At 33.6% G+C, this 72,089-nt stretch overlaps 2 protein-coding genes and 1 long non-coding RNA gene across 4 annotated transcripts; 2 read left to right on the top strand and 1 right to left on the bottom strand.

Moving 5' to 3' along the window:
- Positions 1–27,861: 27,861 nt before the first annotated feature.
- Positions 27,862–45,974, top strand: LOC114317829 (putative protein phosphatase 2C 57). 2 transcript variants are annotated; one of them, XM_028264621.2, is made up of 4 exons: positions 27,862–28,294; positions 32,105–32,311; positions 34,848–35,059; positions 45,155–45,974. In XM_028264621.2, exons 1-4 carry the CDS (start codon positions 28,175–28,177, stop codon positions 45,720–45,722), a joined length of 1,107 nt encoding a protein of 368 aa, XP_028120422.1. In that variant the 5' UTR covers positions 27,862–28,174; the 3' UTR covers positions 45,723–45,974. The 2 variants fall into 2 exon arrangements, with proteins under 2 accessions (XP_028120422.1, XP_028120423.1); XM_028264622.2 differs by lacking the exon at positions 32,105–32,311.
- Positions 45,975–47,038: 1,064 nt separating this feature from the next.
- Positions 47,039–56,402, bottom strand: LOC114317828 (pleiotropic drug resistance protein 1). Its single transcript, XM_028264620.2, has 23 exons — positions 55,982–56,402; positions 54,881–55,001; positions 54,633–54,721; positions 53,813–53,897; positions 53,564–53,723; positions 53,408–53,484; positions 53,247–53,300; positions 53,056–53,146; positions 52,604–52,905; positions 51,987–52,268; positions 51,574–51,890; positions 51,333–51,493; positions 51,059–51,162; positions 50,770–50,926; positions 50,439–50,546; positions 50,186–50,349; positions 49,693–50,025; positions 49,168–49,458; positions 48,857–49,074; positions 48,493–48,720; positions 48,240–48,411; positions 47,670–47,924; positions 47,039–47,566 (listed from the first exon to the last, which is right to left on the bottom strand). The coding sequence occupies exons 1-23, from the start codon at positions 56,302–56,304 to the stop codon at positions 47,309–47,311; spliced, it is 4,350 nt and encodes a 1,449-aa protein (XP_028120421.2). The 5' UTR covers positions 56,305–56,402; the 3' UTR covers positions 47,039–47,308.
- Positions 51,612–53,020, top strand: LOC114317831 (uncharacterized). Its single transcript, XR_003648785.2, has 2 exons — positions 51,612–51,747; positions 52,054–53,020. It is a non-coding gene; the product is annotated as an uncharacterized LOC114317831 (long non-coding RNA).
- Positions 56,403–72,089: the final 15,687 nt, after the last annotated feature.

Raw genomic sequence — 72,089 nt, 5'->3', positions numbered from 1 at the left:
TTTATTTTCATACAGATTCCCACCTAATTTTTCCTAATTTGTTATGAAAATTTGACCCTCAGGGGGCAATTTGTAATTTCTCAAATCTCAAGGGAGAATCTGTATTTTTACCAAACCTCGAGGGGGTGTTTGTAATTTGCCCATCTTTTTATGATATATTGTTTATGCACCTAGTGTTGACATGACATTTATAAATATATAATTAAATTATTTTTTAAAATAATATTTTTACACAATCATATTTTTAAAAATAACATTGGACTGGAATAAGACGAGATGCAGCAAAGATTGAGGAAGTAAATAGAGATGGAGACTTCTAGAGCATCTCCAACCCACTAGGCATATAATGTCTGTTAATCAAAATGCCTAATGTGACTCATTTTTTTCAACTCCAATGCATTAGGTATATGATTAGGCATTTTGGCTAAGTTCACATTCACTAGCTACATGTAGCTAGCCTTCAAGGTTAGGCAAAATGTATTTAATCATTAGGATTATTTCCCTCCATCTTTGTTGCTGACGTGACATTCTATAAAGTTAATAGTGTTTGGATGAATAGCTAAAATAAAGAGCATGATTGGAGTAAAAACATGAAATAGTTGACAGGTAAAATAAAATGTATACTTTATAGTAATATTTAGATAGATAAAATGCCTACTACCGTTGGAGATACTCTAAATAGCAAGAAAATACTTTTGCCTAGCAATAGAGGCTAGCTAGATGTAGAGAGCGAAAATAAAAATGGGCAAAATGCCTCTTGTGATGTAGAGCCTGTTGGAGAAAAAGAAAACGAACTTCACTGACAAAAATATCTGATGTGGCCCTTTTGCCTCCTTCCTTTGAGATACTCTCATATAAATAAAAACTTTAAGGAAGTCTAGCATAATTTTGTTAAATTTGTAAGATTTATTATATTTTTCTTTTCTAAATTTTTGGAGAAATCAGCATAATTTACTTAATAAAACAAAAAGGCTTTCACATATTGATATCCTTTCCATTTCATAATCAATGAAGCATTTTTGGGAAACAAATTCCCTTATGACCAACCTTACCTTCGTCCATGGTTGTAAAATATCACATCAACAAAATTTATTTTAATTTTGAAAATAATTACACTAGATTATAAAACTCGTAATGGTGTGCCAATGTATATAATATTAAATTGGGTAAATTACACCCAGCTCTAATGAAGTTTAGAAAAAATACAACTAGTTTCATACTTTTGATATAATAATATTGGCCCATTTCGAGTTTTCAATTCACATAACACTTAAATCTTTTTAATCAGTAATTCGTAGGTCGTATACATGAAAATATAATATTATTATATCTTTTTTTTATTAAAATGAATGTTTATATTTATTTATTTTAGTGTGTTAGGTTTTTATTCTTGGCAACTCCGTTTGACAAAACTCCTTTAAGTTGTATTTGTTTTCGTACTTTTTATTTCAGTGAGGCTATGAGTGTTTAGATGCGAATCCAACCCGAATTGTGCCTTACAGAGAAGTTTTGTGATGTTAATTCTTTCAAGATTGCCACTTCGCTGATTATGACGGGGATCGAGCTGCCCGGTCTGCTCGCGGGGGTCGAGGGGGCAGCGCCCCTTGGCGGGTCCGAGGCAGCACCTAGGCGGGGTCGAGGTGCAGCGCCTCCGAAGCAAAATGCAAAATTGCATTCGAAGTTTCCTGTCCGTCCTTGCTCGCTCGAGCGAAGGCTGCGTCCGTATAAAAAACCTGAAAGAGATGATTTCATGCTCAAGCGCAGGTTGTTTGGCTCGAGCAAAGCCACTTATGGAAAACATGCATTTTTGGTTCCCTGCTCGAGCGAGCGAGTCTTCGCTCGAGCGAGCATCGCGATTCAGATTTCTATAAGTACGTGTTTCTGCCAGATTTCAGGATTACTTCTCCAGATCTTCTTTTTGGATATTAAGGTTTATCTCTAGAGATATTTTGCTAATTTTCTTTGATGTTTTGATTGAGTATTCAACTCATGGTTTTAGAAGTTTACATCAAAGGATTGTTTGTTTAATTCTATACAAAAGAGAGAGTTGTTCTTCGGTGGATTCTGCAGAATACGAGCCTGAAGCTTCGGTGGATTCTAGAGTGGCTCATCGTCAAGACAATTCCGAGGTGAAGACGGGGTTGGAAGAGACATATAGAGGTTGGTTCAATTCGGGCGTGGATTCGCCAGGTAATTGAGAGTATACCTGTGTAATTCCTTTATATCTTCTTAGTGGATTATTTTGTGGCAGTTGCCCGTGATTTTTTTATCACAAGTAGAGGTGTCCAATTGTGATTTTTCATGTAAAATCGTTGTGTCGATTTGTCTTGATTATTTGATTGGGATTGTTGTTTACTGCTTAAAATTGATACATAATCACAAATCAACATCTAGGGGATTTCTAGATTTTTCAATTGGTATCAGAGCAGGTCGTTCTATTTTGTTTAAAAAAAAAATTGTTTTAGAACGAGATCTTATTTGATTTGTGATAATGGATTCAATACGTGAGGGAAATTCTATGGTTCGACCACCCCTACTTGACGGATCCAATTATTCTTTTTAGAAAGCTCGGATGAGATCGTTTTTGAAATCTATAGATGAAAAAGTTTGGCAATCTGTCATGAATTGGTGGACCGAACCAACAATTACCGTTGATGGAGTAACTTTCCCCAAACCAATTGATAAGTGGGACACAATTGATTACCAAAATAGTAGCTAGAATAGTAAAGCTATCAATTCTCTCTTTTGCGCTGTCACACCTGAAGAGTTTAGTCGTATTTGCAATTGTGAAGTCGCAAAAGAGGCTTGGGATATCTTACAAACTATTCATGAGGGCACTCCTTCTGTTAAACGCTCAAAACTTCAAAGGCTCACGTCTAGTTTCGAAAACCTTTCAATGAAAGATAGTGAGACTTTTGATGAATTTTATGTGAAGTTGAGTGACATTGTAAATTCCAGCTTCAATTTAGGTGAAAAAATACCAGAATCCAAAGTTGTAGGAAAAATTTTGAGATCCTTGCTCGATCAGTTCCAACCAAAAGTTATGGCTATTGAGGAGGCTCAAGATGTTGACAACCTCAAGCTGGATCACTTGGTTGAAAATCTCCAAACTTATGAAGCACATAGGAATTTCAAAAGGAAACAAAAAGATGTTATTGCTTTTAGTAGTGCTCATAGTGTTGGAAAGGATTCAGATGAGGATTGTGAGATAGATTCCAAGATTACGGCAGCTTTTGTTAAACAATTTAAAAAATCTTTTTTGAAAAAGAATTCTAATCTTTTGGAATCTACTCATACTCATAAATCTAAAGGCAAAGATAAACTCAAAATTAATTCTATAGGCAAGAAGGAGAAAGGAAAGATACAAGGGAACTCTGAAAGAGTCCAATGCTATGAATGCAGGATTTGGCTACTTTACTTCAGAATGCCCCACTCGTTTGAAGAAGTAGAAAGCCTTCGCCATCACTTGGGATGATGAATCAGAATCTGATGAAGATGAAAGTGACAACGAAGATCAAGGCGAAGAGGGACATTAACAATTCCTTGTTTTCATGGCGGCTTTCGAAACTAAAGGACGAACAGAGTATCCGAAGAGCCTGGTTGAGAATGCCACTGATGATGAATCCTCGGGAAGTGATGATGAAGAGCTTGAGCAAGCTTATGAAAAGTTGTATAAGGAATCTCTTAAGTTATTCAAATTGAATGACAAACTCACTATGAAACTCAAAGCATGTGAAAGTGAGAATGTCAAACTAATGGAGGAGATTTCCGAGGCTAGGATTGATGCCATCAAGATAGCCAATGATCGACAAGCTCTTTGTGCAAAACTCTTGACTTGTGAGACAGAGAGGAATGAGTTACAGCAAATCTATGCAACATATGAAGAAAAAATTGAAACTCTCGAGATGTCTCAAGTTGCTTTGGAAGAACTAATGATCAAGAAAGATGAAGAACTCAAGTGTGTTGTGGCTACCATTGGTCTTTGGAACAGAGGATCAAAAACTTTGGACAATATCATTGGGTCTCAACAAATTTGTTCTAACAAGAGTGGCATTGGCTTTGGTGATAACAAAGAGCAAAAACAGAGTGCATCTACATCTCATGATACAAGAACTCAAGGGCAGGGGGAGCACAAGGTTCAACGAGAGGAAAGACTTCTCAATCTTCCTAAAGTTGGTAAGGTCAAAAAAAAGAAGGTACACCCTGTTTATTTGTCATCATTGTGGTATGCATGGTCATATTTGCCCTTACTGTTATAAGTTGCATGGGAAAACGTCTCATAGAGATGGAAGAAATTTCAATATCTCGTGGGGTAAGAGACACTTCATTGATAGTAAAGAGGTTAAAGGTCATATTAGACCTCGTTATTTTGTTCAGCTTGAGACCAAACTTGGAGCGAGTTTGTATTTGCCTAGACCTAGACATAGAAAGTTGGAAACCAAGTCAAGACGGGTTCCCATTGAAGGGGAAGGGAACCACAACGTCAAGACACCATCCAAGAACCGCAATTCTCACAACTTTATTCATACTAAAGCGGTTTGGGTGCGAAAACTTGACTTGTGTTAATTCTTTTTAGTTTTTAGGTTTCTGTGTGTTTTTTTTTTCTTTTTGAGTCACTTAATGTGTGCATGTTCATTTTCTGTCTTGCTTTGTTTAGAAAAAGAAAAAAATAATTTAAAAAAAAAAAACACAAAAAGATTTTCTTAGTATGGTTTTGCAAGCTTAAAATTTTTGAGTGGTCCTTGGTGCATATTGGAATTGATAAGAATATCTATTACATGTTAATATGTGTGTGCTTTCTGTGGTCATTACTCATTTTGGAGTATGTGTTTTTTGATTAGTATATCTCATTCTGTACACACTCTTGGATTAGAAAATATCGGAGTCTTCCGCCTAAGTGATTATTTTTTTTCTATGGACTTATAGCATTGTATCTTTTGCTTTTCTAGAGGAATTGACCTATACCAGCATATCTTGGGTGATGTTGAGTCTCTTAAACCACCTTCCATCTTTTTGCATCTCCATGGCTGTCACGACCCCATTTCGTCCCTAGTAGAATGGTGCCGTGATGGCCAGTAATTCGAGATTACCAAAGGTCAACTTACAAAGATTCACACACAATCAGAGTATACATATGGGGCTTACATGTGCGGAAGCAATAAATTTAAATCTAAGTAGTCCATAAGAGCTGTGCATAGATCAAATGAAATAACATACATCTTAACATTGTTTTACAACTTGGATACAAATAAAATAAAGTACATATTACATCTTGATCAAAAGGTTTCTCAAGCCGACATATACAAAAGAAGTGAATTAAAACTAAGAAACATAATCTTCAAGATGATACAAAACATGAATCAAAACATCTTGCACATAACATCTTAGGCGTCACCGCCTTCTTGCTCGCCACCTACATACATATAAAGGGGAGGGTGAGCTTGGATACTCAGTGAATGATATAATTAATAAAGGTTTAAATGAATGATATCCGAGATCTTTATCAAAACAATACATATCATAGCTTGTAACAAAACATGAGATGAATCGAGTTCATCAATCAAATCTTTCAAATCTTCTTGGGATGTTTAATAACATCTACATAATACATGGGGGATGACATTCTGGACAAAACAAGGGAATAATCGATCCAGAATCGATTAGACAAATCCACCCGTACAAGGCCGTCGGTGGGGCCATCCGTACAAGACCGTCGATGACAGAGATCTCTCAAACATGGTGCTACATGGGCTTATAGTCCCCTAGCATGAAAGGACTTTCCAAGAATGTCATCAAAACAAGATAATACTTGATACAAAACTAGGGATAATCATTCATACTTAAACAAATACTTTTCCAAAATGAAGCAAAGCTTTATCAAAACTTTATAACATAGCTTTATTAAAAATACCACTCACATAGCTCTTCGGGTGTAGGGATTAAGGCAAGGATCCACGACCTACAAATACATAATAAAGTCTACTGAATGCACTTCAAGAAGACAAGAAGGAATGCTCAAAGATGGTTGTGCAATGCATCCTTAAAACAAGCTTTACATGAATGAAAATGATCTCGGCATTTCTTTCCAAAACCAAGTCAAGACAAAGTAAAACATGCTGGGAGTTAAATCACTGTATTTCATCTAGGGAAAACATGCTGAGTACCAACCAGGTCTTGGAATGGATGTATAGAAATGATCTAGGCAAAAATGAACTAACTGGGTGAACTCAGGAGGTCTTGGCCGAGGTCCCACACCTCTTGGCCAAGGTGTAGTTACCTAGGCTTCGGCGTGCAGCTGTCTGCCGAGGTGTTACAAGGTGTCTGTAGGCCAAGGTGAGATACGATGCTTGGCCTAGGTGTGAGATCTAGGCAAGAGTGGTCTCCGTGACCACACCTAGGGAAATGTGATGTTTGAAAATCTGGGTTTCCTCCTTGATGGACATGAAGAACATGAAGGACAACAACATGAAGAATATGAATGCTAAAATCATAACTTCTTTATTCAAAACCTTAGATTTCATGAGATGAATTCGAAAATATGGACCTGGGTACCCATACTTGAAGATCTTATGAAAACAAATACAAAAATATGGATCTTGATACAAGCTTTCGGATCAAAACATGGTTTTTCTTCAAGAACACATGAACATCACTTTCTCTTTCTAAAACAAACTTTAAATCAATGCATGACTCATGAATCATGCTAGATCATGCAATGTGATCGGATCAACATAAAGAATAACAAGAGTAGATCAAAAATATAACCTCAAAACACGGATCCAGCGGTTCAAGTTGTGAAGATCAAGCTTGGAATCTAGCTCTCTCCCTCTAAGAACTTCTTCCTCTTTCCTAGATCTTTTCTTTCTTCAAAGGCAATGATATGACAAATGATATGTTTTCTCTCTCTATTGGCTAACTTAACCCTTTGCTGGGACACGTGGCACTACCGGATTGGGTTTCCTCAAAAAGGTGACCGAATGACAAGACGAGAACATGACAAAGGGTGTACAACAAGCAAGGTGACATGGACACTCCGACAGGTAATGATCTCGGATTAGGACATAGGCTTCGACAAGTAAGGTCTCAATGATCTCGGCTAGGAAGGGTAACACTTGACCTAGCTGTGCCACACCTCGGCCTAGACGTGCCACACCTCGGTCTAGGTCATACTAGTCCTGGAACAAGATCACTAGTTGCAAGGATCAACGATCTAGGACGCCTAGATGATAACATCTCGGCCTAGATGATACACATCTTGGCTTAGGTGATGCACACCTCGGCCTAGAAGATGACATCTCGGCCAATATGTCAGGGTGAAGGTGGAGGTCAACTAAAGCGGTTCCAAGATGGCCCTAGGTGTTGGCATGACCTAGGCTTAACATGACCTAGGCTTGGCATGACCTAGGCTTAACATGACCTAGGCTTAACATAACCTAGGCTTGGCATGACTTAGGCTTAACATGACCTAGGCTTGGCATGACCTAGGCTTGACATGACCTAGGCTTGGTATGACCTAGTAAGGAACAAAGCATGCATATAATACTTAGACAAAACATGATAGCATCAACACAAGACAAGAACCTTTACCTAGGCAAAACAAGTCTAAGTCTGCATGTACAAACTTAACAAGGCAAAATCATATAAATGCTCATGAACATGACTAAGACAAGAATGTGGGTTATTGCAATGGCTTTCCCCTCTGTTCTTTGTAGTCCAGGCATGAGGAAAAGGCTATCTCAGAGTCACCAACTAGGCCATCCTTATTATATCCATGCTTCACTGGTTCGGTTTCCATACTCTTGAGCGTGTCAGCCGCCAATGAGTGTGCAAAAGAAAGAAAAAATGTGCAAAAGAAAGAAAAAAAAAAGGATGTGCAAAAGAAAGAAAACAAAAAGAAAAAGGAAAAAATGTGCAAAAGAAAGAAAAGAAAAAAAAAAAGGATTCATTAATTGAGGGGGAGCCTCCGCTTTTACTCACCAAATACCCCTTGATTCCTAGTAGTTTGACTTTCCGTAGTTGTTCTTAGATTCTCTTGCCAGAGGTTCAACTTTCAGATCACTACTAGGATTGAATCTAGTGTTTGTCGAACTCCAAGAGTCACACACACACTTTTCTCATGGGATCTATGCTTTTCACATAATGCATCACTTTCTTTTATGAGGAATCTTCTAGAGGTTGTGCACATTGTGTTTTCAAGTAATTGTGCTTCTTGGATAGTCTTGTGTGTTTTAAGGTACTAGTCTGAAATTCCTTGCTTGCTCTACCATATTATTTTTGTTGTTTTCTTGATGTTCACTGTTTTCAATGTTTGTGGTTGTTTTTTGTAAGAGGGAGTTATTTTTTCGGGTGCATGTGTCTTAGGTTTTCATGTTTTTCATCTTATGCTTCAAGATAATCTAGCCATATGTTTATTGCTTTTTCCTATACTCTTGTGGGAATAATAGTTGTTTTGGAGAGTGTGGCACTAATAATTATTTTACAGATCATGACCTTGAGAAAGAAGTTAGCTTTTGTTGGCTGTAATGGGTTGGGGTGATTAGGATTTTATTTGTTAGGTGTGTTTTGTCACGGCATTGCCAAAGGGGGAGATTGTTAGATTTTTCTTCTTGGCAACCCCGTTTGACAAAACTTCTTTAAGTTGTATTTGTTTTCGCACTTTTTATTTCAGTGAGGCTATGAGTGTTTAGATGCGAATCCAACCCAAATTGTGCCCTGCAGAGAAGTTTTGTAATGTTAATTCTTTCAAGATTGCCACTTCGCTGATTATGACGGGGATCGAGTTGCCCGGTCAGCTCGCGGGGGTCAAGGGGGCAGCGCCCTTTGGCGGGTTCGGGGCAGCGCCCAAGCGGGGTCGAGGGGCAGCGCCTCCGAAGCAAAATGTAAAATTACATTCGAAGTTTCCTGTCCGTCCTTGCTCACTCGAGCGAAGGCTGCGTCCGTATAAAAAACCTGAAAGAGATGATTTCACGCTCGAGCGCAGGTTGTTTGGCTCGGGCACAGCCACTTATGGAAAACACGCGTTTTTGGTTCCTCGCTCGAGCGAAGGCTGCGTCCGTATAAAAAACCTGAAAAAGATGATTTCACGCTCGAGCGCAGGTTTTTTGGCTCGAGCAAAGCCACTTATGGAAAACACGCGTTTTTGGTTCCTCGCTCGAGCGAGCGAGTCTTCGCTCGAGCGAGCATCGCAATTCATATTTCTATAAGTACGTGTTTCTACCAGATTTCAGGATTACTTCTCCAGATCTTCTTTTTGGATATTAAGGTTTATCTCTGGAGATATTTTGCTAGTTTTCTTTGATGTTTTGATTGAGTATTCAACTCATAGTTTTAGAAGTTTACATCAAAGGATTGTTTGTTTAATTCTATACAAAAGAGAGAGTTGTTCTTCGGTGAATTCTGAAGAATACTTGAAGCTTTGGTGGATTCTGGAGTGGCTTATCGTCAAGACAATTCCGAGGTGAAGACGGGGTTGGAAGAGACACATAGAGGTTGGTTCAATTCGGGCGTGGATTCGCTAGGTAATTGAGAGTATACCTGTGTAATTCCTTTATATCTTCTTATTGGATTGTTTTGTGGCTGTTGCCCATGGTTTTTTTTATCACAATTGGATGTGTCCAATTGTGATTTTTTCACGTAAAATCATTGTGTCGATTTGTCTTGATTGTTTGATTGGGATTGTTGTTTACTGCTTAAAATTGATACATAATTACAAATCAACATCTAGGGGATTTTATATTTTTCATAGTGTTTAGTAATTTTCTATATTATTTTTGATTGTTTTAACCTTTCCAAAAGAGAAATTAATATAATTATGTCAAACTTGTGAAATTAATTATATATATATATATATATATTTTTCAAGTCTCATTAGAGCTGAGTGTAACACCCCAACCCTTCACATATCATCGATATTGTTTGGTTTGGGCCACAGCTGTACGAATTTGTTCTTCCCAGTAGGTCACCCATCCCAGAACTACTCCAGCCTAAGCACGCTTAACTGGGAAGTTCTACTAGACATTTCACTACCCGAGAAAAGGCCTCGATGCTATATAAGGGTCTAGGTTTTTACTTTTATAACCCAGAAACTCCCTCTTCATTCCTGATGTAGGACACCGGGACCTTACAATCCACCCCCCTTAAGGCTGTACGTCCCCGTGCAGTAGCCTGCCAACTCACATGCCCGCCCACATGCACCGAGAGATGCTAGGGGCCCACACTCGATACTTTGGAGAGTCGGCTCTAATACCATTTGTAACACCCCAACCCTTCACATATCATTGATATTGTTTGCTTTGGGCTACGCCCACATGGATTTGTTCTTTCTAGTGGGTCACCCATCCCAGAACTGCTCCAGCCTAAGCAGGCTTAATTGGGGAGTTTTGTTAGGGATTTCACTAGCCGAGAAAAGGCCTCGATACTATATAAGGGTCTAGGTTTTTACTTTTATAGCCCTGAAACTCCTCATCCATTCCTGATGTGGGACACTAGAACTTTACAATCCACCCCCCTTAAGGCTGCATGTCCCCGTACAGTAGCCTGCCAGCTCACAAGCCTACTCACATGCCCACATTGTAAAGTCCTGGTGTCCCACATCGGGAATGAAAGGGCAGCTCTTGGGCTATAAAAGTAAAAATCTGGACCCTTATATAGCATCAAGGCCTTTTCCCGAGTGGTGAAATCCCTAACAAAACTCCCCAGTTAAGCGTGCTTAGACTGGACTAGTTCTGGGATTGATGACCCACAGGGAATAACAAATCCGTGCAGGAGTGGCTCAAAACTGACAATATCAATGACATGTGAAGGGTTGGGACGTTACAAATGGTATTAGAACTGACTCTCCGGAGTACCGAGTGTGGGCCCTTGGCGTCTCTCGGTGCATATGAGTGGGCCTGTGAGCTGGCAGGCTACTGTATGAGGACGTGCAACCCTAAGGGAAGTGGATTGCAAGGTCCCGGTGTCCCACATCGAGAATGGAGGGGGAGTTCTTAGGCTATAAAAGTAAAAATCTGGACCCTTATATAGCATCGAGGGCTTTTCCCGGGTGGTGAAATCCCTAGTAGAACTCCCCAGTTAAGCGTGCTTAGGCTGGAGTAGTTCTAAGATGGGTGACCCACTGGGAAGAACAAATCTGTGCGAGAGTGGCCCAAAGGGAACAATATCGATAACGTGTAAAGGGTTGGGGCATTACACTGAGCGTAATTTATCCTAAAATTTTTGAGTATGTTGCAACTAAATGCATTAAGATGGATATTTAGATCTCCATTTCCCATCCTGCATTTTACTATATATATAAATATATTAAAAAAAAAAAAAAACTCCATCTGTCACGAAGAATGATGAGATCAAAATCTTAAACTTCTTGTAGTGTGACACCCAATAAGAAATTTGATCTATACATTTTATTTGGATAATTTTCTACATACATTTCCCTCGGTATCTAGCATTATTGTAAAAATTTATTTATGTAAATGTTTTATACTCATTTATCATAAAATAAAACAGGTAAATTTTACTTTATCTCTTTGTGATTTAACCCATGTGTATGTAATAAATTGTTATTTGAAAATAACCATATAACCTTTGTGATTTGTAAACTAAAATGCACCGTGAAACTACTTAATGTCTTAAAAGGAAGATATCAAAATACCCTTTACATAATTAATCTTATTGTGCAAGTCATGGGCATTATCATCATTTTTATTTTTTTGGTGAGGCAAAACCTACGGCTTCGTTTGGAAAGCCTCTCAAAATATGGTTCCACCCATTGATTTGAGTGTGTTGTTTGTTTAGAGTTTTCAAATCATAATTCTACACCCATTTCCTAAAACTCAATTTAAAACATAATTATTACTTTTCAAAACTCATAACCAAACACATAATTCAAAACTGTTTTCAAAACTCAATTCAAATCAATATTTTAATTTTGTTACGATTTTAAATATTTTAATATTTAAATATGTTATGCTTTTTTAATTTTTTAATTTTTTTGAATATTTTTAAATATTTTAATTTCAAAATATTACGATTCTGATTTTTTAAATTTTAAAATATTTTATAAAAATAAATTCAAACTCTATTTTATAAAAATATTTTTAAATATTTTAATTTTTTTTGTTATGTATTTGGTTACGATTTGAGTGTAGAGTTGTGAAAGTAGTAAGGAGTTTCGAGTTATGTGTTTGGCTATGAGTTTTAAAAATAATTTATTAATTGACTTTTGTTTTATGTGTTTGGTTACGATTTGAGTGTAGAGTTATTTTTAAATTTAAAATATTAACATTTTAAATTATTTAAATTTTTTGAATATTTAAATTATTTAAATTTTTACGATTTAAATTTTTTGAATATTTATTTAATTTTTTACATATTAAATTTTTTAGATTATTTAAATTATTGAAATATTTATGATTTAAATTTTTTGAATATTTATTTTGAAAAAAATTTATTTCCTTTATAGTATTTTCAATTAAAAAATTGATTAATGTTATTTTCTGTTAATAATAATTTTTTTAATTAAATTTTAAAAAGAATTTGGATATTAGTGTTGATCAGAATTTTCAATAGTGTGAAAGTAGTATGTTTCATTATGAGTAATAATAATTTAAATTAAGTTTTGAAAACTCTTTCCAAAACTTATAACTAAACAAATTTTCTTACTTTACATGTCAAATCAAACTTTCAAAACTCAGTTCCACACTCAATTCAACACTTTATTCAAAAATCATAACCAAATAAATTTTTCACACTCAAATTATTATTTTAAAATTTACAAACTCAAAATCTAACTTATACTATCAAATTATATTCATAAAATTCTACCAAACGAAACGTACTTTTAACTTCATGCATCTTCATGTGCAACTTACCCACCCGCATTTAAAAATAAGTACATAACTCATGATGTTTATATATATATTTTGAGTGCAAAAGAAAGAAAATATATTAGTGGTAGGACAGATAACAATTACAATGCCCTAGGAGAAAGATTGCATCATTGTCCAAATAGCACATTCCAACTATCTTAGCACCTAGTGATGTGCACTCACTCATAATATCTTGACATGTGTTTCACTCTTTCAGGTACCGTTTGAAAAGAAGAATATGAGATTTTTTTGATTATTTTAGTCACAAAAAATAAAATAAATTATTTTAGTAACAAAAGAGAAAATATCATATTCAACTCATAGTCATTATATTATTTTCTTACAAAAAAAATTTAAAAAACTAAAAAGTTAAAAAGTCCTTTCCAAATCAAGTTTTTTTAGCCTAAGCTAAAATAACCAAAAAAATCAAAAAATTAAAAAATCAACCCACTTCTCAAATCAACCCTCAATTAATTTGGATATAAATGTTAAACGGTGTATAATTTAATCCATAGTTATTTACAAATGATAAGAGGTAATCTGTGCGTAGAACAAATCACGGTGGGATATAGAAATGGGTTTGGCTTTGGTCCAGTTCGTCATCGGATTATGCCATGGTGTTGAGCCTGTGAGGGTCTAACATGGGTTTCATTTTAAAAATTTGAACTGTTTAATGTGTAGAACTCGTCGAGTATTATATATTTGTAAAAAATCACGATGATCGGATATCGATAGTTATGTGATCAAATCAGTTTTGTATAAAAAAATGAACGGTGAATAAATTAACGGTTGATAAAAAATTATTTTGATCACATAGCTATCGATATCCGATCAACATGATTTTTCACAGACATATAATACTCGACGAGTTCTACACATTGAACAGTTCAAATTTTCAAAACGAAATCCGTAATGAGCCTTTATAAGCCTAATAGCACGATCCAATTCGATGATGGACTGGACCAAAGCTAAGCATATAGAAATCTACATTCAATGAAGAGGATCTGGATCTAAATCTTCATCGAAACAATAAACTAATGATTCAAAGAAGTCTGCATATTCACAGAGGAGCCTAAGCATTGGCTGCATATATATATATATATATATATATAAAATGATATATAAATTTATTTTTTAAATTTATTGATACCTAAGTGATAATTAAAAAGATATGAGAGTGTATGTCACCTTAATATTTTAATTGATTGTCACATTATTAAATTTAAAAATTAGATTTAATTTTTAAACTTGAAAATTTTATTTTTTTATTTTTTGTATTTTTTTATTTTTACTGAATTTTTTTAATATTTTAAGAATTTTTTTTACTTTTTAGACATGCCTAACATAATTATACCTAAAAAGTAAAAAGTTTGTGAAAAAAATCTTTTAAAAATTCACTAAATACTAACAATACAAAAAAAATACGAAAATTATGTACATTTTTTTGTATTTTTATGTATTTATTAATTTTTTAAAATATTTTTTCACAAATTTTTTACTTTTTAGATACATCTAAGTAAGGTGCATCTAAATTAGTAAAAAAAATGTTTAAAATGTTAAAAATATTCACAAAAACAAAAAAATACGAAAATCAAAAAACTTAATTTTTAAAAAACTTAATCCAAAACACTCAAACCAAACACAATATACTCTCTATATAAATATTCTTATAGAAATGAGCTTCAGATCAGCTATGAGTTTTTTTTCTGGAGATTTGGTGATAGACTCTTCACTGTCTAATTTGTCTTTTAAAAGGACAAGAATTATATAGGTACTTTCAAAACTCCTTACTATTTTAAAACTTGTTTCTTTTACTATATTACCCTCATATCTATCGACTCTCCTATTAAGTCATTCTCACAGTGTATTTCAGAGTAAAATTTTACTTTGAATCATAGTAAGCTTTACTCTGATTCAGAATCAGAGTAAAGTTTACTATGATTCAAAGTAAAATTTTATATCGTTAAGCAAATCAACATATTTTTAACCAGAGTAAAACTTTACTTTGAATCATAGTAAATTTTACTCTGATTCAGAGTAAAATTTATTATGATTCAAAGTAAAATTTTATATCGTTAAGCAAATCAACATATTTTTAATCAAAGTAAAATTTTACTTTAAGTTAGAGTAAAATTTTACTCTGAAAGTACAATTTTATTCTGAATCAGAGTAAAGTTTATTATGATTCAAAGTAAAATTTTATATCGTTAAGCAAATCAACATGTTTTTAACCAGAGTAAAATTTTATTCTAAGATCTATTAACAAATAATAATAAAAAAAAGGCCAATTGGAAACAACAAGGCGACATCTACAACTCAGATTCATGTTCTTCATATCTATTACAATCTGTCTTATTTTCATCAACATCAACATAAGGGAGGAAAAAAAAAAGTATCTGTTGCAATATGTTTCTTCATCATCATCATCAACAACAACAAAATGATCTAAACTTACATAATAATAATAATTAAAAAATAGAACTTGAGAAGATAAAAAATAAACCGAGGATCTTTAAGCTACAATAATTATAGAAAACTTGCTCAAATCCACTATTAATGGAAAACAATTTCAAATCTAAAAATAAAAAACAAAAAACAAATTTAACACAGATCTGTTTAACAACAACAATAAAAAAACTGAAATGCCTTCTACAGACACAACTGGACTCAACAACTCCTTTGAACGATTGCCAAATCGCTAATATGAAAGCAAAATAATGAAGAATCAAAAATCAAAAGTAATAATAGATCAATAAAAAAATCATCGTCTCGCCATTGTTAAACAAAAGCAAGCCAATCAAAACAATTACTCAAGTCTTCAAAAAATATATATATATATATATATAAATATATGTAATCTATTTCTTTCTATAGTACTGCAATGAACTATTATGAAGAGAATGTAAGAGAATCTGGTAGCTTTAGTGAGCACATGCATGTATAAAACACAATCATCATAAGTATTCCCACCACAACTTGCTCGAAGAGCAGATCTGTCATTCCGACATTGTTGATGGCGCAGAGGGTGATGGTTCTCTATTCAATAGTTGTATCAGACGAAATTTGAGAGATTGAGATGGTGATTAGGGAAGATTTAGTTGAGCTTATAATAATTTGATAAAATATTTAAATAATAAATTTTGTTCTTTATTCAAGACTTTATAATTAGAAAAATGCTTGGGAGCACTAATTAGTGCTCCCACTAATTAGGTGGCAGTGGGTCCCGCCATTAATGATGTGATGTTTTGGTCTTGGAATTGTATTTTTTTTTTTGTTTTTTTACTTTTTTAATGCATTAGTGCTATTAGTGATGATATTTTTAGTGGGATGAATCATTGTTGTTATAATTATAAGGGAGTTTTCAAAGTATAATTTTTTCCTTGATTCTTTTAACAATAAAAGGAAGGTAAAAATAGTTTATAGCCAAATTACCCTCTCTTTTTTTTCTCTTTTTGAGGCAAGTATTTGCTATATGAACAATTTGGTACTTTGCTGCAACTTTGGATGCACCAATGATCATCGATCTTGCAATCCAATATTATTATTATTATATATATATATATATATATAGTTCTTGCTACAAATCATGTTGGGAATAACAAGGACAAAACATGACACAAAAAAAAAAAAGACACACACATATATTCTATGTAATGATCATGGTGGCGTGACAGTGATCTGTGATCCCCAAACAACAAGACCCCACTCTGGGTTGGATTCATGAAAGATTGTGGAAATGCATTGACTAGAAGTATATTAGAATATGCTTTTTTGGATTGTACTCTTCTTCATTATGATATAATGTTATCAAAGTTATCATAACAAGTAGGTTGAAACGTAACTTCTAACAAGTAGGTTGAAACGTAACTCCGGACAAAAAGTGGTCAAATCAAAATTTTAAAAACAAAACAAAAAGAATTTATAATTTGAGGGCATCATGTAAGTGAGGGGTGCGCATTCTATAAAAAGTATGACAGAGTGTATGATTGTAAAATAGGAATACGCTCTATTAGGGTCAGTTTGGGGTGTGTATGGTCAAATTATGCACATAATATGTTAATAAACATAATGAGCTTAAGTCGTAACTTCAAACATATATTACGAAGTAACTTCAAGCACATTGCATCATAACTGGTGGATAAGCATCATAGCCCCTAGGGACAGAGTGCACTACAAATTTTACAGTATTTTATGGTGCAATTTGACATAATGTATGATTGTAAAATGAGAATATGTTATTTCAACGTTAGTCTATGGTGCATGTTTCTCTTCGTTATGATATGATCTCATTGAAATTATTAAAATAACTACATTTAGATAGACACAATGTGCTTAAGCCATTACTTCAAATATAGTATGTCATAACTTTAAACACATTATATTGTAATTAAGAGATGAGCATCATATGCACCCGTGTACACTACAAATTTTGCTAATGGTGCACATTGACATGGTGTGTGATTGTAAAATGAGAATATGTTGTTTTAGGGTCATTCTATGATGCACATAGATGAAAATACTAAAATAACTACATTTGAATTAACACAGTGTATTAAAGCCATATCTTCAAACTTAATAACTTTGAGCACAGTACATTGTAACCAAGGGATCAGCATCATATATATGCACCCAGGGGAGGTGCGCACTACAGATTTTGCCTTGATTTAATGGTGAGTTGTTGTTGGTCACTGAAAGCTTGTAGCTAGTTAGGTTACAGTGTTTATGCCATTATAAACATACAAGTGGGAGCTTTCAAAGTGGGATGTATACTTGATATTATTCCATTATAACTGTTAGACAGTGATTCTACATTGCTGACAGCCAAAATCTCATTGCTCTGCAAGTCCATTCATTTTCATGGCCAATTGCTCTCTAGCAATCATTGTAGATGACTTTTCAAAGTAGGGTTTTTCCTCAATTAGACTGATAACATTCCTTTGTGGTCATAACGGAGTCGTTGGATGTATACATTTCTGTTTGGTTTCCAAGAAAATATTCAGGAGTTGTTAAAAATGAGCCATTTTTCTTCTTATCAGTGTATGTTATTATTGCACGTTAATGAAATGTGTGAAGCTACCTTCTAATGGATAATGTGATAGGGTTGTTATGAATTAATAACTTTGGACCATGGAATGGTGAAGTCTGGTTTTGATATGAAGAATTATTATTAGATCATATAAAGTTATTGCATCTATATTATGATGGAACATTCTTAGTCACTTTACATGGTTATCATTAATCTAACAAACTAGACTTTGGATTTGGCTCAGTAATCTTGTAACCACAATTTAAGATGTAAAGCTACCTTCTAATGGTAATGTGATAGGGTTGTTATGAACTTTGGACCTTGGCATGGTGAAGTCTGGTTTTGATATGAAGAATTATTATTAGATCATATAAAGTTATTGCATCTATATTATGATAGAACATTCTAAGTCACTTTATATGGTTGTCATTAATCTAACAAGTTAGACTTTGGATTTGACTCAGTAGCCTTGTAACCACAACTTAGGGTGTGATGAGGGAAATGTCAAGGGTTCGAATTGTTGGAGCAGCATCAACCCTTTTAATTATAACCTAACTTTACTAACAAACTAATATCTTACAAAATAAATAAATAAATAAATAAATAAATAAATAAATAATTAATTAATTAATCTAACAAACTAGTCTATTCAATGTTTTGGTTGGCTACTCCGAGGTTGTCATTGATTAAAGTGGCCTATTAATATTATAGAGCTCAAATCATACTATTCCTGGTCAGATCCTCTATTGCATATTAAGAATTAAGATCATATACTCTTTAAATTTTTTAATTTATTGATGGTTAATAATTTAATATAATATCAAAGTTACTAATAAATTTTATATTTGAACCTCACTGTCTTTGGTGGTTAACAATTTAATAACATCTTATTAGTTTATGCAATTGTTCATGCCAGCAAAAGTAATCTTATGATATAAACCGATCAGATTTAAGAAGAAAGAAAACTGTACATAAAAAGTGACAAATTCAAAAGTTAATAATAGGAGAGAAGTTGATAGAGAGACTGAAACAGATAATTATACTAAAAATTAAAATTCTTGCTTCCTTATATTCAATGCACTCTTAATTATACAATCTGTCGCGAGATTCTCACAATCATTCTAGGTTAGAAGTTCAAAAGAACAAAACAAAACAAAACAAAAAATTGTGAATATACTAAAACTTAAAATTCTTGTTTCCTTATATTCAATGTACTCTTAATTATATAATCTGTCGTGAGATTTTCACAATCATTCTATGTTAGAAGTTCGAAAGAACAAAACAAAACAAAAAATTGTGAATATAGGGGCCAAAGTGAAGCCATAAAATAGCACCATGCAGCCTTTGGAAGAAGTAACATTGGCACGCCTACTCGTTTTAAAAAAATTCAACTCTAATGTTGATGACCTACCAAGACACACTTGTGTAGCTTCTACTTTTTCACTGTTTGGACTCTTTTCTCACCAGAAATATCTTTCTCAGATTCCTTCCATCATGATTTCCCATCACAAAAAAAGCCTAACGGTATCCTCTGGGGCTAGATCCTTGCCATATACTCTGAAATTGACTTTTGGAAAAGGAAAATTACTTCAAGTGGATTCCTGCATAAATAATTTTATTTTTATGGTGATGCAAGTTTTACGTGTGTATGGTCCAAGTCTATTCTTATTTTTGGTGTAAATCTTGCTTGTGTGTAGTTATACCAAAAAAAAGAGATTTTATTTGTGACTGTCTTACTGATTTTCAATTTTTTCTTAATTTTTTAAATAACTTTTTCTGTTAATTTTTTTTTCCATTGAACATTCTACTCGACTAAACGAACCAAAAAAATAAAACAATTTCAAATTTGAACAAAAAAAGGTCCACTAAAGATTCTTTTAACTTTTTTTTTCCCTTTACTTTTAGATTTTTGTACCAATGGTCACCACTTTTGTACACTATATCAAAGGGAAGGTGTGTACTCGATTTTTTCTCTTTCCAAACTCATATTAATGTGTACTAATTAGGCGTTATTTTTTACTTTTAGATTCTTGTACATTAGATGAGTTTGAAAATTAAATTTTTTTGACATATTTAAAAAAAAAAAAAAAAGTCAAGATTTTTTTGTGTGATATTTTTAGATGGATCCAAACTCACCTATATGTATATATATATAACTTGAAAAAACACCTGAAGTAGAAAAAAGTAGTTTGAACAGTGGTAAAAGCATATGATATAGACACTTTTAATGTGTTGTAAGTCACATTGAGTGTAAATTTGATTCATACAATTTTATTTATACCATTTTTGGGGTGACTTTATATTTATTTTAATATCTCCGTAGCATTGTTGGTATAACTTTGGCGATAGAACTAGGTGAAATATCAGATATTGTGGAAGATTTTGTATTCATTTGGACTGTACTTCTCCAAATAAGGAGGGATATATTTTTTTGGACTTTTATTAGTATTTGGTCAAGTGTGTTTATTCATCATGTACATTTTCTTCAATTCCAATCTTGATGTAATGGAAGCCGTCCAAAATTTTCTATAGATACAATACGAACAACAAATAGTGGTTGGAGAGTATATAATCATATTTGACTACACAAATCAACATGACTGCATGTAAAAGTAAACGTGGCTTTGCTTTGATCTAGATATTTTACAATTTTTTTAGGACGAATTACACTAATAATTCCTGTAGTTTGAATTTCGTGTCACTTTAATTCTTAATTTTTTAATTGTGATATATTGGATTATGAATTTTGAATTTTATTCCAAATAAGAACAATTGAATATATCATCGCTTAATTTCAAGGGCAAAATCATCAATTTGATAAAATATAAACTAATTTGATAAAAATAAATGTCAATTTTTTTAATAAAAAAAAATTAAATTATTTTTATCCACTAAAGATAAAATTATGTAAAATTGATAAATCTTTTAGACATATTTTTTTTACAAATTAATTTTTAGGGTTTACACTGACACTTCCTGCGGTTTAGTCCGATTACATCCTATCCCCTGACAATATAGAAATTACATTCACACCCCTGTGGTTAATAGTCTCATTTCACAAACCTCTTTATTTATATAAAAAAACAATAACTCCTGGTAGAAAAATAGAAGAAATTACATTAAAAAAAAAAAGAAACGAAACGAAAGGAAAGAAAAAATGGGGAAAAAAAAAATTACATAGAAGAAGTAAAGCAAAGTAAGAAAAGAGAGTGCATAAATTCAATATTTTTTTTATACTAACGTTAGTTCCGTCTAAATAATTACAATTACAAGGGTCAGTCTAATTTTCCAAATGTCAGAGGGTAATATGTATTAAACTCAAATATCAGGGGGTGTAACTGTAATTTACCCTAATTTTTACTGGTATGTGTTTGGACGATGATCAAGCAATGGGTGATTGTTAGGATTTTAATGTATAATCGATATATTTAATAATATGACAATGCTACGTAGCTCAAATTTTGTGGCTCAAAAGTGGCTCAAATGGCCAAAACGACGTTGTTTTGAGTACAGAACAACATAAAAATGGCCAAAACGACGTCGTTTTGGCCATTTGAGCCACTTTTGAGCCACAAAATTTGAGTTACGAGACATTTTCCTTAATAATATTTTTAATTTTAGATTTTTATGATATAATGAATTGGTTAAATAATGATATCAAAGTTGTCGCTATATTTGACTTTTGAAAAAATAAAAACAATCACCCATTACATGATCGGCATCTAAACACATAATAAAAATTAATTTGGTAAAATAAATAAATGTCTAAAAAAATTATCAATTTTACATAATTTTATCTTTAGTGTGTAGAAATAATTTTTAAAAATTCAAAAATATTTTTTTGACATTTATTTTTGTCAAATTAATTTATATTTTATCAAATTGACGATTTTGCTCTTGAAATTAAGCAATTGTATCTTTAATTGCCTTATTTTGAACAAGATTTAAAATTCAAGGTTAAATATGTCACAATTGAAGAGTCAAGAACTAAAATGACAAAGCCCCAAACTATAGAGACTATTAATGTAATTCGTCATTTTTTTTATATATATTATAAAAACATTAAATATATTTATTTTTATTTTTAGTGAAAGCAAAACAACGTTTGACACATGCTTTGAAAATAAGTGAAACAAGAGCTTAGTGGGAGGTGGTGGCCGACAGCGGTTGTCGATAGTCAGAGATGGTAATCAATAGTGTTTGTCAATTATCGAAAGTAGTTGCCATATAGTGGAAGGTAGCTAACGGTAGTTAGAGGTAGTTGCCGACATGCAAGAGGTGGTGGTCGAAGCTGTTTCCAATGATTAAAGATAGTTGACAACCGTTGAAGGTAGTTGGTAGTGATTTGAGGTGGTTACCGATTGAGAGATGTGTTAGCCGGGTTGTTGGAGTAGGCTACCTGCGATGGTGGTTTGAAAGTGGAAGTGACCGGTGGTAGTGATGATCAGTGAGTGGCGATTAGAGAGAGTGAGAGAAGGAAGAAGAATAAAAAACTTTCTTGTTCTTTTAAACAAATGAAACGAACTTTTTGTGATTACAAAAAATCAATATCAAATAAATTTTTGTTTATATTTCCAAATTTTTTATTACCATGAATAAAAAAAATGTAAATATAAACAATACAGAATGCCATGCCAATTATTTCAAGCTAAATGAGTAAGTTTGTTTTTTGGTTAGGTAAATTTATTTATTTATTTTTTGGTATGGTGTTAGTAAGTTAGTAGGTTAGATTATAACGAAAGAATCATAATCACTTTATCGACTTAAATCCTGAACTTCGAACTTTCTCATTGTCCTAAACAATAGTTACATAAACCACTAAACCAATTGCATTATCCTTGATTAGTCAAAATTTAGGATAAATTATAAATATATTCTCTGACGATTGATTAAAATACGAATCGCCCCTGTAGTTCTGGAAATTACATTTCACCCCTTGAGGTTTTTAATTTCATAAAAAATCACCCATTTTATTAATAAATTATCAAATCAATTAATAGTTTTTAATAATGTTAGAAATATGTTTCAATTAATAATTTATGTAATTTTATTATTGTATAGGAGAGCAATTATGAATTTTATTTTTTCAGTTAATTCTATTAAATAAAAAATTATTACAAAGGGATATTCATAATTTTTCAAATTATATGGGACAATCTGTATTTTAAGGAAATCTCAGGGGGTGTATTTGTAATTTATCTTAAAATTTATGTTTCTGATTTCCATGCAGACTTGGGCCAACAGCCCAAGCCCAGATCATGGCCTTTAGGGGGTGAGCAAGGGCTGGGTGGATCTCAGACGGGCCTTGGGTTAACTCTTTATTGGGCATTCTATTTGAACCAAAAATATATCTTAGTATGCCCAATTTAAATTTATAAATTTTAATTTCTAATATATCTTAATATGAATTTACTAATAAGGACAACATATATTAAATTTCAAAATATTTTTTTTTTCTCATGGTACACCCTAATCAGTTATTTCTATTCAAATCTCTATATCTTCTTTCCCAAGATATCAAAATTATTTCTTCTTCTACCTCCCTCCAAAACTCTAATCCACCATACCAAAACTCACTATCATCATCAACATCATTGTTTTTTTATTATTTTGAAACCCTAAACTTTAAAAAAAAGTTTGAATAAAATCAAATAATGAATGAGAGTAATAATAAAAATAGTTTTTTGAAGCAACCCATCAAAAAGGAGGTAAATATTCATATAAAAGGGTTTCACAATTTGTGTAGAACACCATCAATTATTTTCTGTATCATTTTTTTGACAAAAATGAAAAGGCCTAGTAATTAAATTAACAATAACATATTATTGGAGTTCATCTTATTTTGTCATTTAAAATAGTATATTATTTGAGAACTATTCTTTCTTATTAGTACCTGATACTTATGTGCTTATAAGTTTGGTTTTTACTTTTCTAAAGAGCATTCTTGTGGATAATTTATAATGTAATCGTTTTTTTTTTCTGTATTGAAAAGTTTTATAATACTTATGTAAAAGTTTGGTTTTTTCTGTATTTATAATGCTTATGCGCTTATAAGTTTGGTTTTTTTTTTCTGTATTTCAAAATTATTTTTTGTATTGAAAAGATTTGAAATAATTTAGTTTTTTTGTTTGTTTATTATTTATTATTTGGGTTTACCTTGAGGGTAATTTGGGAAAAATAATAAGGTTTAATGAGAGTAAAATAAAATTTTAAATAATTAAATAGAGTGTATTTAGAAATTAGGAGTACACAATGATTTTTTGGGTATAAATAGAATAGCCCACTCTTTATGTTTTTCAGTTTTTTTGGAACAATGGTAAGCCCAAGCCAAGCTTGTTCATAGACATTAACCCAAGCCCAACTTTCGGAGGTTGAGGCGTGGGCTGTACATGCCTTAGGGCATTGAACTGTTTATGAGTTTGGGCCATATTTATAATCCAACAGATTTTACATTGTTATTTGAAGCGTTTTGGTATGTTATTAGGGCTTGTTTGGTTTGAGTATAGGATAAGGCGGGACAACTTATTTCGAGAAGATATTTTGATCATATTACGATTAAAAAATAATCTCATAATAAGGGAGTTTCAATTACATACACATTGTAAACCCATCAAAAATTTTACTTTTGTGTTAAATTATACTGTATAATTTTAAATATGGTCTCGTATCATATTCTTAACTTTGTAAACCTTAATCTCACACTCAACTACAATCTTCTCCTCCGATCACCATCACCTCCTTCAATTCTAATTGCGACTGCCTTCTTCACCTTCAATTGACATGTTAACCCTTTCTCCACTCTCTCCAGCACCCACCACCCCTTATTACCCCATCTTCTTCCTCATTCAACTCCTTTCATTTATGTTGTTTAGGGTTTCAAAATGAGAGACAGTGTCAAGGTGAGGAAGAGATGATGAGGTGTGAGGAGAATGGTGGTGTCAAAAAGAATAAGGTTAGGAATGACAAGGGAAAATGAGGGATTAGAGATGGTTGGAAGGGATGAAGAAGAGAATTAGAAGTAGTTGAAGAGGGTGGGAGGTAGTTGTAGGGATTAGGGTGTATAAGGTGAACATTGTGACAGAGGTGGAATTTGAAAACATAGTATGATTTATCAAAATTGGTTTTCCTTATGACAATTAACTTAAAAATATGAGCAATGATTTTGTTGTGCTTTGAATTGAATGAGATCCACAAAAAGTAAAATAAAATAAATATTTTTTTCACACTTCTTTACCTTGTTTTAATTTTTAATATATATTGCTTTTTAAGCTAAAATTCAATTGATTTGAGTTGAGTTAATTTTTTTTTTTTAATACTTGACGAGTAAAACTCAAATTCTAATTCGATTTTATAAAATTAATTTAAATTAGATTTGAGCTAAATTTGAACAACTCAAAACTTAGCATAGTATGTGACAAATGCTAGATTTTTATAATTTAAGTTTCACAATTTATCACAATGATAAAACAAGTTAGAGCGTACATAGATGAATTTGTGGCAAATTACAAATTAACACATAAATGACGAGTCAATATTTTTTCTATGATGAGCTTGTTTGGTATAACTTATTATAAGTTAAAAATTGACAATGAAGAAGCTGCTTCTCTAGTTTTTAGATAATTTTTTTTATGCATATTTAAGTTATTTTTGTCTAATAAATCATAAACAGAAATAACCTAACAGAAACTGTCAAAACAAAATAAAATATAAACTATTTAAATAAGTTGCACCAAGCAATCAAATATTAAGATTCCATTTGGTTTAGTTTTTTAGAATAATGATTTGAATATGGAGTTGTATTTTGAAAAATAAGTTTTTGAAATGAGAAAATTTGTTTGATTATAAGTTTTGAAAAGAGTTTTGAGTTGTATTTAGAAATTGCTTTGGGATTTATTTTTTAAATATTTAAAAAATTTCTTAATTTTATTTTTTTAGGATAAATATTTTTTTATTGTAAATACTTATTTATTTATTTTAATGTGCGTTGTATTTACTACATTTATGCATTGTATTTTTTAAAAATATTTTAAATACTTAAAAAATTATTTTTATTTTAAATATATAATTTTTATTTTAAATATTTTCTTTTATTTTTAAAATATTTAAAATATTTTCTTTTTATTTTTTGTAAATTTAAAAATTTTTTGAATCGTTCATATATATCTAAATCCTAACAAATTATTTGCTCAATACTTACAAAAATAACAAAATAATTTTTTTCTAAAAGATAAAAAATATTTTTCTTCAAAAATAAAAAAATTCAAAAAAATAAAAATAATTTTAAAGTACAAAATAAAAAAATTGATTTTTTCTTTTTGTTTTAAAAATAAAATTTTGAAATGAGTTTCGTTATGCATTTTGAATTTTTTTTTTAATCGACTGTTTGATTTTAAGTTTTGAATTTTTATTTTATTTTATGATTGAAATCATAATTTGAAACCAAACGCTACTTACGTGCTTTTTAAGGTCACACAACATCTACCAGACGGATACGACACCGTTCTCTTGTAATATTATTAAAAAAATGTTCGGCAATTGACAAAATAATTAAAAATCAATACAAAAAGTCAAGGGGAAATTTTTTTTTTAAAAAAAAAACTCAAGATTTGAATATTGTAATTAAATAAATCTTGAATTTTTAATCTTAATTTTTTTAATTTATTTTTAATATGAACTATTTATCTATTTTTATTAAGTAAAATTATCGAAAAAATATATATATTTAAATCATTAAACTCAATTAGGTGTACTTAAAATGTCTAAAATATCTAAATTTATTGAATTTGATGACTAAAATGTATTTTTTTTGACAATTTTATTTAACAAAAATAAACATATAATTTAAATAAAAAATTATAATTTCAATTAATAAAATTAAAATTTTATTTTAGGGAGACTTATTTATAAGTCATTTTTCAGACACTTATGGTAAGGTAAGTTCTGTGTAATTTCTTATAGAGTCTTAAGTCCTATTTAGATAGGAATGCATTCTACAAGATTCTACATAAACGTAACGTGACGTGACACTTGCATAAACGTAACGTGATGTGACACTTGCATAAACGTAACGTAATGTGACACCTACATAAACGTAATGTAACGTGTCACGTTATGTTTCGCAAACTTAATGAGTTTTTATTTTTTAAAATTGAATGTGAAAATGTTGCTGGTTTATGTTTATGTCACGTTACGTTTCATATAGGAAATTGAATGTTGTCATAGATTATAAATGTCACATTACGTTTATGTAGGTGTCATGTTACGTTATGTTTATGTAAATATGATTTATGGTAACATTCAATTTTCTATATGGTGTCACGTTACGTTTATGCAGGTGTCACGCTACGTTACATTTATGTAGATATGATCTATGGTAGTTGCATGTTACCATAGTAGGTGTCACGTTACGTTACGTTTATATAGATATGATCTATGGTAACATTTAATTTCCTATATATAATTTTACTATTATTTATTATATTAACAACTAATATTGAGGGTAAATGTGTTAACAAACTTCTCACAAAATTTATGAGAACATAATTTTTTTAGTAAGACCATATGTAGCATAAGTCTCCCTAATAAGACTTATAAATAATTTTTTCCTTATTTTATTATAAGCCTCTAAAACTTGAAATTTTTTTTCCTATAATTTTTCCAAAAGTCAATTAAGGGGTTGTTTGAATGTCCTAAATAAGTGTACTTTTTATCTTTTTATAAAAAAAATGTGCAGAAAAATAAAGAGCGACAATGCTACGTAGCTCAAATTTTGTGGCTCAAAAGTGGCTCAAATGGCCAAAACGACGTCGTTTTGAGTACAGAACAACATAAAAATGACTAAAATGACATCGTTTTGGCTATTTAAACCACTTTTGAACCACAAAATTTGAATTACGACACATTTTTTAATAAAGAGACAGTATGATAGAAAAAAAAAAAAAGATAAAAAGATGAAAGCTGCAAAACATGACTAGCAAAACATGACTAATAAAAAAAGTTTAACGAAATCGTAACGGCGAAAGGTTCCCTTGACCAGTTAGAAAGCTGCATTCGCCGGAACCAGATCTCTCGCTCTCTCGACATATACATATATATCTTTACGTATAATAGACCTCTAAAACCCTAGAACATTCCTATTCGGTTCCAAAACCAAACCCTAGAACTCCAATTCAATCGCGCAAATCCCTAATTTGCATTGTCAAATTGTGCCGTAATTTCACTCTCTGGAGAGGAATTTTTGAAACCTAGGTTTTTAAGCAGAGGATGTTGATGGTTGAGAGTGACAATGGAGGCAAGTAAAGTGGTGAATAATGCTGTGCAAAATGGCAGCTCGAGCGACGGACTGCCTCCTAACCCGCTTACGGGATCGCCGTCTAAGAAATCCCTGGTCCGTCACCCATCTCTGGTGAGTCTCCATTATCAGTTTCCTCCAAAGGCTGTCTTGTTGCTTTATGCTTGTTTCTGATGAATGGGTTCTTTTTTAATGGCTGCAATTAATATTACTTGTAGCGATTTTTAGTCTATTTATTGTTAAATTACTGTTTTGGGTGGCATCATTTTAGTTTTCCTTGTTTATTAGTACGGTGGGATTAAAAGTGCTTGTTTGGGAAGTTGTCTATTATTTGACTTTTTAATCATTTTAGCCGGACTAGAATAGTTGTGTTTGCCAGGTTAGTTGGTTTTTTTAGTTGATTTGATAATTGTGAGAGAAAAAAATAAAATGAGTATGAGTTAGATGTGATATTTTGTTTTATTGATTATTTTAGTCTATTTTGTCTCTTAGTAAAATAGCCCAATCCTCTTCCCAAACAAGGCTAGATTGTTTTTGTTTGTTTGTGTACTAGTATGGTAGTATTTGGGGTGTTTGTTTATTTTAATTTGGTTATATACTTGACTATTTAGTACAGTTTCTTCTTATAACTTGTTAGGTTTATTACGTAGAAATAGCTTAAATAAGTTGAAAGAAACTAATTATTTGGAAGTTGGAAAAAATGTGCTTTTAGTTTTTGCTTTATGGTTATGAGTTTTTAGTTTCTAATATTTTCACCAAACAGGCCATTAGTTGATTGAGATTAAGTGGTTGTTTGGGGTGATCTATATAAGTACACTTTTTGACTTTTTAACAAAAAAAGTAGAGAAAAAAAAGATGTATGTTTAGGAAAACTTTTTGACTTTTTATGAAAAAATGTGTAATAAAATATTGTAGCAAATATCAAAATTACCAGATTGTCCTTCTTGACACAGTCAACAATATTGAGCTGACTTTCCATGCATTTCAATTTATTTATTTTTTTTGTGGAAATTTGTGACTTACATTGTGTCCTGTTTTCTTTTTTTATGGGAATTTTTGGCTGCACTGTTTTTTTTTTTTTTTTGACCCGACAAATTTCCTGCCAAAATAAGGTGAATAGTATGATTTTTTTAACTTTTTTAGTGACTTTTTAGCTTTTGTAAGTGATCCCAAACCAGCCCTAAATATATGAAATTACGTGTAAGTCTTCTTATTATGTAGAAGGCAACTTTTTGTTTTTGTATACTAAGGGACAAAACAGTCATTTCATCTTCAATCCCATGAGATTGGATTTGAATACTGCCTCCCTCGGGATTGCTAGTCTTCTCGAGGGTATTCCTAATCCTATGGGACTGGCCATTTCTCCAAACAAACCATGTTTCTTGTGGCGCCCACGGGAGGAAAACAAATAGGGTCTTGAGTCTTTATTTTCTTATAATTTTCTAGAGGGTTTTAATTAATTCTTCTAGCCGTTCTTGTATATTTACTATATTTTTGTTGTTACTAGCCCTTTTTATTCCGTGTGTTCATAAGCTTTGTTATTTTTAGATGGTTGAAGGGCTAAGAGTACTTGCCTATAGTATCTGCTTGGTCCTTTCGGTTAAGGGTGAATGTGATCCTTTCAAGTGTCATGCAGTATGTTTACAAATTGTTGTTGTTATTTTCATAATATGATATGTTTCACGATGGTCAAACAACCTGCTTCATGTGACCCAATATTATTTAACCTCCAGTTATTAACAGTTAATGACTGATTCGAATCCTAAAATTACCAGAATTATTCTTAAAAGAAGAGATTTCTCTCAAATGGATTTTGTATTAATTATCAACTAAAGAGCCCTAGGGCTTACAACCTTGTTTATAATAATAGAAATCTTAACAATCCTATGAATACTAAAATGGAAAATAAAATAATTCTTTCTAGAACAATCCTAGTTGTTGTCAGACAATAAAATAAACAAAATAGAAAATCTAAATAAATAGGAAAGTAAGGATTCTGGGCAATAAATCAAAGCATGACTAATCAAATTCTAATTCCACAATAAAAACAAAATATAATAAAGTATATAATTATTAAAATTCTATCTGCATCAATAAGCTGCTTTGATCAGTGCAAGTTTCGTTTCTATCTTCTTCTGCTAATCTTTGCTCCATCTAGTAGAGCCCCATCGGCGAACTTCATTGTGTTTTCATATCTATACTTGCACATACATTGGAATCAATGTCGATCTTGAGGAAGTAGATTACTAAAACAATAAATTAAACTCAATAAATCATATAAAACCCTAGAGCAAGAGTGAGAAATGGGGAAATGGAGGAAGGAGGAGAGAGAGAGAGAGAGGGGGGGGGGACAAAGAGAGGGAGCCTATTTGTATTGTGCCGATGGCGGCGGTGGTGGCGATGTGCGACATACAGTGAGCAACGGTGGTGAGTGACTGCGGTGAGGTAAGGTGAGGTGACGTGACTTATTCTCTATCAGAGGGAGAGAGAGAGAGAGAGAGAGAGAGAGAGAGAGAGGGAGAGGAAGAGAAGAATGATCTCAAATCTAGACGCCAATCTCAATTTTTTCCCATTGAAATTTTATAAACGATTTGGCGACTAAATTAGTTATTTTGTCGGAAAATGTTAATTTGTACTGACTAAATTATTTAGTAGCCAAAACCTTAACTAAAGGCGACTAAATATTTTTTTTAGTCGCCAAAAGAAATAATTTGGCGACTAATTTTTTGGTAGCCAAAGACTAACAGTAAATTTATGGCTATTATTTGGCGACTAAATATTTTTTAGTCGGCAAAAATTAATATACTATGACTAAAGAAAACTTTAGTAGCCTAAAAACTAGACTAATGCCCACTAATATATTTTTTTAGTCGCCTATTGTGACACATTTAGTGATTAATTTTTTTTTTAGTCGCCAATAGATAACATACCTCGTCTAAAAAAATTATAGTATCTTGTCCCATTATCTGGTGACACTGATATCTCCACTCTCTTCCTTATTTGACTTAAAATGGTGCTTCAATCCTTTATTGCCTACATAATTTCCTCGCACATACCCACTCTAGCCCACCATTGTCTTCGGCATTGCACCCACTTCACTGGATATTGCTACAAAATTCTCTAAATTGATGAGGGACAACACACTTTCAGAAATCTCTCAATATAGCTTAATCTCTTTTCAAACCCTATATCGTTGAAACAAGATCCATGTTTATTACCTCTCATTCTCTCTTCAATTTGTTTGTGATCCTAGTATAAGATCCGCATTGCTAGAACCTCCTCCTTACTCTTTTCTGCCATTGCCCCTTTTATGGACTACCCCTCTAAAATAGGACCACAACCCTCTCCCTTTCATGATATTTTCCTTCCCTCTTCGTTTCTTTCTCATCTCAAAAACCACCACCTTTGACTCCTTACCCCTCCATACTTGGCCCCCCACACCCTCATCCGACCATTGACCATATTGGTAAGCCCACGAACTTCAATGAATCATGCCTTTGACAATCTTTGCATCTTGAAATCTGTTAGACCAAAAGCTTATATACAACTCTTTACCGCTCCAAAGACTATGAAATCCAAAAGCTAATTTATGACTCTTTGCATCTTGGATTGTTTGTTGGGCACTAATTTCTAGGTGAACCATTTTTTGGATGATATTTTTAGAAGGTTAAAGCAGTTAACGTGGAGTGATAGGAATAATAGGCTTTATATTATTTCTTTTCCATGAAGTAAAACTTGTATTCTTATACATCAATGACATGTGATGTTAATTGTTGATAATTTTTATTTGTTTCATGTGATACCAGTGTTTAGGTGCTTGACATTCATTTTTATATGCCAAAAATTGTAATAAAACAAATTGTGTTTTTTTTTTCTTGTCTTTAGTGGTCATGTAGATTAAGGTTTTGACTGGAGTTTTTACAGGTGAAGACAAAGATGTCAAGTATTTCTGTTGAACCAAGATTGAGTGTAGAAGGTCATGAGACCAAGTTCATTCCTATTCTTCGCTCTGGAGCGTGGGCAGACATTGGCTCTCGCTCGAGGATGGAGGATGTATATGTTTGTGTGGACAATTTTATGCATGATTATGGGGTCAATAATTTCAATGAAGAGCCCAATGCCTTCTATGGAGTATTTTTCTTCTCTTGCACTACTTGTGGCTCTACATGTTTTATATGTCTAGAGAGTGGCACTACTGCTGTTATAATTATCAAGATCATTGTTTTAGTGCATGTGATGTAAACACCATTTATGATTCTTGTAGAGGGTGTGTGGATGACCATTGTTTTTTCTTGGTTTTTGTCAATTGTTAAACAATGTATTTTTTTTTTAATAAAAAAAATTGTTTTCCTTTTCCATTGTCTCTTAATGTTCTTTAATTAAACATAAATAGTATGGCTATAATTTTTTATTAGGTTGGTTATGATAGTAAGTTACTGAGAAATTTTGTATAAGCTTTTAGTTTAATAAATAAATAAATAAATAAATAAAATTACATGCTTATATAAAATGTACAGATTTGTAGGTTTGGTAAGGCTATAGTGTTTATTGTTGAGGCTAATATAGGACAATGACTTGTTGAGGGTTGAAAAGATCAAAACCATACACTACTGATAGCATATATAAAAGTGAGAGAATAAGTTAAATTCAAGGACTTTATGTGCAAAACAATTTTGGGAAATATGACCATGGGAATGCAGGAGAATGATTATTTTTGCTAGGGTGTTATAGTGCAAGGGTAAGGCATTATAAGAGAACACTTGAAGATGTTGACTACTGTTCTTAGTGGAACCCTGGAATAAACATATTACGTAACGTTCTTAGTATAATCCTTTCATAGGCGTAGGCTTGCTATTGCCCTGTGAATTTTATTGCACGTTTTGGAGCTTGTGCATGTAGACAATTTTAATAAGGGCATTTCTAAAGAACATGATATTCACCCATCCACCCTTATGGATCATGTTTGGTTCATGGAATGGGCATGTATTCTAGAAATTTCATAGCTATTTCATTATGTTAAGGCTTTGAATAGCTGAAAGTTATTGCAACTTCCCTTGATTGCCACTTGACTTAAATTAGTCTCTGATATTTTGTCACATAACCTTGCTTGGCCTTTGGAATTATTTAGGCCTCTTGCAATAGAGGAGTTTTGGAGTAGTCTAGACCTGTTCCGCATCAGACTAGGAACTTTGAAGATTGCTATTCACTAAGGCCAACTAAGAGCTCTTTACTTCTACTCTGATCTGATAGCAGCTTGTTCTACCAACTACTTCCTTCAGCTGGATTTTGTGAGACCTCAGACTATCTCAAAACCTAACTTTGAGAAGAACTCCAGCAAATTCAACATCTAGTTAGCTTACAATGATTACAACGAACCGAATTTGAATTTTTTATTTGGTAATTTGCTAGTTGTCCACATGTAAGAACAACCGTCAGATGATGCTTTTTTTGATCAGCAATCTTCAGATGATGCTTTGGATCCTTACTGACACCAATCCTGACAATTAGTGGTCCGTCCACCACCGAGATTCTGGTCCTCCTTATTGCAAGGATCAAAGTTTTATTTCAGCTTGTTTTGGCAAGCCTGGAAATGGAAACATTTCGGAAATGTTATGGTAATACTCTGAAAGAGAAAAAGAATTTGAAATAACATGAAATGTTCAGAAACACAAACTAAAACCTATCTAAATGTGTAAAATGCCTAATGGTTTAAATATATTCAAATTTATAAAAGGCCTTGGATAGTAAAGGGAGCAAATCAAAATTGAAGGGAGGTGAAGGGTTCAAGGGAAAGAATAAATGGTGTGTTTTAGCTGTTACTCTAGGCAGCGAGGAGAGTGAAGGTGGATGAGTGTGGCGATGCTGGGTAGATCTGGGCTAATGGTGATGTAGGGGATGGAAATGTTGTCTTTGAAGCCATGCCCCCCATTGGTAATGATGAACTCCAGAAGGTGGGTTTGATTTGTCTTGTGCTCCTCAGTAGGAGGAGGGGGGGGAGTATGAAGCATGCAAATTCAATGTTTTGGGAAATTTGGTAGATGGGAAGGTGGAGAAGTTAGACATGCAAGGTGGCTGGAGGAGGGTTTTAGAGTGGTAATGTCTTCTGATTGGCACGAGCATCTCCAATCTGGGTTAGAGGATAAGACCTAAGAGGCATGTCAGTGCCTTCTTTGTGCTCATGGAGGAGTTTCAAAAGTAGTACAAAGAGGAGTATCCGAATAACAAATTTGCAGTTGTGGTTGATAAGGCCATTGGAAACAAATGGAGACCGATGATGGAAGCTGAGAAACCTTCTTACATGACAATGTCTGAGGAAAGGAAGACCGAATACAACGTATATCCAAATATAACGTATATCCAAATAGTAGCCGCAGCAGAGATTAGAGTGGAGGGAGCTAGAGAGGGGGCCTGCCTGACTCTGATTTGGTTAGAGTTTTGGATAGGCCTCCCCTTTGATTGAAGTTTCTCTCTCTCTCTCTCTCTCTCTCTCTATTTTATTTTATTTTTATTTTGTTTTGTTTTGTTGTAGTTGGTTGGTCCCCCCTTGGCATAGTTTGATTATATAAAAAAGAATTGAATATGAGAGCAGTAGTTTGACATACCTTGCTTCTGCATCTGTGTTCTAATAATGTGCCATACAATATTAAAATGTCATTGGTTACCTCAGGTTTTTGATGGGCATGGAGGAAAGCATGCAGCTGACTTCGCATGCAACCATTTGCCAAGATTCATAGTTAAGGATGAAGACTTCCCAAGGGAAATTGAGAGGGCTGTTGCATCAGCGTTTCTACAAACAGACACTGCTTTTGCAGAAGCTTGCTCATTGAATGCTGCCCTTGCTTCTGGTACCACCGTTTTGGCAGCTCTTGTTGTCGGGAGGTCAGGATTTTTCCATCCACATCTATCAAATATTCATTAGAGCTCTTTATTGCTGTCAATCATATAAAATCGTAATGCATACTTCTAAGAAATATAAAATAACATCTTTTAGCCTGTTTGGTAGGATTACGTGTTTTAGAAAACCTCATGAGCCAAAGGTCTTTGTGCATATTTGTTTGATTTCTTGATTTTTGGGTTTCATTCAGCCAATGTTTCGGGAACATTATGTGTCTCCAAATGAACGTGTTTTTTTTATTTGATGTCTCCTTTACTCATTTGCACACCCTAATGCATGCATATACATAGACAAGGATACAACGGGAGCATGCAGACAAACATAATGTGTTCATTTAAAAAATCAAAGCTCTGATTATGATGGGATTAAAGCCAATTTACGAAGAGCATGCTCAAAAGGACTTGTGCTGCTGCCATGACGAAGAAATGATACAGTAACTGCTGATTAACTGCTCATTTCTATGAGAGATAGAGGTGCCTCCTAATGGGTTCAGGTATGGATACGGGTACGGGTACGACGATGCGGAAAATTCTTAAAAAATTAGGGTAGGGCTACGACTACTGCTGGGATACGTCAATTTTTTTTTTTTTTTTTTTTTTTATAAATTTATAACTAAACATCCAACATATAAATCAAAGCTTCAATATCAAAATTAAAAAGAGAATAGTTTGTCTAAAAAGTTATATAATTCTTTCTTTTTCTTTTTTGATTATCTAAAATAGGATGCAAAAGAGAGCAAAGTCATGACTCATAGCTAAAGAGTGTTAGAAATAAATTAGTTGATGATTTTTGAAGCTGAAAGAAGAATAATGAAGGCTTCACAAATACTAGCAGCTGCAATAAAAAAAAAAAAAAAAAAAAAACCTCATCATACCTATGCTGTACACCAAACGTATTTGCCGTACCCGGCTTGTATTCGACGTATCTGGTATGCTTACTGTCATACTAGCACGCGTACCCTCACTCGATAAGTATCCGGTACTCGTATAGCACTATTTTTGGAGTACTCATACTTCGTAGGTTACCAGGAATGCAGAAAATTTAGTATGTGGAATTGGATCAATAATGTATTTGTGCGAAATAGCCTAGAACATGGTATCATAGTGTAGGACGTAGTCAGCACCTAACATAATACACTTAATGGCAAAACTTTTAAAGTAGGTTGAAACTTAAATCTAACAATGCTCTATCATACAACTTAAAACATTTTCGTTCTCCTAACTTTGTTAAAATCTAGGAACTTCACCATGAGAAAAAGATGCTCGGCACTTGCAGCTACGCTGTCTAGTAGTTTGGAGTAATATTAGACCTAAGAGTCATTGGAATGGGCAACAATTATTTCTTTAGCAATGATGTTGTAAGTAATTCTAAATGTTCTGTAGACTAGTTTATATAACCCTAACAACGAGAACCAAAAAGGACATACAAGAATCCTAACGCCTAAACCAAAAAGGAAAATACAAGATTGATATCACAACCTTGCCTAATATAAACACAATCATGCCTAATATATACGATTATATTCTCACACCCCCACTCAAACTTAAGGTGTTTTAGCCGAAAACACGGAGAGTTTGTCAAGAAGAAACCGAAAATGAGCAATGCTGTGAGTTTTGGTGAAGAAGTCAGCAAGCTGTAGAGCCAAAGGGATAAAAGGAAGCGAGATAGAGCCATACTGTAGGTGCTGACGGAGGAAGTGACAATCAATCTCATTGTGCTTCGTTTGTTCATGGAAAATAGTGTTATGGGCAATCTGAATAGCATTTTGGTTGTCACAGTAGAGAGAGGTCGGAGAGGACTGAAGAATGCCCAAGTCAGAGAGGAGACAACGAAGCCAGACAACCTCAGCAGTAGCATGAGCCATAGCACGGTACTCAGCTTCGGTAGTAGAACGGGCAACAACGGTCTGTTTCTTGCTTTTCTAAGAAATCAAAGAATCACTAAGAAACAGACAGAAACCAAAAAGCGGACTTACGATCAGTCACATCACTAGCCCAATCAGCAATAGCATAACCACCAAATCCAAGGAAGAAGTAGAAGACAACAACAAGCCTTGGAAGATAGTACCGCGAAGATAGCGAAGAATCCGAACCAAAGCAGCCCAATACGAAAAGCGAGGAGCAAAAACGAACTGGCTAACTACATGAACAACATAGGCAAGATCAGGGTGAGTAACTGTCAGATAGACTAAGCAGTCTACAAGCTCACGATACAAAGTAGGATCATCCAGTGGGACACCATAAGTAGTGCTAAGCTTCATATTAAGCTCTATGGGGTTATCAGAAATTTTAGTGTCAGTAAGACTGGCACGGTGAATAACCTCATTGGTGTATTTGGCCTGAGACAACCCTTGGGAGAAGAAGCTACTTCAATACCAAAAAAATATTGCAATGGTCCTAGATCCTTCATTTTAGAAGTGCGGAAGAGTTGCTGCTTGACCTCAGAGAGCAGAGGGGTTAGAGCCAGTAATGATCATATTATCTACATACAGTAATAAGGCAACAAATCCAGCAGAGTTGTGGAGAAGAAATTTAGTCGAGTCTTGAGCACAAGGATAAAACCCAAGTGCAGTAACAGCAGTCTGAAAGCGATCATACCAAGCACGAAGAGACTGCTTTAGACCATAAAGAGCAGGCCGAAGGCGACAAACCTGTCCAGAGGAAGAGGGAAGGCCAGGGGGAGGACACATGTAAACCTCCTCAGTGAGATGGCCATTACGAAATGTATTCTTAACATCCATCTGATAAAAAGGCCAAGAACGAACAACAGCGACAAAGATCAAAGTACGGACAGTAGTCATCTTGGCAACAGGAGCAAAGGTCTTCTCATAATCAATACTATACTCCTGTGAGAAATTTTTGGCAACCAGACGAGCTTTGTAGCGCTCAAGAGAACCATTAGAATGAGTCTTGACTTTGTAGACCCATTTACAACCAACCAGATTCCTACCATCAAACAAAGGAATCAACTCCCAAGTACTAGTTTTCTATAAAGCAGACAACTCATCCTCCATACTTGAATCCAATGGGGATCCTGATAGGCTTTCTTGTAAGACTGAGGTTTTGAAAAAGAATGAATAGCAGACAAAAAAGTATGATAGGAAGCAGAAAAACATATATTAGACCAATCCGACCTGTTTGGAGGATGACGAGCTCGAGTAGGATAGCGGCATGCAGGAGGATCAGAAGCAGGAGGATCAGCAGTAGGAGTAGAGACAACTGATAGAAGGAGAGCTTGGCGACGCGAATAAGCTAACAACGGAGGAGGAGAAGGAAAAGAAGGAGCAGGCTGGGGAGACGGAGGAGAAAAGGGAGTAAGGTCATGGGGAATAGTAGAGATGTACTCATCAGGAGGGACCTCAGAAGGAAATGAATCAATGTGAACCAAATTCTCTTTGAAAACTGGAGTAGTAGTAGGAGGAAGCGGAAAGTAAGGCAGATGTTCGAGAAAAGAAACATGACGGGAGATGTAAAGATGATAGAAAATAGGGTCGTAACACAGATAGCCTTTTTGAGTTAGACCATAACCCAAAAAGACACATAGGACAAATCGGGTCCTAAGTTTGGTTTGATCTTTACGGGGAAGAAGGACAAAACAAGCAAACTCAAGCACACGAAGGAGGGAGTAATTGGGAAGTTGAGAGAACAGAGCCTCATAAGGAAACCGACCAGAAAGAAGGGGAGTAGGTATGCGGTTAAGAAGAAAAGCAACAGTAAGAATTGTCTCGCCCCAAAACGAAGCTGGAACTGAGGTAAAGAGAAGAAGAGACCTAGCTGTCTCAAGAAGATGGCGGTGTTTACGCTCGGCTCGACCATTTTGGGCAGGTGTATCAGTATAAGAAGTTCGGTGAATGGTACCCAATTTGGCCAAATACTCACAGAACTCAGTTTGAAAATATTCCTTACCCAAGTCAGATCGTAACAATTTAATGGTAGTCCCAAACTGTGTAGTGATCATAGACTGAAATGTACGATATATTTGTTCGAAGTCAGATTTATGAGTCATAAGATAAACCCAAGTATAACAGGTGCAATCATCAACAAAAGACACATAGTATGTAGAACCTTCTTTAGTGAGAACAGGAGAGGGTTCCCAGACATCAGTATGCACAAGAGAAAATGAAGAAACAGAAACTGAAGTACTTTTATTAAAAGGTAAAGCTGACATTTTGGCAAGTTTACACCCCTGACATTCATCAATTTGACTAGAAGAAACTTTACCCAATAATCCTGATTGAGCTAAAGACTGTAAGCGGTCAACAAACAAATGACCTAGGCGAGAATGCCATAAGTAAAACTGACTCGACTGAGAATCTACTGAAATGAGGAAAAAGCAACTGGAGAGGTGGATAGGGGGAGATGCAAGCTCTCTACCACATTGAGATCTCTAACTCTACAGCCGGTCCTAATCTGCTTCTTGGACACCCGATCTTGCACACAATAGACAGAAGAGAAAAAGATAACATCAAAACTAGAAATGTCAAGTTGACTGATATATAATAAACTGACAAATAGCTAAGGAACATAAAGAACAGAGGGAATAGTAACAATAGACATGGTAGAGGGTAAGACAGACCCAACAGTTAGAACAGGCATACCAGACCCATCAATAGTATTAACAGTAATAGGTGAGGGAGGAGGGATACAATTTTGAAGTAAGGAAAGGTGATGAGTCATATGATGAGAGGCACTAGAGTCGAAAAGCCAGACAAAAGAGGAGATACCTGAAGATGACCCAAACAAACCTGAATGAAGAGAGGTGAGAGTAGAGACAGATGAGGATGGCTGAGAGGTAGATAGGAGATGCTGAAGCTGAGCCATCTGGGAACGCAAGGAAGCCAAGTCAGGATTAGAAGCTGGAGCAGATGCAGTATAAGCAGCAGGAGGTCGAAGCTGTGTCTGAGGCGGCTGAGAAGACTGAGCAAACTGACGTCCCTTCTTGGGACAGTTGTACTTCCAATGGCCTTTCTAATGACAAAAAGCACACTCATCAGAGGCTAGTGGCCCCTTCTTAGGCTTTGCAGTGGTCTGAAGCTAATGATGTGGTGGGATTGACAATAGAGGAAGCTCAGTAGGAGCCAAGAAGACATTTGGGGACAGAATCTGATTGGCCGTCTTAAGACGGATTTCCTTGGAGAGGAGCTCACGAACAACAGCATCCACAGAAGGGATAGGAGATCGATAAAGGATGCCACCATGAATAGCCTCATACTAAGACGAGAGAGCCGTTAAGAACTACACTAAACGACCTTGCTCCCGAAACTCAACATAAGTGTCTACTGCCTTGAGGCTAGATGGTTACATGAAAGCCAACTGATCCCAGAGACCTGTCATCTCAATGTAGAAGTCCTGAATAGATTGATCCTGTTGACGAGCACTCTGAATAGCTGTTTTCAACTCATATCGCTTGATGAAGTTGGACTGTTGATACACACCTAATAAATAGTCCCACACTTCCTTGGCAGTATTGTATTTGGAAAATATCATTCCAACATGGTCATCCATAGAATTATGAAACAAGGTCAGAACTTGGGCATTATCACAACCCCAAGTGTCACAGGAAATCAAATATTCTTCTTGTTTCGGGTTCAATGGACGAGGAATAAACGTAGCCCTATTTTTTCTGACCAAAAAGAATATTCTTCATAACACTAGCCCAATAAGCATAATTGGCACCAGTAAATTTACATCAGATGGCTTGTGTTTTGGTGTCCGTCATTGTAATAAACCAAAGACTTACAGGTTGAAATATAATAAATAATAACAAGTAAGTGGGCCAAACTGTAAATAAGAGGTTTTAATCCAAATAAAAGTACTGAGGGCACAGATGGTCACTGTTACGAACAAAGGGAGATAGAAAGAGAAGGAACCAGGCAGACGATGCTGATGACGACGACGAGAACCGAGAGAGACGCGACGATCGATCGCGATTACGCAGCAGATGGGTCACGACAAGGTGTTGTGCTTGAATCGAGAGGCAGAGAGCTTTGGGTCGACTTTGAACAGTTTGCGAACCAGACGAAGAGAGCTCTGGGTCGGCTGCAAAGAGTCTTCAAACCAGACGAAGCTTTTGAGTCAGACGAAAAGCCAGACGGAGCAAACCTACTACGGCTGCTAGGGTTTCAAATCTTCAAGCTAGGGTTTTACACCAAGCTTTGATACCATGTAAGTAATTCTGAATGTTCTGTATATTCGACTTGTATATCAATTACATCAAGACTAGTTTATATAACCCTAACAACGAATCAAAAAGGAAATACAAGAATCCTAACGCCTAAACCAAAAAGGAAAATACGAGATTGACATGAAAACCTTGCCTAATATATACACAATCATGCCTAATATATACGATTATATTCTCACAGTTGCGTTACTAGCAATGGTTGCTACTAGAATGTAGATTCAACATTTTATGATTGAAGAGGACACGAGGGACCCTAATATGGGGGAGAGAATCTAAAAACTTTGTTATTGGAGTTTTGAATATTTTGAATATGAAAAATTAATTGGGTATGGAACATCGAAGTTTGATTGTGGGGAGCAAGGTTAAAGAAATGGAGGGGAAGTTCTGGTGAGACTGTGGAGGCCACGGAGGTGGTCTTGAGTCTTGATACATGACTTTGATCTAAGGGGGCATAATTGTCCTTTCATGGTTTTTATGATTAGTGAGCTGTGGAAGTGCAACACTTTTGAATATTATATAGACATAATATATCAGTATATTTGTGTATGCATGCATGCATCGTGCAGACATGCATGCTTGGAGATGGCAAAGTTACTAGACCCAATTATATTTGACCCAACTTGATTTTAATAGAAAAGGTTTAGGAGTGCATTGATAGGGTAGGGTCGAGTATAGCGGTAAGTGGGCCAAAATTGCTAGGGTTGGGGTAAAGTATGAAATTGTATCACTAAAGTCGTGGACTTTTAAACCAACAATTCACGCACGAAACCTGAAAAAATCTAACCCGTTGCAACCCTAAAAGTTTGAAAAAACCTCAATATTATAGTAGTAATTTGTTACATAGTCCCAAAACTATAAGATTTAACTACAGAGTTTGCACCCCTAAATAACTTATATAAAAGACTTTAAAATTAATTTTCTAATCAAGTTTACCAAATATTAGTCCCTGTCTATGTTTATTTTTGCCTTGGAACCTTTTTTGTTTAATATTTGTGCTATTGATTATGTATGGGGTGTGTGTGTACTTTATCTTGATTTGCTTTTATTCTTTTATTTAAAATTGAATTCGAGATTTCAATTAAAGAACTGTTCTCACTTCAATTAACTCAATAATCTCGCATTTCCTTGGTTCAATCCATTGAAAATACTGTTATTTTAAGAAAGAAATCTCATTATTCAAATAATAACCAAACCAAACCAAACCAAGCTTTAAGTCCCATCAAATGGGGTCGGCTGCATGAATCATTCTTCTTCACTCGACTCTATCTAAGGCCATTTCGTTAGTCAAATTAAGGAGACTCATATCTCTATTTACTACACTAGTCCACGTCAATTTAGGTTTACCCCTTCTCGTAACACTACCATCTACCGTTATTATATCGTATCTCTTCACTACTGCCTCTGTTGGTCTCCATTGTATATGACTAAACCATCTCAATCTATTCTCTCTCAATTTATCTTCTATTGATACTACTACTCCTACCCATTCTCGAATATACTCATTCCTAACTCAGTCTTTTCTAAACTTGCCAACACATCCAACTTAGCATCCTCATCTCAGCAGCATTCATCTTCTACACATGTTGTTTCTTGGTTGCCCAACATTCTATCCCATACAACAGCATTGGTCTAATAGCCGTTCTATAAAACTTTCCTTTTAGTCTAATGGGTATTCGTTTATCTTACAGTACTTCAAACACATTCCTCTACTTAAGCCACCCCGCCTTAATTCTGTGGACCACATCCACTCCAATCTCCCCAGTTGTTGTGATAATCGATCCTAAAACCAAACCAAGCCTTAAGTCCCATCAAATGGGGTCAGTTGTGACAATCGATCATAAATAACGAAAATATTCACTTTTAGGTAGTTCTTGATTCTCAATCTTCACTTCTCCTCTACTTTCATTGTAGTTGTTACTAAAATTACAATCTATATCTGCTTATCCTAAATCTTTTAGATTCAAGTGCTTTTCTCCAAATCTCCAACTTAGTGTTAACTCCTTCTCTAATCTTATCCGCTAACACGATATCATCTGCAAAAAGCATACATCATGGCACATCATCCTGAATATTTGCCGCTAACTCATCCATAACTAAAGCAAAAAGATAAGGATTTAAGGTTGATCTTTGGTGTAACCCTACAGAAATTGAAAATTCACTCGTCTCTCTAGCAGGCGACCTGATAGTGGTCAACACACCTTCATACATATCCCTAATCACATCAATGTAACCTTTTGTCACCCCTTTCTCTAACACCCACCAGATTATATCCTGAGACACTCTATAATATGTTTTCTCAAAATCGAGAAAAACCGTACGAATGTCTCTTCTCTTTTCTTTCCTTTATACTTTTCTATTACTCTCTTCAAAAGATAGATCACTTCCATTGTTGACCTACCAGACATAAACCCAAATTGATTCTCTGACACCTCTGTTATATCTCGCAATCAACGTTCCATCACTCTCTCCCACACTTTCATTATGTGACACATTAATTTGATTCCTCTGTAGTTGTTACAATTCCGGACATCTCCTTTATTTTTAGAGTAAACTATCAATAGGTCTTAATAGTTGGACTTAATTTTCATCAAGCCCTATTGAAAATAAGTCTTGGTAAAATTGTTGTTAAAAATAATTTTTTTGTGATAATTTTTTATATATGTTGCTAAAAATTGACAATTAGTGACTTTTTTTATCATGATTTTTATAAATTGTCGCTAAAACTTACAATTAGTGACTTTTTTTTTGGACAAATTTTTCCCATAAAACCTATTAGACAATAAGTCTATTTATTAGGACCTACACATAAGTATTTATTAGGACCTACACATAAGCACCCCTTATTCTTATATATTCATTATTCAAATAATAAAAATACATTTTCATTGATAGAATTTAACAAAACATTCCTTTTAAGAAGAACATCTCGAGTAACAATTGCATTGAACAAAGGTTTGAGCGAGGTGATGGTCCGGAAGGAACTTTCTTAGTTAAGTCCCATCATTCTTGGATTGTTGGAGAGATGAGAAACCCTAATCCGTCATAGATTGTTTGGAAAACTTGGGTACTAACAAAGTGGTGTTTTTGTCTTTACAACTGTTTAGATTAGCCGAAACTATTTGATGGGACTTAGGCTTGGCTTAGTTTGGTTTGGTTTGGTTAACCGTTTAGATTCCATTATTGTTGTATGATAATTTGATGAAAAGAGGCTATGGACTCATTAATTGGTGTTGCTTGTGTCATAGAGAGAGGAGACCTGTTGCTTCGTTGCAATGTTTATAAGGAACTATGAAACTTCTTGTTGACCACTTTAAGGTTCATTGGGTGATCTGAGCCTTTGTTATGAAGTTAATGGAGTGTTTGGGGTATGGGTGCAGATTGAAGAGAAAGAAAGCTTGGATGGTGGAACCATTTTGTATTATGTGATGCTTGTGGAGAGAAATGAATAGATGTACTTTGAAGACACAATGAGAGGCAAATGCTTAAGATGTGTTTATAGCATAACTTTCATTTTTTTATCTTCTTTAGTTCTTGTATATTTTATAGAACTCAATTTTTTGTGTTGAGCTTGGCACAGTGAGATGTTTATAAGGAACTATGAAACTTCTTGTTGACCATTTTAAGGTTCATTGGGTGATGTGAGCCTTTGTTATGAAGTTAATGTAGTGTTTGGGGTATGGGTGCAGATTGAAGAGAAAAAAAGCTTGGATGGTGGAACCATTTTGTATTATGTGGTGCTTGTGGAGAGAAATGAATAGATGTATTTTATAGAACTCAATTTTATAGATGTATTTTGAAGACACAATGAGATGCAAATGCTTAAGATGTGTTTATTGCAATTTTTTGTGTCTCTCTCTCTCTCTCTCTCTCTTGTTGATCTTTGTATCTGGTCACAGTTCATTGATTGTGGCAAATGCTGGAGATTGCCGAGCAGTGCTCTGTCGCCGGGGTAAAGCAATTGAGATGTCAAGGGATCACAAACCAGGTTGTGCCTTAGAGAAGAAGCGCATTGAATCTTCTGGAGGGTATGTCTACGATGGTTACCTCAATGGACAACTAAACGTTGCTCGTGCTTTAGGGGACTGGCACATGGAAGGATTAAAGGGTAGTAGTAGTGGCGGCCCACTTAGTGCAGAGCCTGAATTTATGAGGGCAAGACTAACAGAAGAGGATGAATTCCTTATCATTGGCTGTGATGGAATCTGGGATGTGTTTATGAGCCAAAATGCCGTAGATTTTGCTCGACGAAGGCTTCAGGAACACAATGACCCAGTCATATGTAGCAAGGACCTGGTTGATGAGGCTTTGAAGAGGAAGAGTGGCGACAATTTGGCTGTTGTCGTGGTGTGTTTCAAGCGCCAACCTCCTCCTAACTTGGTTGTTCCCCGTTCAAGAGTGCACAGGAGCATTTCTGCTGAGGGTTTGAAAGAATTACAGAGCTGCTTGGATAGTGTGGAAACTTGAGATGGTGACGAATGTTTTTTTTTTTTCCTAAGAATTCCAAATTGTACTTTAGATGTTAGGAGAGAACCATTGTCTAACTGTAACATATGCGGCTGCTACACATTTCAATGTTTTGTTTGACTTTGATTTATTGTATTACAGTTTAATTTTTTTCCTTTTGAGATTTTAGTTGTTGACACTGTCGTACCTGATGATGTTGTTTTCCTCGACTTTGATTTATCTTATTCCAAAATGTCAGAATTATTGATACCATACCATTGTACTTGATGTTGTTTTCTTGATGTTCTGAATTAAAATCTTGTGCATGAACAGGCTAAATTTTATTGGTGTGTCTTCAGGGGTTATTTATTTTAGGGCTAATTTTTATAGTGAAGGGTGGGTCACTGCTGTCATGGCAAGTATTGTTTGCTAATTTTTTACTCAAAAGCATTACAATGTTATACAGACACAATGAGAGTTTACAAGAAAAAGATTATATATTTTTATTTGTAACAGATATGAATATAAATAAATTTAGGACACATACGAGTCATCGATGTGTATGACTGTAACTTTTTTTCTCTCTCCACATTTTCTCGCTCCACATTTTCTCTCTTTGTTTCCAATGTTTTACAATTTATTCTTATTCACAGATGTGTCTGATGAGTTGCTCAATATGTTATTTTAGTGGGTTTTATTCCAAATCTCAAAACTTTATTATTGCAAGTCATATCTGCATGTAAAAGTAGTTTATGAAATCTGTATATTTGTGTAGCTTTTCCTTTTTGAAATATCATTGCTCGGATGTGGTCTGTGTCTTTTCTTTAGTCAGTGGAGAGTTTTTTGAGCTTTTGGTGTTTTGATTTATTGTCCCTTAGAATTGCTCTACTTTTTCAGCTCTTGCATTGCATTTTGCTTAACTTGTGGTGTTCTGATTGCATTCTTTGATTCACAAGAAATGAGTAAGACATGTTTGATTCAAAAATCAAAAGCCCAAGTTTACTTGTTCTAATTCATCATCAGTATTTTTTTTTCTCATTCTATTCATGACAATCCAAAATCATGTATCAGAAAATCGCTATGAAAAATGTTTTAGGGCCTAAATCAGTTAATGTCGGCCTTCCTACACGCACTTGCCCGCCAGAATGTCTACTTGGTTCAGGACGGAGCCAAGCTGATACATACGATAGGCAAAGTTTCAAGGGTAGAGTAGACCTTTTACATTGAACCATTTCTAATAGGAAGACCATTATATAGTTCACTCACCCAAAAGAGAAGTCATGGAACATAAAATTTGAAGAAACTTCGAGGACACTATCAAGTTGAGAAAGATAGACTGATTGGAATTTCTCTTTTTATATTGCCTCTCTCTATTAACTTCATTACCACTCATATATGGGGTACATTATATGGACTCAAGTCTCTAGCACACTTGCACAAACTCATTACATAACAGAAAACAATTAAAAAAAGCCCTAAAAGTAAAAGAAGCAAAAAAGCACCGGAAAAGGAAACAAAAACAAAAATCCTTCCATAATATACATGAAACATGGACAACAACATTGACACTAGACTTTTATCTTCAAATGTCGAAAATTATGATATTTTCATCTTTTTTGAAAGTTGAATGTCCTGATTGAATAGGCAAAGATGAACCCAAAGAGCACATCTATTCCAACTATAATGATCGCAACATATCCAACAAAGTCGTATCTAAAGCCGAAGTAACTTTTCATGAAATCTTCCACTGTTTCGCCTGTGTCAAGCCTGGTCTTTATGTCTCCAAACTGTGAAGCAACTAATCCATACATAGTCCAAGACACAGGGCAAATGTAATAATACCATCTCCACCACACCGGAATCCTCTGCCATACAAAGAAAAAAAGAAAACCCAAAAAGTTCTCATCAGTCGTGAGTTATGATCTCATTATGTATGAAAATATATAAGAATTGATCACTAGTACTTACCGTCTTTGGAATGACAAATCCAGAGAAAATGTTCCAAATTAGGCAGAAGGCAGATGAAACTATGGCAGCGATGTGTTCGTTGGGAGTGACAGCTGTTGTCATCATTCCATAGAATGTGAAGTATAATAAGGTGAAGTACATGAAGAATAGATACCAAAAGAACTTGGCAGCTGTCCAGTCAAATCCAATCATGGAATAAACTATCACTCCATATATGATAGTTTGAACCAAAACGTATGGGATTTCGATAACAACCTGCCCAAAAAAATATATATATTTGTACTTTCAGCTTGGAATGAGCATGAAGAAATTAATGACACTTCTTTATTTTTTGAGTTGTTTTGGTTGATCAATAGCTCAAGATCTTTGGTCTCTACTCAGACCTGATGAAATATTTTTTTAGAAGTTTTAATTGTTAGTTCTATTTCTCAAATTATATTTTCACAATAATTTGCACTCTTCAGCCTTTGGTGATCCCTGAATGCCCTAGTTTTTCTTAAAGAAAGGCCACATCAATAACTCGATGTATGTTGTCATCATGACCTTCCATAAACGAAACAAGTAATTTACCTGTCCAAAGGCATATGGCAAAGCTGAATACATGCCAGCAGCTCTTTCTCTGTAAAAAACTGTTCTCTCTATCGCAACAACTGGCTGCACTGATGTGGCATTTTGCACACCAATAAATAGTATAGCAGCATACATAGAACCCATTGCATTGAAGAAATCTTGTTTCCTTTCCCTGCAAATCCCATAAAAATTGGACTGACTAAAAGATGAGAAGAAGAAAAAAAACTATAAAAATGCCAAGCATTAGAGCTACCTTTTGGAGCCAAGATCCCAGAATATTGTACCAAACATTAGGGCTATGAAGGTGGTAAACATGAGTCTCACTGCATTGTATGACGGGTTTCGCCAATATGACCAATGTTGTTTCCATAGACAAGCCATGCATTGTGTGTAGAAAGTTTGTGAGTATTTAGTAGGGAATTGTAGTTCTTTCCAGCCTGGAGCTGGTACACTATAGTCCTTGATCAAATCTTTGTTTCTCCTGATTCATTTAAGATTATTAGTTGCTAAAATCTGAAATCTATTATATATTTATTTTAATTTCACTGCCTTCAATGTCTTGAGAATTTTGAACTCTGATGAAACGGGTATTTCTTGAGAGTGTGTTATGACCCTACCTGTATAGTTCTGAGTTCCTGTACACCTCAGCAAAGTTAATCCCAAGAGTGCTTTCTTGTGCTGGTGAAGTTACCTCTAACATCCACGTTGCCGGATTATAACCATCTTTAATTTTACTAATTCCATTGATTCCCTCAAAGTACGTGATGAGATGGGAAGAATGGCGACCTAATGGACCGACATATATTTCTTCGCCTCCTCTTTTCAAAAGAAGCAGCTGCAGTTTGAAAATAATATATGCTCAGCTTTATTACAAAAATTAGAAATTAAAATGAATAATGGCTTCTTAATCTAGAGAAAGATCATCCACCTCATCGAAAGAATCAAATATATCAATGCTTGGCTGATGGATTGTGCACACCACAGTTCGTCCTGTGTCTACTGTGTTTCTCACCGTTCTCATCACTATTGCTGCAGCCCTGGCATCAAGTCCTGAGGTTGGTTCATCCATGAATATTATGGATGGGTTGGCTACGAGCTCAACTGCAACTGTAAGCCTCTTGCGCTGTTCAGTTGAAAGACCATTCACACCAGGCAACCCAATAAGCGCTTCCCATAGTGGGGTTAGCTCCACAAGTTCCATGATCTCATCAACGAACATCTGCAATTCATCATTCATGTTTACTTTCAATGATTCAGGAAGCCTAATTAAGGTTGTATTTGGATCAAGGATTTGAGTTGGGATTTGTGGAGGGAAAGGAAAAAGGAAGGGAAAAGTGAAAAAAAAAAATTAGCTTCTATTTCATGTACTTTTCTATTTTCTTTTCCTTTCCCTCCTCAAATCCTTGATCCAAACATAACCTATGCGTTGGAACTCAAATTCTAAGATTTGGACCTTTCTGGTTGCATGATCGACTTCAGCGGGCAACCGGAGCCATGCAGAATATTGTAAGGACTCATAGACTGTGACATGAGGAGAGTGAATATCAGTTTGTTCACAATATCCTGCTATCCGAGCAAATGTTTCTTGCTTTTTCGGGTACCCGGAGATTGTGATCCTTCCTTCAACATATCCACCAGTTTTTCTACCAGCCAAAACGTCCATCAGGGTTGTCTTGCCAGCTCCACTGACACCCATGAGAGCTGTAAGAACTCCCGGTCGAAAAGCACCCGTTACTCCTTTCAGAAGTTCTAATCGTTCTTCAGGTATACCTTGATCTTTCATTTCCTACAAGTAAATAAAAATTTTAGTATATCCAAGCTATATTTTGGTGTCAAGAGCATAACTTTTGAACGAGCTCAAAATCCTTTCAAATTTGTTAGTCTCATTTAAACGGCAGAGAAAATAATATGAAATTCAGAAATTTACAGAAGTATGTCATCTTAACCTGTGGCATATCTACTGCATATCTGATGTCATCGAATGTGATGGAAAGGGGTTCAAAAGGTAGAACCATTCCTCTCTCTCTTTTCTGGTCAGCTTCGGTAATGCTTCCCACTCTTGATGACATTGACCGGGATGATACACTTCTTTGCACTTCATTTCCTTTTCCTGCACAATATTTGATTGAATATTTCATCACTTGAAACATGTAAATCAGAATATTAAAAAAAAAAAACCAAAAGAGTGCTTATTCCTACCAGAAGAGTTCTTTATTTTTGATGTCAACTCAGTTAACCCTCCTTTTTTGCTTGCAGATCTCTCAGCCAAGGTTTCTTCAGATAGAATTGCCTGAGGCTTGCCAAATGCTGCATCAAACCAACCCATTTATTAGTCCATGTTGAATTCCAGGTAACCCTGCTTAAAATTTACAGTAGCTCTATATGCACAGAAACAAATCATGGAATGGACCACCAAACACTTTCTGTCATCGATTCGACTTGTTTCTGTGCAAGTATCTTTTTCCTAAAATTTATGTTAGTGTTTAAGCTTGAAGTTATAACATTCACAATGACCATACTGGTTACTTACGGTTAAGATAGGCTAGAGCCAGAGTGAAAAGGAAATTGAATATGAAAAAGTATCCGACTGTAACTCCTACTCCGATCCAATACCAGTGCGCTTCTAGAAAAAGCCCACGAGCCTTCAAAACTTGTAGTCCTAGTGTCTCTGTAGAATTAGGAGGAATCTGCGAACAAATCTTTCCTTTAGATGATATAACTCACTTTGGCTTCTTGTTTCTTCCTTTCATTCTCTTTTTTCTTTTTCTTTTTTTTTTTCCTTGTCCCTTTAGTTTGAAATCATAAAAATTGATGCTTACATGTCTCCAACTCTTGCCAAGAAATTCGTTCACTGCTAAAGCATTTTGCCCGTACATCATAGGGGAGACCCAATAACCCCATATCCACCATTTCTTTACCTCATCTGCAAGCAAACAAAATAGTTCTTACAGTCAAATTCAACTCACATAAACAAGAACACTTCCTTTCTTTCTTCTTTTTTAATTTTTTTTGTGTGTGTGTGTGTGCGTGCACGTGTGTGTGCATGCACGTGTGTGTTCTATTCCGTCTGCTCTTTATTTATTTATTTTTTACCTTGTGACAAGATAAATCCGCCCAAGACAAGAACTGCAAGTAATGCAAATGATCCAAATGTGTTTGCCACAATGATGTTCCTTCCTATTGCCCCCATGAATCGGAACAGCCCAGAAGACATTGCGTTAATGCATAGGAGTAGAAAGTATTGTCTGAAAAACCTGCATTGAGAATATTCATCTGATCATGATTTTTTATTTTATTTTTATAACCCAATTTATAGAGCTTACTTATTCATTACCTTCCAACATCTGGATCGAAGCCTATGACATAGTAAGTGAGGAAAACCCATATACCAACTTCTACAACTGTGATTGGCAACTTGAGGATCCATGTTGGTAAAGAGTATGCCCAAGCAGGGAAGAAGAGAAAGTCTCTTTGCTTGTAAAAGACGGGAAGTTTCATGATGCTCAAGGTAATTTCCGAGTACCCATTAAACATAATCATAATGAGAACGAAGAACAGGGCACCCATGAAAATCCCTCCATCGTCTAAATTGTTCCTGGGCATCCCAGTTCTTAGAAACACCGTCATTGTTATAAATGCCATAATAATAAGCTGAAACAGAGATTTATGCAACCATTAGTTTGATAAATTTTTTAATTTTTTCATATAAAATGTATGTAAGTTTTAATTATTTGACATGTCACTCACTTGCACCATTTTGAATATGAAGACAAATGAGTTCCTCTTCATGAGCAAGTATTCTCTCGACGTGCAGGCATTTAAAAGTTCCTTCTTGTTGATGCCATACTTCTTAGTTGTCAAAGCGGCAGGGTGGCTCTTAGCTTTGTCAAATGTAACAGCAAGCTCGTCACCAAGTTTCCGGCCAACGTGGAATGACTGAAATGCTTCTGCAAATTCCTTGACGGTTACAAAATTATGAGGTTCGTCTTTGTTTGCCCAGTACTGAACCTGATCTTTCTTTGATGTCACCTATGGTTTCACAACAAAAACATTTGGGGATACAAAGTTACATTATGTTCTAAAAAGCTTAGCAACAAGAAACTGACACATCGTTTCTTTTGACAAAAAACATTTTCCAATGAAAACCGTTTTCTACATAAATCTTTACAAGACCTCAATTCGGAAAACGTTTTTCACCTTTCAAAATAAAAAAATGTTTTTTGCCCAAATATGCTTGTTTTCGGTTGATAAAAAACATTTTCCTTTGCCTTTCGTTTTTCCATTGTACCAAACACAAAAAAATGTAGACAATACTTTTTGCCCAAACAAACGGAGTGTGTATGCCGTTCAAAGCTATACATTACCTCTTGTAAAAAGTCAGCAACTCCTTTCCTCTCCGGACATTTGAAGCCCATGGACTCGAAGAATTCAAGCACACCTTCTCGGGGGCCTTGATATACAATTTGCCCATCTGAGAGGAGAATTAGGTCATCAAACAGATTGTAAGTTTCTGGTGCCGGTTGGAGGAGAGAGATGATCGCTGTCCCTTGAAGGATGTGGATGGAATGTCTGATTGAATTCACAATCTGGTAAGTTGTAGAACTGTCCAAACCAGTCGATATCTCATCCATGAAGAGTGCCCTAGCCGGTCCAACCAACATCTCCCCTGTATATCATATTTCATCCCAAAATTTTCGAATAATCAATTAAGAATAGTGACAAATTCAAGATTTTGTAATAATTTTTTTGCATATTATGGAAAATGTGAAAATTTCCTTCTATATGAATACCATATGTCGCTTTGCGTATATTTTACCTGTCGTTAATCGCTTCTTCTGTCCACCAGAAATACCCCGCAGCATTTCATCACCCACCAAGGTATCCGCGCAAACCTCCAGACCCAAAATCTGTAAATTTGAAAAATAAAAAAATTATTTAAATCATATTTTCATGAATATTTGTCAAAAACATTTTCATTATTCGCTTCGATGAATTTCAAGTCGGTACCTTAAGAACATAATCTGTGACCACACTAGCCTCCTGCCCTTCTAGTAATGCAGCCTGTATGATTTAGTGGAATTAAGACATTACCAAACGAAGCGCTAAAGCAATTCAAAAAAATTAAATTTGCTCGATTATGCTTTTTGGCATGAAAATTTTATTGCTACCTTCATGTAAATATCAATATCTGGATCAGGCTTAATGTTTGCTTGCTTTTCTCTCCTTGACAACTCTGCTAATATTTCTGCAAATTTTTGAAAAAATATGATTAATTCCCAGAATTAAGTTCTAGTACAATTAAATCAAGTTTGAATCTAACTCACCACAATAAGGTCCAACCCCTTGACATCTAGCCGAGAATGCTAATGTTTCTCTAACAGTCAATTCTCCTAAATGAAGATCATACTGACTGATATAAGCCGATGTTCTCTGTGGAACAAACTCATCCATTCCATGACCATTGTAAGTTACTTTTCCTGAAACCTAGTAGTTACATAAGATTTATGTAAGATCAAAAGATGAAACAAATTCCTCAGAACTTGGTTGAAAAATAGTAGTGTCTTTGCTTTTACTTTTAGATCTGAATCAAGCTTTCCAGCCAAACCAAGCAGCAATGTGGTTTTCCCAGAACTTGGAGGACCTAAAAGCAATGTCATTCTGCCAAAAAAAAAAAAAAAAAATTATCAAAGAAATGATAATTGGGATGTTAGGAGAGTTTATGTTAGACAATTTTAATTTTTGAAAATAATACTGCTAACTATCAAACACAAAATTTAAAAATGAATTTTCTTAAAACTTGGAACGTTCAACAACACATACTTGAACCTGTAAGGGCATTTCCAATACTTTTTCTCAAATCGTGACTCAAATTTAAATTTGATTAAAAGGCACTCGAAGTCAATCTCTTTTCACACTTGGACTAAAACCGGTATCAAATTGAGTTTTACCCAATTGAAAGGGACCATTTTACAAACTCAAATTGCCTACGGCTACATTTATTGATATGAAAATCCTTACCCAAATGAAAGGAGACCTAAAGTTTTTTTTCTTCTCTCTATTTTGGTTTTTCATGTTTCAAGTTAAAATTAGACAAAAAAATGTCACATGACATGAAATATATTATTATTTTTAACCTCTCTGATTCAAAACTTAAATCGAAATATAATAATATATTTTTTAATGTCACATGGCAACCAACTTGATATTTTCTATCTAATTTTGGATAGAAGTTAACTTCATGAGTAATTTGAGAAAAACTTGAAGCATGAATGACCAAAGTAGAAGAAAAAAAAACTTAGGGTCAAACTAAAAAATAGTTAAACATAAGGGGGCAAAGTGTAATTTCCCCTTTTATAATCCATTGCTAAAACTCAAACAAACTGCCTTTCTCACCTTCCAGGCTTGATGATTCCATTGACATCATGAAGGATTGGTAATGGTTTCTTTCTACTTGGAAGAATATGGAGGCAATTTAAGAACCCCTGGAGAGAGAGAGATTGCAGGGTGAGTTGAATTTAGAGATGACATATGGAAGCAAAATTGAAGTTGATGCATGTGAAATTGTTCAATGTAGACATGAAAACAAGACAATATTATATTATGAAATTAAAAAAAAAAAAAGAAAGAAAGAAAATTTGTACCTCAAGCATATTGACAGAGAAGTTGAAGATGGTAGGCAATGCTCTACTGCCAACATAAGCTTCTGCATCAACTGTTAAATGCTCAAACCTGACTTCAATTGTTGGAAGTTCTAGCCCAACTCTGCATCATCATTTTCAAAAACAAAAACAAAACATATTTAGAACATACTTCAACCAAAAAAAGACAGTAAAGAACAGAAATTTCAAATACCCAGATCAGTTTTCAAGTTGTTAAGGTGCAAAATTTGATTGTTTGTGTTTTCATTTTTTCAGAAAATAAATAAATAAATAAAATTGGCAAACTGTTTCTCAAAACTATTTTCGGGAAAAAATTTAGCTCACTTTTAGGAAACAACAAAAATTTTGAAGACTATAAGCACAAACATGAAAATGATGATTGTTTTTTAAACTTTTATTGTAAAAATGAGAACAAAACAAAAATATTTCAACCAAAAGAAGACAATTTAAAAGTAATGAACAGAGATTTCAAATATCCAAACCAATTTACAAGCTTATGGTGCAAAATTTGGATTGTTTGGTTGTGTTTTTTCATTTTCTTTTTTCTTTTTTCTGCTTTCATTTTTCAAAAACAATATAAAACTTAAGATAAATTACATTCACCTCCACTGAAATTTGAAAAATTATAATTAGCTCCACACTTTTACATAATTATACTTGTCTCCCTCGAAGTTTTAATTCACATTTTATATATATGTTTTCATCGGTAATTTGTGAGTCATGTAGATAAAATTTTGATATTGTTATATCTTTTCGATTAAAATGTATATTTAATTGGTTTATTTCAATATCCATTCATCATCTGTAATAATTTTAATTAATTTAACTTTATTGATAGAGAAGTCAGTATAATTATGACAAATCTCAGGGAAGTGAGTGCAATTTACCTTCAAACTTATTTGACTAACCGTACACAAATTTGTGAAAACAACCCCACTTATTAAAAAACATCGAAAAGTTATCTTCAAAAAATATGTTCGCGCAAACATGAAAACTATAGATGTTTCCAAACTTTGTATTGTTAAAAAACAAAAACAGTAAAAAGAAAACGAAAACACAATCATATTTTTCAGTTGAGATTACCGGTCAATGCGGCCCTTGAGCTTCAACAAGAACTTCTCATTGTCTTCCTCTGCAATCTTCAACAATCTCTCTAACAAATTCTTTTTCTCCAAAAACCCGAGGTCGTTGACATCGATTTCTCTCGTTTTACCCTCTTCATCGGTCAATAGACCTCTCGTTATCCGCAAATACGTAGGCAGCTTTTCAATGGCAGCCCATTTAAGTGCTTCTTCATCATCTTCTTCTCGGGAAGACTTTGAAAAAACTTCCCTTGCACTGTTCCTCCATATGTTTGAGCTGCTTATCCTTGCACTAGTCACTCCAAATATCTCACCAGTATCCATTATCACTCCACAAAACTACAGAAACCTTTCAATGAAGACCCACAAAAGTTTTATCAAGGCTTCATGCTAAGGAACTCTTAAAGTCCTCAAGTTTTATAGCTTGACGGAAAGAAAAAGAAAATGACTGAGTGCACAAGACTCCTGTTAGAACGAGGTTTTAATTTAGTTTTGGGAAAAAACTGTTTCCATAACTCAGATTCGTGTTGTTTTGTCAATTTTGTTAACGACAAGCCTTACTATTGAGTTAAACTGCTTTTTTGTTTTTTTTTTTTTTTTTTCTATTAATGGAGACAAAGAGGGAAAATGTTGGGGTTTTTGGAAGGACCTTGATATCTTCCTTAGAGGAATCTGATATGAGAGAGAAAAAAGTATGTGTGAGTGTGTATACATAGCATTTTGATGTACAAAATGGGAGGGTCAACTTCATAAGTATATTTTATTATTGGGGTGTTGATGAGGTAAGTGTCGACGTAATGGTAGTTCATAGAAACCAATTGAATAATTGCATCAAATAATTTGGAATGGGCAGTTCATGGAGAGTTCATGAAAATCCTCTTTGGATCCCAACTGGTTTTTTGAAAATATTTTGAGCATTTTTGTTTCATTTTCAAGTTTTTTGTTGTTGTTGTTGGTATATTTAGAGTGAAAAATATAATAGAAAGTAAATTTAAACGAAAATGTATTTTTCTTAGTGCATGCACATTTGGTTAAAATAATTTTTTTTGTGTGAAAGTTGTAATAGTCAGTTACTTTACTTTTTCAAGAAAATATATTTTCTTTCATTTTCTACAAGAAACTTAAATACATTATCATGTTACTAACATTAGTTGAACCAAAAAAAATATATATATATATATATATATTTGTATTTTTCACCATTCTTATAATAAACAAATGTGGAAAAAAAAATTTCTTCTCTTTCTTGCACTTTCTACCAATTTCATCTGAAGTAAACTCAACCTAAGCAAAATGTAATTGCATGAAAATAATCTCTTTGTAATTGCATACACCTTTAAAACTATGAGATGGTTCATTGCTAACTTCATATAGCGTTTAAACAAATTAGCATGGGTTCGTTGCTCCATTGCCACATGATTGTCATAAATTCAAATTATGAAAAATAACCTCTTTGTATACGTATGTAAAATTATATATATTTAATTTTACTTAAATTTTGCAATAATACGAGTCTCATGTACTGAAATTATCTTTTTAAACTTAGGCAATTCATTGCCGATTTGATATATTATTTAACCAAATCTACATTAAAAAATGAAATATTCCTAAAAAATAACCAAAAACAAAAAGAAAGGAAAACAGCATTGGGAAAGAAAACTCATCTTTGCTGTGCTTTCCATTACATAAGGTGAGGATTAATTAATAAAAGCTGTACTGTTCTCAAATTATCAATTCCCAGGGTGTTTGGCCTTTGTGTATCGAATGCATTATTTTTCTAATCAATTGGGATTTGCTCTGTGCAAAAGATCATATATTTTATTGAGTCCCAAGACTTAAACTTAAACATGAAAAATTAATTGGCGACGAGGCATGTCCAACACATTTAATGTGGTATTAGGTTGAAATTTGGTCTCATAATTTAATCAACACGAAGATTAACTGGCGAAGAGCCACATGCGATGTGTGTAATGTGGTATTAGATGGAAAATTTAGTTCCTAATTTGTATTAAAGCTTACAAAATCTTGATTTCCAAAGAGGGAATTCTTGAAAAAGTATAGTAGCTTTATCCTTGAAATTGGCCAGCTGTCATCTTTAGTTGATAGCTAGAAATCATCCATCCTTGACAAGTAGGGGTGAAATGAACATTTATAAGCTCTATTTGGTGCAAATTATGGGGTTGTTTATAGTTTTTTATTTTACTTTATTTTTAATTTAATAAATTTGTGCCAAAGTGTTTAGTGCACTTTTTACTTATAAATTATTAGACAGAAATACCTTACTAGTATGTAGGTATAGAAGTTGTAAAGGGGGTCTTTTTGAAAAAGAAAATGCCGATCTATTTAGCTTTGTTCCAAGATATTCGACCAAAGGTTGAAAAACAAGAAAATAGTGACTTGAAATCTATTTTCTTTTCTTAATTTATCCCTATTGCAAAATTATTGTCGTAAAAAAACGTATATCCAATACACAAGACTCCCGCTTATAATAGAGCTCGAAAGAGATAGAAGTAACTATATCTCTATTTTGTAGAGATTTAATTCTCATAAATCCAAAAATCAGTTTAGAATTGTGAATCCTTTAACACATGATCTAATAGATATGAAATTGTAGAAAATAAAAGAATAAATGATCAATCACACAACACAGTTCACTCATAATTTACCAAGATAGTTTATAAGAGTTGCCTATCACTACAACAAATCAAGCTAGGGTTACAAATTATAACTGTGAGAAAAATAATAATGTATCATTTACAAACTCACACCACAAGATATGCCAAACACATGACTTCACTTATAATACTATCGGATTCCACGCTACCCAACAAAACCTACACAACATTGAGGTAGATAACAATACACCATCACGTCAACACGTCACCTCTAAATACTGAGCTTTACATAAATTAATTATTTTAGAACAGGGTTAAAAATTTTAGTTTTTTTTTAAAAAAAAAAAATGTCATAATCTATAAAAGTTGGAATATTACAGTCAATGTTGATAGATACAAAAAGCCTATATTATTCCAGAAATATGAAATAATAATTTGTCTTTTAGTGAGAGAGAATCCTAGTTCTCCCCCCATAAAGGATGATTTTCCAGCTTGCCAATCAAAACCTTTAGAGGATCAGTTGTGGTCTATTTTTTGGGACAATAATATACAGATAATCAAATTAGCAAACAAACAAAAATAAATAAAAATTAATTATTGTTAAGGGTTTCCCAAAGTCAATAGAAAAAAATGACAAGAACATACATAATGCGAATGTTTGGTGTTCTTTCTTCTTCAGCTGATTTCACTTTCCCTCATTTTCCTCCCTTTTCTTGGAAGGAAAATGGTGGGATACTCTTCTTGTTTTTGAGTTTGTATTTTTGTGCACAAAACTAATTCAAGTTAGGGTTAGGGCATATAATCACATTCCATATGCCATTGATCTTATTTGTATCATGTTATTATCATATTATTTTGGGTCTGTTTTAAACAATTTGAAACACTAACTTGATTTGTTTAACTGATAGTTTCAAGTATCTTGATATTAAAAAGTTAATAGTTCGAAATTTATTGAAAAATTCATTATGTGTAGGATTTGGTTAACTAATTGTATGAGAACTGATTTTGTATGGTAGAATATTATAAATCGTCATGGGACTATATATATAGGTTTTAGTGAGAGATGAATGAAGGAAAAAATAAAGATGTAAATGGTAAGAGAAAAGGGCACCGGGGTAAGCGAGAGCTCAACTATTTTTTAGCATGAGTTTTGAATAGTAGTATGAGTTTTGAGTATTTTGATAATTTTACATGTATTTTTTATTTTATAATATATATATATATATATATTTCATGAATGTAGATGATTTGAGCCAAATCTCATAAATCTTTATGTGATTGTTTTTTTATTTAGTGTATACGTGATACTTTCGTTCACTTACGGAGATGTTAATAGGAAATGAGTTTAGCAAATGAATTTTTTTTTTTTTTAGCAAAATGAACTTTTTTTAGTTAATAAATTAATTTTTTGGCCATAGTCAAAGGAAACCTAAATGCAAATATGATATGCATGAAAGGAACAACAAATATTGTTCTATTGTATATAGCAAAATGCTTCAATCAAAGGCTTGATTAAATTAGAAAAAACATATCCAATTTAAAAAATACAAAAATAAAAATAAATGAATAGTGTGTGCATTTTAACATATGTATTGAGAGAAAATAGTACACTACATATAGTGAGATTAATATTTATATAACAATTAGATTAAATGAATTATTAAATTTGTGTTGTGAGATTAATCTTTTCTTTTTTTTTTTTGTCACTTTTAAATTTGTGTGATGGATGAGTCATTTTTTATGTTATAATGTTGTGTTCGACTCATGTTATTCAAGAATCATACTTACTCCGACAAAATTAACAAAAGAAAATAAAATTTCTAACTATTCTCCTATATAATAATAAAATTACATGATTTATTAATTAAAAGATATTTATGACATCATTAAAAATTATTAGTCGAATTGATAATTTATTAATAAAATAAGTCGTTTGTTATACAATTAAAAACTTCTAGGACGAGATGTAATTTTTAAAATTATAAGGGACAATATGTATTTTAAATAAGGAAATATATTTATAATTTATCCTTAATTTTTTGCTTTTTTTTAAAAAAATTAAATGTAATTAAAGAAGACTAATTTGAAAGAAGGACAATGAAAAGTCTGAATTAGAACCTGACAAAAAGTGGATTAATATGGAGAAGTTATTTGGTGGTTACAAGGCATGACCACGTGACGTTTTAAGGATGTTGTGATTGATGAAAAATGTAAAATTTATAATTTTATATTAAGTAATTAAAAAATAATAGAGACATAATATATGATTGTGGAGGCCGAATAAAATCAATTAGGAAGAGGCCAAGGCATTTGATCGATATCAGGTCAAAGGCAATTCGGCCTTGACCAAGGGGCTCATGAAGCCAAATAAATGAATCGGCCATATAAGGAGCCAAATAGGAGCCAACACTTAATTGGAATGCCGACTAAGTAACTACGTGCGAGATCAAGAGTGAGCCCGACCCTTAGGGCCAGAGGCAATATAAAAAAGGAGGAATGTCAGCCAAAGGAGGTACGTGAGAATTTACAAGATAACTTGAGATAGAAATAAATTTGAGAGGATATTGACTTGTAGTGCTAATTCCGGCACTCCCGACCGAAGTGTTTATCTCTTTTTCAGGTAACAATCAGAGAATCAAGAGTGTCTACCTGGATCCAAGAGTATTTCCAAACAACTTTATCACAATAATAATTAGTCGACTCTGCTATGTAGCTTGAAAATGAGCCCCCCGAATCGCCCGAAATTGAAAAAGGTGATTTTTGAATGTTTGACCCAGTTGCAACATTGGTCAATTGACACCACGAGCGAGAAATAGAAGAAAAGAAAGGAGAGGAGAGAGAGAGAGGAACCAGTCGAAGAAGAATAGGTGAGAACGACCACGGTTGAGATCGACTGGTGCTGACACTACCGACTTGGGTGACCACCGACGACTAGCGCTGACACTACCGACCTGGGTGACCACCGACGACCAACGAAAAACTCAGCCAAGCGTCAATCACTGTGTTGTTCGCCGTCCGAAAATCTCTGCCCATTGTCAGTGGGAAAACTTGAAAGCCTGTCACTGTTCATTCTAACCACCTCAGTGTCTCAATTTTATTTTTGAACAAACTAGATGAGCTAATCAAAGCATCATCAAATATCTCATTTCTTTTGAAAAAGTTGCAGAGAGATGATATTGAGAACAAAGAGATGTTCATTTCAATTTGGCCTTCATGAAAATCTAAAATGTCTGCAGCTAAGTTCTGGAGTTTTGATTGTATAGGTGGAATTGCATTAGGATTATGTTAATGCTAGTTTAATTATGTCCTTTAATTTTTACTTTTAAGTTCTTTGATTTGTAACATTTTTTATTCCTGATTCTGCCTGCAAATCTTCTTTTCACTTGTATTTCTTTTTAATTGTAGAGGACTTGTGTGATATGCCTAACAACCATGAAACCAGGCCACGGCCATGCCATTTTCACTGCAGAATGCTTCCACTGCATTACTTCTAATGTAAAACATGGAAACCAAATTTGCCCTGTTTGCAGAGCAAAATGGAAGGAAATACCCTTTCAGAATACTTCCGATATTTCAAAAGAAAATGAGCTAAGAAGATCATATTATACCCACATTCACATCAACAACATATTTCTTGAATCACAGCTCCAAATGAGAGATAAGTTTCATAAACAAATTGAATCGCGGTCTGACTGTTGAATCGCTTCTCCGAATGATGTGGGTTTGCAAACAGTTGAATCGCGGCTACGAAGGATTTGAAGAGTTGAGAGAGAAGAGAGAGTGTTGCGGATGAGAGAGAGTGTTGGAAATGAGATGAGATAAAAAATGATTTTTTTTTTGGATTCAAGCTGTTCGAGGGGAAAAAATTTGACCCAAAAATCATTTTTCATAATTAGTGATAAGTAGCACCGCGTAACACTCCACCGCCAAATAATTTTTCATTAATATGAGCCACATATCATCCGTCCCATGTGTACGAAATCCCCATGGTTCCGGAGAAGATCTGTCGGTCAATTTATATTTTTCATATTTTTAATATTTTAATATTTTTTTATTTTTATTGTTTTTTTATTTTTATTTTTGAATTTATTAATAGTAGAACGTACATACATATACATGCACCTAAGTTGGGTTTTCAAGGCCACATAAGCTGTCTCAAACTGGTCTTCCAATAAATAAATAAATACAAAAGCTATCTCAAACTTTTTACTTACCTCATTTGATGCTCATATGATTCATCAAATTAATTTTTTTTTTAAATGTTAAAAATAATTCTAATTTTTTTTATTAAAAAAGTGTAAAATATGTATTGAAATATGTAAAATAATTTTAAGATATTTGAAAAGTATATTGAGATTATAAATTTTTTGACTTCTTGTGTTATCTATTAACAACTCAGATTGTTATTAACAAAATATTTTAAACTCAAATATTTAGTTTTTAATCGAAATTTCATTTTATCAATGTCAATATCTTATGTTAATTGAAATGTCATTTGATAAAATTTCATTTTATCAATGATTGAAAATATTTTTTTAAATAAAAAAATTATAAGTAAAAAATTAATTAAAATTGTCATAAGTCAAGTGATTCCCTAGCTTGACCTAAATATTTCTATCCAAATTTGGGCATGGCTGATATGGGCGCTGTTTGGGAAGCCCAAAATGAGGTTATTATAGTCTATTTTGAGAAATTAGCCCAAAAGCAACATTGTTGGAACCTTTTTCAAAAAAAAAAAAAAATTATTCTGCACAGCCGGCAGTGTAGGCATAGCCTACACTGTCAGCTACAACACTTGTTCCATCAATAAATAAATTACCATTTTACCCCTTGATATCAATTTAAAAAAATATATTTTTAGAGATAAATTTGTCATTTTAAATTTAAACATCATTTCAACACACTTTCCAATACAACAACTCAACTAAAAATTCATCCCATCTTTCCAAACACAAAACTAAAATAGCCTATTAAAATAATCAAAAAATCAAATAGCCTACTAAAATAGCCACTTCCCAAACGAGACCATGATGTTTTGGTGGACATCAAGTTAGTCTTGTCTAGTTTTGGGCCTAAGCTTTCATCTCAAGTCAAGTCTTAAGTGGTTTTTTTTTAAGCTCCTAGTCAATACATTTTAGGGTTAATTACTCACAGGATTACTTTTATTTTTATTTTTATTTCTTTGGAGAGGAAATAAGAATATTCATTAAAATAGCATAGATACAGTGGAAAGAAAAATCTGTGCACAATAGAATCTGGACACCAACTAGCATTGTTAATGATAATAAAAGAAACATCCTCCCTGTTTTGGACATAATTAATCCCCATCAATTTAGCATAGAGTTGTCAATTTGAAGGTAAATCCAGGTGATTAAGCCACTCAATGGTCCGAATCGGATGCTTCATCTCCTTTTGAAATGCAGCCTTATTCCTGTGGATCCATATTGCCCCATAAAACCTTAATTGCTTCCATTACAAAAATTAATAATTAGTGACGTTTTTCTAAATCTGTTGCTAAAAGTTAACAATTAATGACTTTTTTAAAATTTGTCGCTAAAAAAGATAATCAGTGACTTTTTTTATGATGATTTTCTAAATTTGTAAATGGACATTTTTCTGTGACAAATTTTTTAAAATGTCGCTAAAACTAACAATTAGTGACACTTTTTTATAAAAACGCAGCTAAAAAATAAAAAATAGAATTTTTTGGTAACAATTAAAAGTGAATAGGATTTTTTAGTGCACCAAAAAGTTCTTGTTGGTGCACCCATCTTCCTAATAGGACTTTTTAGTTATTCCAATTATATTTTGTTAGTTTGAGAACAACTAAAATATATTTGCTAGCTTAAAGATACAGAGTTTTTTTAAGACAAAACTACAGTTAATGTAGTTTTATTATCCTACCACCTCTGACTGCCATTAACATCTCCAGTCATTGGCGGTCTTCTGGTCACTAGAGATAATTTTTGGACTACCATCGGTGGCCCATGACTATTTTCTAGTGTCTCTTCGGCAAAGTGAAATTTTTCTTATTTAGCACAATGAAATTTCCATGCAACTATGTTCAACAACTCTCTACACAAAGTGAAATTTCACTATTTTCAAAATTAAAAAAAAAAAATCAATTAATGCTACAAATTTTAAAATTGGAAATCAATGAAATCTTACTATTTGAAAATAGAGAAAATTATAATTAATGGCTAAAAATTACAAAATTGAAAGTTGATTGAATTTTTGTAGTGTTAGCACTGTGAAATTTATTTGACTTTATTGGAAATTCACTTTTAGATTAAGTCGGTCAAATTTCCCTGACTTTACAAAATTGAAAGTTGATAAAATTTTCACTGTCTTAGCACTGAGTTATTAAAATTGATAAAATTTTCACTGTCTTAGATTAAGTCAGTGAAATTGCACTGAGTTATTAAAATTGTAAAATTAAATTCCAATTGAATTTTCACTATCTTAGCAAATCAATAATAGTTTACTGACTAAATCCAATCATATCAGATCAGATTTATTAGTGAAACAAAGTCAATGAAATTACTCTGACTAAAACTAGTGAAATTGCATAAGGCGGGTTAAATTTTTTTGACTTTGATTAGAGAAATTTCACTAATTTTTTAAGTAACTAAAATCTCACTGACTATAGCAATTTATTTTATTTTATTCAAATGAACTTTACTGTCTATGAGAGATAGCAAAAAGAGATTAAAGTGAAAGAAAATATACAAAATAAACAATAACAACAACTAGATCTCTAATTAGACAACAACATATAGATCAGAGATAAAGAAACGACATTGGAGGTAAATGGCAAATTAGATATGGACGATGTGAGTCACAAAGAGATATGGGAATAAGAGTTGTTGATAAATAGAGCGCTGTGAAAAATAAAATTTTTCTAGGGTTTTTACGTTCCTAAGGTTATTTTGACTATGACTTAAGTCTTTATTCATAATGAAAGATCAATGGTTAGATTATTACAATAACTTGAACAGGTTGACGAAGTTAATTATTTTTAGTATTTACAAACCAAAATGTGGTAGTTCATGATTTTATAAGGTACATGTAAAAATATATTAAACAATATTTATTTCTCAAAATGTTTTTATCCCATAAGATTATTGAAAATTAGAATGAAATACCTTTAAATTATACTTTTAATTTATCAAATTTTTTTAATGAGTCAAAAAATTGTAAATTTTTATTTTTGTCAAAATTTATACTCAATGGGTCATAGTATTAACTTTAAACATGGCTTTCTAGAATCACAACTTTATTAAAATGTAATGCTTGACATTTGAGTTTTATTTTATTAACATACTCAATACCACAAGGTTAGTAGAAAACAAAAAGACATTTTTTTAAATTTTAAATTTTCGACTTCTAATTGATTAAAAATTACACCAAAAAAGCCAATGTCATATGGTTTGGCAACTTGAAATTTTAGCCAAAAAGTCATTATAAGTTATCATATCATTCTTTTTACTTTTCTGCATATTTTTTTATAAAAAATTACTAAAACAGCCTGTTCACCACAGCAAGTCAAAAATGTCATACTATTAACTATATTGTGTCTTTCTAAAATATCACCTTTATTAAAATATAATGTTGACATTGAGTTTTATTTCATTATCATACTCCACTGTACATTCGAATTAATTTATAATCTTTTGCTTTATGTCGTATTATATAGTTTGTTTGTAGTACGTGTGACAAATAATATTAAAGCAATTTTAAAGATAGAAAATAATTATAGTCAAGGACAGGTGTCCTATAGTTTCTGTGACTGTCCATCAACTGTATTATTCTAATTCTTGTTTAACAAATCTTTTATTTATTTATTTATTGGCATGGTTTGTATTTATTAATATAAAAAAAAATTAATTGGATCATATCATTGTGAGTTGAAGATATGACAAAGCTTGCAAATCAGAATATTGTTAGGTTAGTGGCAATTGACTCTCAAAGAATCTTTTATAAAATAATCTCTGGTGTTTTGGCAAAATGCTGAAGTGAAATATCAAAATTCTACTTATGGATCCAATTGTAATATGCTTCATAAACTGCAAAGTTTAGTACAAAGATGGAGCATAATTCAAGATCCTTATTGGAATCTCTCTAGCTTTAGGGTTCAATCAATTATTTTATTTATTTATTTATTTATTTATTTGACAAAATTGAGCTTATTTTGCAATAATAATTTCATGAAAAAATTACATAAATAAATAAATAAATACTTAAGTTTTAAATCCTAACTTCCTAATCATTTCAATTTATACTTTGAAATTTTAAAATGATATCAATTCTAACCATCCGTTTATATCTGTTAGTTATAACTAGTTGAACCACTCTTTTTTATTTTTTTTCATTAGTATTGACAATCAATTCCTATCCTTACCGTCATCCATCACCACTTCTCATCCCTTCATCCCTTTTTCCCATCCACCGCTACTCCTCTCCTTCTCCAACTTACTACCCTCCTCTCCTTCTTTCCCCAGTTTACATCCATTGCCGCCATTTAGCTCCACCAATAAAAAAGTAATTAAATTGTCTAAATTGTCACTGTTTCATTAGTTAATTGATACCACTTTAAAAATTAAGAGTTTAAATTAAAACAATTAAAAGGTTCTAATTTTATAATGCACCTTTCTTTCTATTTTTTCCTAACAATTAAAATAAATAAATAAAAAACATGGTCCAAGGAACATACAAATCTAAACGTCATTTTCACTAAAATGTCTTTGAACAATGGTTATGGTTCATCATTGACTAGGAATCATTTGTCTAATGACTTCGCTATTTATAAATCTTAATGAATCGTAAGAAATGACTTCATTTTTCATTTTTTGGTTTATTCCTTTAATTTAAAAGACAATTTATGTTAATATAAACTCTTTTGTATGCAGCAAAGACACTATCTATGTTAGTTTCGCTCCTTTCAATATTTCATCATAAATACTTCTTATCAATATAAGTAAAAATTTCTCTGAAATTATTACATCTGTATTATTTTATCATTTGAATTATTAATTTTAAACAATTGTCTTCTTAAATTATTGATATTAATTCATTTTATTCCAAACTGTTAATATTTTTGATGAATTATCATACCCACACGTGATTAATTTGGGTATTGATTCATTTTGTCTCAGGGCAAGGAAATAAGGAAGCAAATATCTAGATACCATGCTACAAAACATAATCAATTATTCTAAAAATATTTAATAAAACACAACATACAACCAATTTAGGAAACAACAACTTTTGAATGCAACCAAATTAAGCAAATTACTTGCATAAATATTTTCGTGTACTGACACACTACGCCAAAATTGGCCTTTAGCGGCGGTTTTTTACCGTCGTTAAAGGATATAAAGCCGCTGTTAAAGCCTTTAACGGTGGTAATTTAGGACCGCCGTTTATACTCGTGTCGGAAAAGGTACAATCGTCGTAAAAGGTAAATTACTGTTGTTAAAAGTCGACCAAAAACGACAATATAAGACCAAAAATGGTGGTTCTTTACCGCCTTACAATAGGTTCAAATTTTTTAAAAAGTAGTTCTCTCTTCTTGCACCCCCAAGTCTCAAACCCTTGACCTCTAATCAAGGCACGCCAACCACTCCACCACAGCCACTCTATATGAAATATATTCCCTAAATAAATATTTATACATTACTTTTGCGTTATTGTAGATGGTTATGTTTAACCTTTGGCCGCGCGTGGTCACCACTCGCCGGAGTTCCGCCGGAGCTCTGCCGGCAAAGACCGCCGTCATTAACGACGGTAATAAGAGAGCTTTAGCGGCGGTTTCGTTACCGCCGTTAAAAGCGGACTTTAGTGGCAGTTTTTTTAACGGCGGTTTCATTACTGCCGTTAAAGATACTTTAGCGGCGATTTTTTTAACGGCGGTAACGAAATTGCCGTTAAAGATACATTAACATCGGTATCAACGGCGGTTTCGTTACCGTCTTTAATAGCATCTTTAACGGCAGTAACGAAAATCGCCGTTAAAAAAATCGCCGTTAATGTCCTATTTTAGCGTAGTGACAGGTGTGATATTTCATCAAAAACATTAATTCCATTGATGGTTTGAGATAAAATGAGGTAATGTTAATAATTTAAGAACTTAAAAGTAATACAAGTGTAATAGCTTGTTGAAGTGGACAAAGTTTATTTTTTAACAATAATAGCCTGCACCAATTTTCTAATTCGTTGAATAAAATATTAGATATACTGGAAAGAGACGAAATGGAATAAAATGGTCATCCTTTAATCATTCTATAAAATGATCATTTTTTTTTATAATTGTAAATGATAATTCCGGTTACAATGCATTTTTGCCTCTTTCTTTTTCTTTTTCTTTTTTTTTAAAAAATTTCTTTTATCAACAAAAAAAACTTTATTGATGATATCATGAATGAACGTTTTACAGAGACAAACATTAATAAAGGAATGTGAGTGCAAAAAGTATTAAAACAAAGTAATGCATTTTTGCCTTACCGACTCCGGGTTTGTTTTTGAGGGAAATATTTTCCTATGTTTAGTTTCACTAATGGTTGTATCAATGATGGTAGGGCTGTGGTGATGGTAGGGCTGAGATGGAGGGGAGGTGGTGGGGCAACAGTGATTGTGGTAATGTGGTGTCATTGGTGAGATTTTAGTTTAGGAAAAAAAAAAAAAAAAAATTCCACCCTTTAAATTGAGAATTTTTTTTTGTGCTCAAATAAAATTATTTTCTATTAATTATGAAAAATATTTTTCATTATACCAAACGCTAAAAAATATTACAAACAGAGGACAAATAAAAATGAAACTTTATGTAATGGAGACATTTATAATCGCATGTATGTGGGGGATAAAATAAGAGTAATGGTAGAGACCTCAAATATTCTATCAAAAGTTTTACCAAATGTCTCATATGGGTATGGTCCCATGTGAGTCCCACACCCATGTGAGACATTTGGTAAAACTTTTGGTAGAATTTTTGAGACCTCTAGCATTTTTGATAAAATAATCTTGAAGGAGTGGTGGGATTGTCTTGACATTTGATCCAATACTGTGTGTGTGGGAATCACGTAATCTCATCTCTAATCATATGTCAGCAGCCACACTCTAAATAAATAAATAAGAGTAAACTATATTAGAAGCTTTGAATTTTTTTATTCTTTTTCAATCAAGTCATTAAACTAAATTTTGTTCAAATGTACCTAATCTTTTAAATTTGATTCAATTTAGTCTTTATGTTGCATTCTGTCACCTATTGATAATTTAACATATGATATAAGAGTAATAATCTATAAGATGAATTAATAAAATTAACCCTAAAATCGTTTTTGGTAATATAAAAAAAATCCAAGATGCTTGTCTAAGGCCCCATTTGCTCTGATTTTTTCAATATTTTTACCTTCAATTTTTTAATTAAAATTTGTCAACTACCTTGAGATGTTTTTAAAGTAGAATTGAAATTTCCACTAAAAAAAAAAAAAAAAAAACACACACATAAAAAAGTTGAATAAAATTAGGGGCTAAGCGAGTCAGAATAGCTCACCTAAATTCTTAGGAAAGAAATCCATAGTGAGAAAATAACTCAAAATCAAAAAATGCATTTCTCCACAAGGAGGCAAGCCATTCTATCTGCTCCATCAACATAAACTAAAATTAAAAGTAATTACAAAATATCAATTACCACATATGTACATGAATGTTAATGAACAATTCACTTCAATACCACAAAGGTCATCTTAATTGGTGAGGGAGTTTGCTCTTCTCCTTATTGATCAGGATTCGGATCTCCTACTATTCAAGTAGAAGTTCGACGGTTTAGGTAGATCGACTAACTTCTCTTAGTTTGACTTGTAACGGTAGATTCTAAAAGTCCTACCTTGGGAGTGTTCTAGGCATCCAAAATAAATAAATAAATAATTCACCTCAATAAAGCCTAAATAGTTCACTTTGAAAATATAAATAAATTTTTTTCTCTCTCAAAATCCATTAAAAGAATGATTATAATAAAAGTAAGAAGCATAATGGAGAGAGTACAAATGAGAGCTGACATGGGTAAGCCCATAAACGATATGGCCCACCACTTAAGGCCCAATCCATGAATCAAATACTAAAGCCCAACATTCCTAAAACCTAACGTTACACCAAGCACCAATGACATCTGAACACTTGGCAAGTAAAGAGCTAGCCACATCAGTAGACAAAGATTCTGCAGAGTTATTACACTACACATCAGCCATTAATGAGCTTCCCTGCAGCATTTATTACGATAACCCTTCACGTCGGAACAGAACAGCCTCACTATGAACAAGGCAAGCTAGAACATAGACTTTCGGCCAACGTGACAGCCCGAAGTGGACAAGGAAATGATGAGCAAAGGATATAAGTAGGCTCCTAAGACAAAAAAGGGTTAAGTTCTCTATTACCATTTCTATCCCAACATTCGATCACTCTTCTTTAACTTGCTCGTCGAAGGGTTCGCTGGGAGACTCCCCGTTCCTCGCTGAACTCTTGTGCAGGTTTTGCTGTGAGTTCAACCCCTGGGTAACGGTTTGGGAAGCGTGGATCAATCCGACCCGTTCCATCTGGAGCCCGCAGCATTATCAATTGGCGCCATCTGTGGGAATCTTTTTGCTCCGTATGGTAATTGTGCTCATTACCACCGGAAACCCATTCCTGCTATCTTCGTGACATCCCCTACCTACCACCCACCAAGGTGGATGGTCACAACTAGATCCATGGCTTTTCAACACAACGTTGCCGACCCCTAACCTGACCCTCCTAACCCGAACAACCGACCGCAGTATTTCACAAAACTCATCAATAGCATTAACTGCTTAGCCGAACAAAACCAAGCCCTAATCAATGCTTTACTTCAAGAAAACCTTCCTATGCCCCCGCCACCACCTCAAGACATACCACCCAACTAGGAACGAGCCCCGAGCCATTCCCTCCAACAATCCCATCCATCCAACTTGGAGGTCTTGCGACGCCCTCCTCAAAATATGAACCCGCCACCTCGAGCCCCACACCCATCGATCCAAGCAACTGCCCCCGAGGGGGAGGCCAGTAGTGTCCAGCCTCCATTACTCTGATGATGACAACACTCCTCTTTGGGATGCAGAACTTCGAGCCATGAAACTCCAGCTTCAAAGAGTTATGCAGAACATACAAAATAAACCGTCTACCACAGCCAACTCACCATTTGTTGCCTCCATCAGGAACAAACCTCTACCTCCTAAGTTCAAAATGCCCTCGATCGACTCCTTCGACAGTACAACGAACCCAATAGGCCACTTGGAGACTTACAGGACCCTCATGGTCCTCCATGCATTCCCTAATGAGATCATGTGTCGGGCTTTCCCCGTAACACTTAAGGGGTCGGCCCGACTGTGGTTTAGTTAGCTGCCGACGGACTCGGTCTCTACTTTTCAGCACCTAACTAACTCCTTTCTCAGCCACTTCATTGCTGCCCAACGCTAGTGGCGT

This window comes from Camellia sinensis, chromosome 11, assembly GCF_055761805.1.
Source record: "Camellia sinensis isolate YWXY chromosome 11, ASM5576180v1, whole genome shotgun sequence".
NCBI lineage: Eukaryota > Viridiplantae > Streptophyta > Magnoliopsida > Ericales > Theaceae > Camellia > Camellia sinensis.
The sequence above is the reverse complement of the archived record's forward strand: the minus strand, read 5'-3'. Positions and strand labels throughout refer to the sequence as shown.

What these genes read in the sequence shown, in the direction of transcription:
- LOC114317829 (XM_028264621.2), top strand. Translation starts at nt 28,175, where the DNA reads ATGGAGGCAAGTAAAGTGGTGAATAATGCTGTGCAAAATGGCAGCTCG. An exon ending in TGGTCCGTCACCCATCTCTG is followed by an intron (nt 28,295 to 32,104) that starts GTGAGTCTCCAT and finishes GAGTTTTTACAG; the next exon opens with GTGAAGACAAAGATGTCAAG. An exon ending in AGCCCAATGCCTTCTATGGA is followed by an intron (nt 32,312 to 34,847) that starts GTATTTTTCTTC and finishes TGGTTACCTCAG; the next exon opens with GTTTTTGATGGGCATGGAGG.
- LOC114317828 (XM_028264620.2), bottom strand. Translation starts at nt 56,304, where the DNA reads ATGGATACTGGTGAGATATTTGGAGTGACTAGTGCAAGGATAAGCAGC. An exon ending in GGCTCTAGCCTATCTTAACC is followed by an intron (nt 50,547 to 50,769) that starts GTAAGTAACCAG and finishes GGTTTGATGCAG; the next exon opens with CATTTGGCAAGCCTCAGGCA. An exon ending in AGGAACTCAGAACTATACAG is followed by an intron (nt 48,721 to 48,856) that starts GTAGGGTCATAA and finishes TAAATGAATCAG; the next exon opens with GAGAAACAAAGATTTGATCA.